The following is a 72,089-nucleotide window of genomic DNA, read 5'->3' on the forward strand; positions in this document are numbered from 1 at the left end:
ACTCGGTGGTGCTAGATAGCAAGAATCGGTGGGGCCGAGTTTGACTTTAGGTTTAGGACATATGTGTGGAAGTGGGAAAGTAGTTGAGGGTATTTGGAGCATATCACTAAGCACTTGAAGCAAGAGGCTCATTAAGCAACACCTCATCCCTCCTTGATAGTATTGGCTTTTCCTATAGACTCAATGCGATCTGGGATCACTAAAATGTAAAATGAAGAGTCTTGAGCTTGAAGCTTGAGCCAATCCTTTCTCCTTAGCATCTTGAAGGAGTTCCCACATCCTTTAGTCCGTGCCACTCCATTGTTGAACTTATCTGAAACATACTAGATAAAAGTGTTAGTCCAACAAGAGATATGTTGACATTACTTACCAAAACCACCTAGGGAGCACTTGTGCTTTCAGATGGCCTCCTCAGTCACCCTAGGGATCTTGAGGCGGGCATTGTTGAAGCGTTGGATGTACCTCTGCAGGGTCTCTCCTGGCTGTTGCTTGACGCAACAAAGGTCACTCATGGCCGGGGGCCGGTCACGAGTGCCTTGGAAGTTGGCGGTGAAGCGGGTGCGCATCTTGTCCCAGGAGGAGATCATGCCAGGAGCCAGGTTCAGGAGCCAGGTGCGGGCACCGTCCTTGAGCGCCATGGGAAACCAATTCGCCATGACCTTATCGTCCCCGTTGGCGGCTTCGATGCCCAGCTCGTAGAGCTGGAGGAACTCCGCTAGGTCTGCAGTGCCGTCGTAGCGAGGAGGTAGGTACGGCTTGAACTTGTCGGGCCATGCGATGCTACGCAGCTCAGAGGTGAAGGCGTGGCAGCCTGCAGTGGCCACCGGAGCTCTCTATTGATGCGGGGCTTGCTCCTGGGGATTCCCGTGCACCGCTGCCTAGAGCAGCGCGGGGTCTTGACGTGGCGGTGCAGGGATGCGGTCACGGCGCTCCGGTGCTGGGAGCACGCGATCACCTTCCTGGGGACGAGGGATCTCTTGGCAGCTCCTTTCTTGTCACACAGGCGCCAGACACGGTGGGTCTTGTCCTGGGGCCGTGCGCCTTGGAGCCAGGGCACATTCTTGGGGAGGAGGCACCTCCTGCTCCTTGCCTCCTGTGCAGGATGGAGGGTGAGGCAGCGAGAGGGACGGCATGGGAGAGCCCCCTGCGGCGCTGACAAGCTCGGTGATGCGGGCAAGCCAGTCCTCGTAGAGGTCATCGACGGGATGATAGTGCAGGAGCTCACACACCAGGAGCAGCGCATCATGCGCGTCCGTGGGGGCGCAACGGGCGTGGGATGACGAACTGGCTAGAGTCAGCGACGGGGTGGCGGTGCGGCCATCGAGCTGCACCGAAGGATGCAGGGATGAAGCCTGCTGCTCGTTCCCCACCGGGCCTGTAGCGGCGTTGGCGGCAGGTGACGGGGAACAACGGGGGCGACCGCCGATGGGCACCGTCTGGGCGACGCGGGTGGCGAGGGCAGCCCAACGCTCAGCGCGAGCTCGGTGGGCGTCAGCCATGGACACGACGGAAGATCAGACGCGACCAGCGGAAGAAAGATTCCGGCGCACCCCTACCTGGCGCGCCAAATGTCGGATTTCGGGTTCCGGCAGACCCTTGAGGTTCGAACTCTGGGGTGCGCGCGAAGATCTTTCCCCTACCAACTCACGCGTCGAAGTCTCGCAAAGGATCTAGGCTAGAAAGATGAACACCCAAGGGACACGAGATTTATACTGGTTCGTCCCACCATTGTGGTGTAATACCCTACTCCAGTGTGTGGTGTGGTGGATTGCCTCAGGGGCTGATGATGAACAGTACAGAGGGAGAACAGCTTCGCGAGGGGCTGTTCTTGAGCTGGTGCGATGAACTGCTTGGGTGAGTTCAGTCGCCTCTCTCTAGTCTATGCGTCTTCTTGAGATAGATGTTCGATGCCTCTACTCTGTGGTAGCTAGTCCTATTTATAGAGCGAGGCCCTGGGCCTCTTCCCAAATAATGAGTGGGAAGGGCGCCAACAATTGGCCATTTTGAAGGGGAACATCTGGTACACTTATCCTGACTAAAGTTGGTCTTCGGCTGCCAAAGGCTTTGACGATGACGCCGCCCTGGGATCCATGATGACCTCCATCCCGCCGTTCTGCTGGTCTTGGTCTTGTTGCACCAAAATGGTAACCTTTGCCTGATGCCCTGGTCTGTGCTTGCCCCCTTTGCACCGAAAGGGAAACAAGGACAGTGCGCAGGCCGGCGCCCGCCTGGTCTCGATCTTTATGGCTTACATCACAGGCTCCTCGGGAGGTAGCCCGCCTTGATCTCTCCGCCTCCTCGCGAGCCTGCCTGGGGAGGCTGCTCCTGAGGAAGCTTCATGTCGTCTGCCCCGCGAGGCTTGGCCCCTCGCGAGGGTCTTGAGCTTGTGCTGATGAAGCTGGGCTGCATTGGGCCCCCACTCGAGCCACGCCGCAGGCCGCAGGTAGGCAAGTCTGGGGACCCCCGTTCCTAGAACACCGACAAGGCCGAAGACAAAGCGGCCAAGGAGCGCACCGAGCGCGAAAAACAAGAGGCTCGGGTTGATGAGGTCCGGCAAGAGCTCTAGGATTTCTTAAAAAATTGGAGTCCTTGGAGCGTGACTCTAAGACGCAAGAGTTGGAGCTTGCTGAGGCCCGTCAGAGCGCGCAAGACGCCAAGGTCGAAGCCTAGAAGGCCCTCCAGGAGATTGAGGCAGCCAAGAAGATAGCATCGGGTAAGGCTTTCATTATGCAAGGCAAGCATGTGAAGGAGACTTTCCTTTTACTTACCCGAATTCGGAGCTCTTCAGGAGCATTCACAGATCTGCCACACAACATATCTGATGCCGCAGAGTTCTACCGAGATGACGAAGGGAGCTCGACGGATAAGCTGTTTTGGTCCCAGTATATTGGGGCCAAACATCTGATGCCCTTGAGCGACCAGCTGAAGCAGTTGGTCGAACTTCACTAGGCGGCCTAACTGGCCATGAAGGACCTCATAGTCTGGCTGTGGCCTGGCGAGCCCCTGCCCTTCAGCTACTTCGGCCTTGTGAAGTGGATGGTAAATGCCTGTCCATGGCTAGAAGTCATTAAGCGGTCCGTCTGCATTGAAGGTGCACGAAGGGCCTTGGCCCGTGCGAAAGTGCACTGGGCGAAGATGGATGCCGAGAAGCTAGTGACTGAGGGGCCGCCGAAGGGCAAGGAGCATCGCCGCCCTGAACAGTACTATGACAGTGTCATTAAGGGTTCCCGTCTTGTGGCAGATGAATGTGCTAAGGATGTAATATTTGAATGAATGTACTCATATCATCCTGTAATATGAAAATGAGTTTATGTGCGCTATATGGCGCTTGTTAATTTAAAATATTACCTTCTGTGCGACCGTTTATAAAATCTTGAGAGTTGGGCAGTCATCGGCTTCTGCCCCATGTAACTAGTACTGGGGTGTTCGGGATAAATATAAACAATCTTTATCCAATTTTTTGGTCCTTTTAAGGAGGTGTTTAACGCAGCGAACAAGGCATTTAGACAATACAGCTTTATCACTCTCACTCGGCCATAGAAGTCTACAATTTTAAATTTTGGTGAAGCCCCTAGTATCCGGAAGACCGGACCTGGGGCGCTATACATGCCTAAGTCGGACGAGGCCGATTCCTCGCCTGAAGCGGAAAAAATCTTTAACGATTTGAGACCTCTCGTACAACGACCAGCTCTCGCCTTATCATGATAGTCAGTTTTCGGCTTTCTCTACTGAGGTGCTCGTCCGGAAGAACCGGGACACAATCGCAATAGTTCTCCTTGTGCTACCTTAGCCGATATAGCGGAACATAAGGTACCAAAACATAGGAGCTGGGCAAACCCAACTATTGACCCAAGACATGATTCGTAGCTGATGCATATAATGCTATAAGTTCGGGGTGCCGCACTATCAAAAGTGTGGGGACTTCTCTTTCCATGTTATGGGGTACATTGAAGCCCCTGGCAAACTGGCTGTACCAAAATGCACAGGTATAATAAATAAGCAGTAAAGGAAAGGGGTTAATAAACGTAATAGTAAGCTGATACTGTACACTATTTTCCCTTGTTATTCAAATGATACGTCGAAGCGTACATATACAAGTAGTGCGATAAGCAAAATAGGACTGTTTGACACATCCTGGCCAGGAGTGAGCTGTGTGCGGGTATGTAAAACAGGTATAACGATCGTTATCAGAGACCACCTGAGGATTACCTTGGACGCCCTAGCTTCTTGTATTCTTGGTGTGTCCGTCCCGCTATGTGTCCGATAGTCGGTCTATCGGAAGAGCCTCCCGAAGATGGGGACCTGAAAGAAAAAAGGTGAAAAGATGCGTGGGTCCTGGGGCGGTCGAACCGCATTGTGGCCCGTGTCATAGCCGTGCCTCCGCCTATGCCCATGGTATTTTAAGTGCGTAATTTTGTACGCGCGGCACAAATTTCGCCGCTTGACTGAGACTAGGGCGGATGCCAAATTGCTAGTCGAGCTCTGGACGTGCCGGATGATCTGCGGGGTACTCGGGACTCGCTTGACATTGTCCGGGTTCTTTATCGCTGAATTGGTTGTTTGCCTGAGAAGGCTGTTTTGTACTTTTGCCGCGAGGGCCGCAGTGTGCTCTTCCGTACGGAGCGAGCGCTCTGTGTTTCCATTAACTGTTATAACCCCGCGAGGTCCTGGCATTTTGAGCTTGAGGTATGCACATTGCGGTACCACATTGAATCTGGCAAATGCGGTTCGTCCGAGCAGCGCATGATAGCCAATTCGGAAGGGGACGATATCGAAGATTAGCTCCTCACTTTGGAAATTGTCCGGAGATCCGAAGACCACTTCTAGTGTGATTGAGCTCGTGCAACAGGCCTCCACACTTGGTATGACACCCTTGAAGGTGGTTTTTGTGGGTTTGATCCTTGAGGGGTCGATGCCCATTTTGCGCACTGTATCCTGATAGAGCAGGTTCAGGCTGCTGCCATCGTCCATGAGGACTCGTGTGAGATGGAACCCGTCAATGATGGGGTCAAGGACCAATGTTGGCGAACCGCCATGACGGATACAAGTAGGATGGTCCCTGCGATCGAAAGTGATCGGACAAGAGGACCATGGGTTGAACTTTGGGGCGACTGGCTCCATCGCATAGACGTCCCTTAGTGCACGCTTCTATTCCCGCTTGGGAATATGGGTTGCATATATGATATTCACCGTTTTCACCTGGGGAGGGAATTTCTTCTGTCCTCTTGTGTTCGGCGGCCGGGGCTCCTCGTTGTCATTGCTATGCAGCCCCTTTTCCTTATTTTCGGCATTCAACTTGTCGTCCTATTTAAACACCCAGCATTCTTTGTTGGTATGGTTGGCTGGTTTATTGGGGGTGCCATGAATTTGACATGAGCGATCAAGTATGCGGTCCAAACTGGACGAGCCCGGATTGTTTCTTTTGAATGGCTTTTTCCACTATCCGGATTTGGAGCCACTGAATCTGGCATTGACTGCCGTGTCTTCAGCGTTGCCGCCATTGTTGCGACGCTTGTGTCTATTGCGTCGTGGCTTGCTGTTGCTGTCTTTGGCGTCTGAATCGCCAGAGTTTTTTGGTGTGATGTTGCTACGAGCCAGCCAGCTATCCTCGCCCGCGCAAAAGCGGGTCATGAGTGTCATGAGGACTGCCATTGATTTTGGCTTCTCTTGGATGAGGTGTCGGGCGAGCCATTCGTCACGGATGTTATGCTTGAAGGCTGCTAAGGCTTCGGCATACGAACATTCAACAATTTGGTTCTTTTTAGTTAGGAACCGAGTCCAGAATTTCCTGGCTGACTCTCCGGGCTGTTGGGTTATGTGACTCAAGTCATCAGCATCCGGTGGTCGCACGTAAGTGCCCTGGAAGTTGTCAAGGAATGCGTCTTCCAGGTCCTCCCAACTGCCAATGGAGCTTGCTGGCAGGCTATTCATCCAATGCCGAGCCGGTCCTTTGAGCTTAAGTGGTAGGTACTTTATGGCAGGTAAGTCATCGCCGCGGGCCATGTGAATGTGTGGGAGAAAATCTTCAATCCATACCGCGGGGTCTATTGTGCCATCATATGATTCAATGTTCACGGGTTTAAACCCTTCTAGGAATTCATGATCCAGTACTTCATCAGTGAAGCATAGGGGGTGTGCGGCGCCTCTATGCCAGGCTACATCCCAGCGTAGTTCAAATGAATCTGGTCTGTTGTATTCGGCCCGGCCGGACTTTTGTTTATTGTATCTGGCGTGACGGTCATCGTCATGCGTTGTGGTGCGCCCCCGTGATCCGTAGATCGATCTTGACTGTCCTGCTTTGTTTTCCAATACGTCTCGCAGGTCCTTAGTGTAGCCCCGGGCCTTAGTATTATTGTTTGATTGGCGACGGGGTGCAGTCTGGACTTCGGGCTGGTACGCCGCTTTGTCTCGGCCACGGTGTGTCCAGTCAGCCATATCATGCCCTAGTAGTGTGGGCTTTAACGCCTCCTCCTCGAGTTGAGGTAGCAACCTGCGCTTTGGGTAACTTTTGGTAGGGCACTCGAGTCCATATTCCTCGGCAGCCAGGACCTCGGTCAATCTATGAGTTAGCAGATCTTGATCAACTTGAAGCTGTTGCTGCTTTTTCTCCAGGCTTTTTGCACTGGCTATAAGCCGGCTCTTGAAGCACTCCTGCTCAATGGGATCCTCAGGAACAATGAATTCTTCATCGCGAAGGCTCACTTTGTCTTTGGAGAGAGGCATGTAATTATCATCCTCTGATTCTCCATATTTTTCCTGTTCCTTAGGGCTAGCTTGCCCATTCTCTTGCTCGGCTTGCTCGAAGCCTGGCTGGGCAGGATTGTTTTCGTCTTCGACACCATCCGGATTGTTATCTCCTGTGCCGGTATCACTATTTTTGCTACGGCGGGGCTTGGAGAGGCGCCTATGACGCCGGTGCCTAGATTGCTTCTCCAAGGGGTTATCTTCCATTGCCTTATCGCCATTGTTTTCTTTGGGGGTGTCCACCATATATATCATATGATGAGGTGGCTGTCCAGTGCCCTATAGGCGGTGGTTCCTGTTCTTCTCCTGTATCTTCGTCCATATCGTCGGTGTCTTCGGAGTTGAAGTCAAGCACGTTGGTCAAGTCATCGATAGTGGCTATTAAGTGGGTGGTGGGTGGGGAACGAATTTCTTCATCGTACGCTTCCCACTTGAGACGGACATAGTTTGGCCAAGAATCTCCCGACAAGGAAAGAGACCTCAATGAATTTAGCACATCACCCAAGGGCGAGTGCTGAAAAATACCCGTGGAGGTGAACTCCATGACCGGTGCCCAATCAGATTCGATAGGCACGGACGTACGCGGTTCAGATCCTGTAGCCGGAGACGAGTCTGAGGGTCCGATGACACCACCCTCACAGGAGGTGGGATCAGTGTTCGGCTCCAACGCCGATGAGTGTGCGGCCTCCGTGACACGGTCCATCCACCCGTCCTCGGAAGGCGCAATCTGCTCCGGATTGATTCCTGGGGCCGCCGCAGGTGCGATCTCCCGAACACTGTCTGATGGCAGATCTAAGTCATGCTCGTCACGACTGTTCGGCATACCTAACATGGGCTCGAATTCGTCGAAGATCAAGTCTCCGCGGGTATCGGAAGTATAGTTCAAGCTTCCAAACCTGACCTGATGGCCAGGGTCGTAGCTATCAATCTCCTCTAGGTGGCCAAGCGAGTTGGCCCGTAGTACGAAGCCACCGAATACGAAGATCTGTCCGGGAAGGAAAACTCCCCCTGGACCGCGTCGTTGAAGATGATTGAAGGATCCATCAAGCCTTATCGCGACAACACAGTGGAACTCTCAATGAAAGCACCAATGTCGGTGTCAAAACCGGCGGATCTCGGGCAGGGGGTCCCGAACTGGGCATCTAAGGCTAATGGTAACAAGAGGTGGGGGACACAATGTTTACCCAGCTTCGGGCCCTCTCGATGGAGGTAATACCCTACTTCCTACTTGATCGATCTTGATGATATGAGTATTACAAGAGTTGATCTACCACGAGATCGTAGAGGCTAAACCCTAGAAGCTAGCCTATGATTATGATTGTTGTCGTCCTACGGACTAAACCCTCCGGTTTTTATAGACACCGGAGGGGGCTTAGGTTAAACAGAGTCGGTTACAGAGAAGGAGATCTACATATCTGAATTGCCAAACTTGCCTTCCACGCAAAGAAGAGTCCCATCCGGACACAGGACGAAGTCTTCAATCTTGTATCTTCATAGTCCAACAGTCCGGCCAAAGTATATAGTCCGGCTGTCCGAGGACTCCTTAATCCAGGACTCCCTCACTCGTGAACTTCAAGACCTCCCATGAGATTATCCTTCCTCCGTTGGATTATATAGAGTTTTACCATCGCGGTCCAAGTCATCTAGATTACCATGTCAGTTGGACGGACCTTGTTTTGCAGAAGATTGTAATCTGCCAAGTGCCCACACGACATGCGAATTACGCAGACTTCAAGCTAATTGCCTTGTTCTACCGTGGACTCGCCTATCTTTACGCCGGTGCCTTCTTTAGCTGGATACAACTCAGCTCGCAGTGGATCATCGTCAAAGCCAATACACACTTCTGTGATGCTATTGAACACAATGGCATCATCTACGTGACTGACAAAGCAGATGGCACCACGTATTGCTGGGACGGCGCGTGTAAGTTGTTTCCGTCTCATGTTAATGATGACGCCATGACACTATTTGAACTTTTTGTGATGATTGGCATATCCTTGTTTGAGCAGAATTTGAGTAGAACTATGGCAAAGTATTAGAGACGCCGTAAATCAGCTATATTTGAAATGAGTTAATTCATGCGATTGTGACCATGTCATTACAGCCAATTTGTACCCCTGAATAATCAAACGGTTAGGAATATATGGATATTCTCCTTATTCTACAGTAATCTATATACTACTACCAAATATGAGTGTGTATCAATGGCCATGTTAGTTTCCTCATTTTCACGATGTAGAAACATGCACCACATTGTTGGTTTCATCTAACCATACATTAGGGAAGTAAATGTGCATATGGAGAAGTCTATATTTGGAAGTAGTGAAATCTTGTAATGCTTACCATGTGTACATACCTATATTCGCCCTTCAGCAATCAATGGCTAGAATAATATCCTCACAAAAATTTTGCCCATAGAACACGAGTATATAACAATGCATGGTCTGTTAGTTACCTTGAAGAATTTGTTTGTGAGGACAGAACATGATTACATAACATGCATGACATGGTAGTTTCCTGTGAAGAATTGATTGCGAGATAACATGAGTATAACCATGCATGGCACTTCTATATTTTCGAACCCAGTATACATTTCCCTGTATTTTCCTCCCAGTTCCAACAGGACATATCAATGCTGTTTCTTGCATTATCCTACTCGTACTCTGAACAATGCTGATCTTACATTAACAATGCCTATCGTTTTTGATATGATGCAGTGTCCCTACAGTTACTGCCCTTTGTAATCACACCCCCTTTGCCAAAAACAGGGAAGCACAACTGGTTCCTCGCTCGACCAGACGACGACAAAATACTGATGATCATTCGAACACATGAGTCGGAAAAGTTATTGCAAAAACCCCACTGTATACAAGCACCGTGAAATACTTGAGTATCCGGACAATGGTTATTACGTCTATGAGCAGGATACCAGCTTGTTGGGGGCCTTCAGGATTTTTTAGTTGGAGGTGGGTAAACAGCCTAGCTTGGTTCACACTCTCTGTTTCTTGGACTCAATTATCCGATTAACCAGGAGGTCACCGTTGGCAAGGACCTTGATGGCAGAGAGGCTCTATTTGCTATGGAAAACTGTGTCTACACGGCGAGCCCTAGGAGTTCGGGAGCAAACTCCCCTGATTGTCAATGATACAGCCTGCAGCCAAAAGAAGGTGAGAATGACAAAGGCATCCGGATTAACTTTGATCCTTGGATGTCTCAATTACGACTGGCAGTGATGTGGTTCAAGCCTTCAGGTTGATAGGTAATTGGGCTGTTGCATCGAAAGGGTGGAGTACTGGTGTCTCCGGATCACTGGTCGCTGAAGCGGGGCTGCAAATTATGATGGTGTTGGATCATCTCTTTGAATGACTTTGTTGTGTTTGCTGCTGGTTCTGGATGGGTAGTTCTTTCTTTTGTTATCCATATTCCTTGTCATTTGGTCATCCTCGTCTATGTCACTCTTATGATGTAATAGTTGCCTCTGTTTAGAATGTCATTCTCGTCTGGATCACGAGAGTCTCATCGCTGCAGATGGGTGCATTTTGGTGGTTGATAAGCACATTTCTTATATACAATTTCGGCACACAAATTCACCATTTATTGAGATATATCCATCCATTCTTGCTATGACTTGTTGAATATTCGAATGATAATCATAAAATAGAATCTTGACTAGTGAATTGTTTATTCTGCAGAAAAGTGCGCAAATGCACTATAATCGTCAAGACTTCTACTATGTGGCTAACGAGAAGAGAGAAGGGCATGAAATAAATACATCAAGGCTTGAGCGTGAAGGAAAGAAGTAATGTAGGGGAGCAAACTAAAAGAAGAGGAGGATCTTCTTGGGCAAAAATGAAGAGAAGAGGAGGGCCAATGTGCAAATGTGGCAGATCAGAGAGGGGAATGAAATCCCTAGTCGCACCTCATTGCAAATCGGGCCTGGCCACATCTCTCTCTCCCTCACCCCTCCTTCTCCACCTTCGGCCGCCGCCACAGCCAGGCCGGCGTGGGGCGCGCCACAAGCTCCACTAGCGCCATCCCTCCACTTTGCCGTCGCACATCACCAGCACCACCATCCATCTCCACTAGCTCCACTGCGCCCTCCCCATCAGCGCCGCTGCCTTCTCCTTCCCCTGCCTCCTCCCTCTCCTAGCACTGCTTCTTCCCTCGCCTCAAATTGCTGCTGCTCTCTTCTCCCCTCGCCTCCACACTGTTGCTACTACTTTCCTTTGCTGTTGTCCCATCTCCTCTCGCGCCCCTGCTCCTTCTTCCCAAACCTTGCTGCTGCTGCTGCTGCTCTCTTTTCCCCAAAACTGCTGCTGCTTCTTCTCTCCCGCGCCCCTTGCTGTTCCTCACTTGCTGAACCTCTGTTCTGAACCTCCTCCTTCTGCTGCTCCTTGTGTGTGTGTAATTCATAAAAAACATATTGTTGTGTCCAGTGAACAATTAGTGTTGAGACTTGTTCAATTGCAAACTGTTTTGTGCTAAATTTATATGTGACTCTCAGTTCGTGGGTTGTATCGATTCAGATTACTACCTGTGATTTTATTTTGTAGTGAAACTGCTCTTTGTGAAGTCAGAGGTGTGATTGTTTTTTATCTCAAGTTCAATGTGCTAGCTACGTACCAGTGCCATATGTGACATGTATATGTGATGTGAAATAATTGTATGCTGTCCCTAATCTTGTTCCTTCCGTGTGTCTTATACTTGCTAGTTTTATATACATATATGTGTTATTGTCTAGTTAGTTCCCATTTGTTGAAGTTGTCCCCTGTAGTTTTTATTTCTCAAGTGCTAGGAAAACACCAAAAAGATAGTGAGTAATATCTGAACCTCCCTTTGCTATTTTGCATTTTCTTTGTGGATTATCTTCGGGAACAATCATTGTTAGTTTAGATTCTTATTTTCTGCATTTATCTCTTAATATTGTGCTACCTAGCTTTAGCCGAGCATAGTCGTCGTCGCCTAGTCCCTGTGGAGAACGCGACACTCGTAGTTTGGGGCGTAAAAACCCCGCTATATTACAATTGATCATTTTGGCGCCGTTGCCGGGGATTAGCATCGAGCGATTGTGTGAAGCTATAGACTAGGCTTAGTATAGTTTTTGTTTAAATTTCCAGCCAAATTTATTTCTGTGTTTCTTTTACCTTTTTACTTTTTGTTGCTTCGGCTTATTAGGGTACTAACCCTCTCACCAGTCTTTGATGTTTGTGAGCGTGTGTAGGATATCTTACTATTTGTAGGCTCATTGACAGTTGCACTTGAACATATGGCTTTAGTACATGATCTTTGGTTGCCAAGTAGTTTGGACACGATGACAGGGCCAATTTGGCTATCTATTGAGGCCGAAAATTTTGAGTTGAGGCCTGGACTTATTGCTCTTGTCTTGCAGAATCAGTTTAGAGGATTACCCAATGAAGACCCTCATGAGCACATTAGTAATGTTCTAGAGTATGCTCAAATCCCTAGTACACTAGAAAACTAAATCATTTTCTGCATTTACTATGATACACCTAGATCACCATGTTTAGATGCTGAATTTGTGCCAAGTGTGTTCCCATTGAGAGCAATCACCTAACCACTATGGATTAGCATGCTATGTTCCCTGGATCAGTAGCATGTGAACCAGACATGGAGAAGTGATGATTCCTGTTTTTGTGCTTATGCGTTGTTCATTTAAGATAAGTAATAATGAATAAATTAGTCTGACTACCTACAGTAGCATGTCATGTTCTCGGGATCGGTGGCATGTGAAATCGGGTTAGCTTGGGCAGTAATTATTAATAGAAAAATGTAATTGTCGAACCAGGTGTATACCATGTTCTCGGGATCGGTGGTATGTTCCTTTGGGGAGACAAACAAAAAAAACTATATAATTGGTCGAGCCGGGTCTACACCATGTTCTCGGGATCGGTGGTATGTTCCTTTGGTGAGATCAATAAAATATTATCATTACTTCCTTCAAATTCAATAAGTGGTTCAACCACAAAGTTATATTTCTGCAAATAAGAGATTTAATTCTAGTTCTTTTTTTCTCGGGATCATGCTCTCTTTAGTGGCACAATCAACATTTGAATTTGTTGATCCATTTTTATCATTGTAAAAGTTTAAAATGATTGAGTCTACTAGTATCCTATTGCTTTGTAGCACTCTTAACCATTAATTTTCATTAGCTAAGTCCAAAGCATGCTTTGTTTGGAGATCTACTTCATTGGGACATTCTCCAGTTAGCTCACTCTTCATTATCAAGCTCTTGTCATATTCCTTTGCTTGAGGACAAGCAAAAGTTTAAGTGTGGGGGAACTTGATAAGCACATTTCTTATATACAATTTGGGCACACAAATTCACCATTTATTGAGATATATCAATCCATTATTGCTACGACTTGTTGAATATTCGAATGATAATCATAAAAGAGAATGTTGACTAGTGAATTGTTTATTTTACAGAAAAGTGCGCAAAGGCACTATAATCGTCAAGACTTCTACTATGTGGCTAACGAGAAGAGAGAAGGGCATGAATAAATACATCAAGGCTTGAGCGTGAAGGAAAGAAGTAATGTAGGGGAGCAAACTAAAAGAAGAGGAGGATCTTCTTGGGCAGAAATGAAGAGAAGAGGAGGGCCAATGTGCAAATGTGGCAGATCAGAGAGGGGAATGAAATCCCTAGTCGCACCTCATTGCAAATCGGGCCTGGACACATCTCTCTCTCCCTCACCCCTCCTTCTCCACCTTCGGCCGCCACCACAGCCAGGCCGGCGTGGGGCGCGCCACCAGCTCCACTAGCGCCATCCCTCCACTTCACCGTCGCACATCACCAGCACCGCTGGCTCCACTGCGCCCTCTCGATCAGCGCCACTGCCTTCTCCTTCCCCTGCCTCCTCCCTCTCCTAGCGCTGCTTCTTCTTCCCTCGCCTCAAATTGCTGCTGCTCTCTTCTCCCCTCGCCTCCACACTGTTGCTACTACTTTCCTTTGCTGTTGTCCCATCTCCCCTCGCGCCCCTGCTCCTTCTTCTTCCCAAACCTTGCTGCTGCTGCTCTCTTTTCCCCAAAACTATTGACGCTTCTTCTCTCCCGCGCCCCTTGCTGTTCCTCACTTGCTGAACCTTTGTTCTGAACCTCCTCCTTCTGCTACTCCTTGTGTGTGTGTAATTCATAAAAAAAACATATTGTTGTGTCCAGTGAACAATTAGTGTTGAGACTTGTTCAATTGCAAACTGTTTTGTGCTAGATTTATATGTGACTCTCAGTTCGTGGGTTGTATCGATTCAGATTACTACCTGTGATTTTATTTTGTAGTGAGACTGCTCTTTGTGAAGTCAGAGGTGTGGTTGTTTTTTTATCTCAAGTTCAATGTGCTAGCTATGTACCAGTGACATATGTGACATGTATATGTGATGTGAAATAATTGTATGCTGTCCCTTATCTTGTTCCTTTCGTGTGTCTTATACTTGCTAGTTTTATATACATATATGTGTTCTTGTCTAGTTAGTTCCCATTTGTTGAAGTTGTCCCCTGTAGTTTTTATTTCTCAAGTGCTAGGAAAACACCAAAAAGATAGTGAGTAATATCTGAACCTCCCTTTGATATTTTGCATTTTCTTTGTGGATTATCTTCAGGAACAATCATTGTTTGTTTAGATTCTTATTTTCTGCATTTATCTCTTAATATTGTTTTACCTAGCTTTAGCCGAGCATAGTCGTCGTCGCCTAGTCCCTGTGGAGAACACGACACTCGTAGTTTGGGGCGTAAAAACCCCGCTATATTACAATTGATCAGTGGTGTAGCAAGACTTCTTATGAACTATCATGTCTTGCTGTTTATGCCAGCAGTAGTCACTAGTCAGTGTTTGAATGTTGTATATATAGTTGTTTCGAACTATTTATTGTCTCAAACTACTGGTGGGCTAAATGAGGGCATCACCATTCTCCAGTGTTCATACTATATCTCCTTTTTTCAAGTTATATAATTTGAGCTCAGTGTCTTTTCGATGATGTACACTTGTTTGGGCCAGTGAGGTGTCGTTGAATATGGGCCGAGTAGTAACGGAATGCCAAACAGGTCAATAATGAGTCTCAGGCCGGGCACCACTCAAAAAAATGACTCTCAGGCCGGGCTCTCAAAAGATCCTAAAAAAAGGCCGGGCTCTCCAAAAAAGAAAGAATAAGGACTCTTAGGCCGACATGTCGGCGCCACCAGTGTTTTCGCGCGCTTGCGCGTCCAGAGCATATTGGAGCGTGTTAGAAATTCATGCTACCTTTTCATCCCCAATCTCCCGCCCCTCCCCCACCTCTGGAATCTCGATTCCTACTCCAGTTCCCCCAAATCCCCCTCATGTACTCCCTGTACTCAAGCGCACTATCATGTCGCCGGTCAACGCGGATCTCCGAGCCGGAGATCCTGAGGTCCGTCCTGCCTTCGGTCGCTACGTGCTGTCGCTCAACAGTGGCATGTCGGCGCTTGACGACCAGTTTGCCGGCAAAGTGCTGATGGTAACCATCAACGGTGACCGGCCTCCCGCCTCGCTGGACGACCTTGTCAAAGCTGTTGGCATTGCGCATGGCATCTAAATAAGCGACTTTCTCGTCGAAGTCTGTCCGCCACCGGCTGATTTCTTCGTCAGGTTCGGGACAACTTTCGACTGCAGTCGTGTCTTCGAATCTTCCCGGCGTATGTTCTGCGATGGCACGCTGGTGAGCTTTGATCGGTGGCACCCAGGATGGGGCTCGGTGCTCTCTAAGCTTGAGTTTTTCACAAAGCTTACCTTCCACGGCATGCCTCGACATGCTTGGAACAACGAGTCCATGAATGAGCTTATCAACGACCTTGGAGGTGAGCTCGTAAGTATGTTTGTTCCTCCAGACAGATGGGCTCTGACGGTTATGGCATGGATGAAGAAGCCGTCCACCATACCGAAGGTGATTGGTGTTGAGATACCGATGTAGGAACAGGGCTTGTACTATTCGTCGCCACCAAGGCCGCCGCAGACCACGTTAGGGATGTACCTATATCGAGTGTTCGTGCATGTCGAATAAGTGGTCAATCCATCAATCGAAGTCCTGCGGCCGCCGCTGGTGCCAGGGTCCATCGACGATGTCCATTATAGGAGTCAAGGTCAGACTTTACCCGTGTTGCTCGGAACGATGGATGGCACAGGGCCTACTCCATCGTGCGGCAGAGGCCACTGCTTCTTTGGGAGAAGAGGCAGGGCTTGCTGCCTGGATGTGCTCTAATTTGAGGTAACAACTGAATCTTTTCAGATACTAGTTAAATCCGAGCTATGGGTGTGAAGCACTGATATGCCAGTACATTTGATTGTGACCTGTTCTAATTTTGTACCTGAACTTTTTCTAGAAAGGGCTGTATGTCAACTTAATGTGCTAGCAGAACTTATTGTGTTGTATGTCTGTTTTCTTTGCACAACATTCAAGATATTTCCCCGTCATTGATAAAGACGATGAATTGTTATGTACGACTTAGTTGGTTTCAACATAGCCCTACCCATAGCGATCCACTGCTTCCATCCTGATTGTGCTGCCTGCGTGAAATTTTTGTATGCAAGTTCAGTGTGCTATGATGTTCTATATGATTGTGTCAACTATATAAGTTTTTATTGAGCATCAACAATGCATATGGCTGAAAGATGTATTTAGGAGCATCGACCGATGGGTCTCTCTCTCTCACACTCACAAACACACACACACGCGCGCGCGCGCACACGCGCACACGCACACATGCACAAGTGGGACCCGTTGAATTATTTCTTTGCTCGTGACAACTTTTAATTAGGTTCCACTGTAATCTAACTTTTTTCTTAAGTTATTAATTGAGCTCAGTGACTTCAAAAAGTTGTACAGAAGCCTTGTTTGGGCCTTTCCGGTGTCGGTGAATGTGGGTTGAGTAGCCATGTTAGGTTGTACTGTACTACACAAGCCTTTTTTTCAACATCAGCAATGCAACTGGGCCGATAGTTGTACACAATATCTGGGTCAACTTGTTATTCTCCGCCCCGCTGGGCTGCAAACTTTCCTAGGAGGTATGCATTAGGCTTAACAAGAAAATGGACTTTAAGAAGTAATAAATGAGATGTAATTATAATAACTGGGAAGTAACTATAAAAAAATGCACCCAACGCATAATTAGTTTAAAAAATATATTATTTTTGGAATTGAAAATTTTAATTTCATTACTTGTTGCGCGCGCAATATTTCATTGGATTTTAACGTAATACAACTTTATTTTGAAATTATATTTAATCTGGCTAGAAATTTCTGATAAAAATATTTTGGATCCCATCAAAATGTGGGAATTTTTTTTGAATTCTATTTTGAGCGGTTGTTTGAAATTATTAATCGTTGTCCTAGCTAGAAGTCGGGCTGTACTTTTAACAAACTGCAAATGGGCTGTAGTAAATTCCATTAGAATTGAAAAATGGGATGTACATTCTTACAAATCGCAAATGGGCTATATGTTCTCTGCCACACACTTGTGGGTCTTCTAAGTTGACGCGTCCCCTAAAAAAAACTAAGTTGACGCGTATGCAAGGCTTTGTCAACAACACACGGTTCTAGCAGCTGTGGCCGTTGGATGTCCATCCAACGGATGTTGTGCTTCTTCTTTAATCTCGAATATTCTTGCTTCAACAGCCTAAAAAATGATTCCTCGCCCTGACATCTGGGGCGCACTGTTTAGGAGGCTGACCTGTGAGCCTACTAAGTTGACGCGTACCAAGGGCTTTGTTAACTTAGTTAGTATAAACGATTCTAGCTGCAGTGACCGTACGATGTCCATCCAATGGCCGTAGTGCTTCTTCAACCTCTGGTCTTCTTGCTCCAGCCGCCCAAAGCAGCGCCGGTCGTGCCGCGTGCTCCTGCCTCCCGTGGCCGACTGTGATGCCGCGGAGGCCTCATTGCCCCATACCACTCCCACCGCTGACCAGGCCATCCCTCTACTCACCCACACCCCTGGTTATTCTGTGGCGACGGCAGCCTCACACCGCAGCCGAACCAGTGAACCCTCGTACTCCTCTCCGCACAGGCTTCCACTGCTGCGTCTTCCCCAGCTCCGCGTCGTCCCCTTCTTAGGCCTCGCCGTCGTCCACCGCCCTGGTGCTCTCGGCGCGGCGTGGTCAACGTGGTCAAGGACCGACTTTAATCGGAAGAGTACTGTATGTGGAGAGGCTAACAGCTGGGTCCACGGCGGTCGCAAGGAAGTGCCTCCTTATTACGCGCAAAATAATTATTCCTCCACCTGACAGCAGGGACCCACCGGATGGGCCACCTTATTTTGTGAAAAAAAAATGTTTCCCCCCTGACTGCTGGGACCCACCGGATGGGCCACCATATTTTGCGAAAAAACGTTCCCCCCACTGTCAGCTCGGACCCACCGAAAGTGCCTCCTTATTATGCACAATAAAATGAATACTCCCCCTGCTAGCTGGGACCCACCTTGGTGGGATGCTGACTTGTGGGCCTAAGTTGACGGGGATGGAGGGCTTTGTCAACTTAGTCAATATGAACGATTCTAGCTCCAGTGACCATACGATGTCCATCAAACGACCGTAGTGCTTCTTCAACCTCTGGTCTTCATGCTCCAGCCGCCCAAAGCAGCGCCGGTCGTGCCGCATGCTCCTACCTCCCGTGGCCGGTTGTGCTGCCGCGGAGGCCTCACCGCCCCCTACTATTCCCACCGCTGGCCAGGCCCTGCAGTGATGGCAGCCTCACACCACAGCTGAACCAGTGAACCCTCGTACTCCTCTCAGCGCGGGCTTCCACTACCGCGTCTTCCCCGGCTCCATGTCATCCCTTTACTAGGCCTCGCCGTCGTCCACCGCCCTGGTGCTCTCGGTGCGGCGTGGTCAACATGGTCAAGGAACAACTTCCATCGGACGTGGACTGTACGTGGAGAGGCTGACAGCTGGGTCCACGGCCGCAGCAAAGAAATGCCTCCTTATTACGCGGAAAATAATGATCCTCCACCTGACTGCAGGGACCCACCGGACGGGCCACCGTATTTCGCGAAAAAAATGTTTCCCCCCTGACTGCTGCGACCTACCAGCTACATCTTCGCACGCAAGGAAAGTGCATCCATATTACGGGCAAAAAAAATAATTCGCCCCCTGATTGTTGGGACCCACCAGCTACATCTTCGCACGCAAGGAAGTGCGTCCGGGCAAAAAAAAACGATTCGCAGCTCTGACTGCTGGGACCTACCAGCTACATCTTCACACACAAAGAAGTGCCTGTCAGTCGGGACCCACCTAGTCGAAGCGTACGTAAGGTTGTCATTCTGGTCGCGAACGTGTACGTATATACTGGTGGATGTAGAGGCGCGCACGTGTCATACTAGAGGCGCGCACATAGCATGTACACGTATGTACAACGGCCAGTGTGCAAGAAAGAAAATATGGCCATGTACGTACATACGGGCAGGGTATCGAACGCCTACTCGCGCATACGTATGGCCAGGGCTCGTGTACATGGCTGGGTCGGAATGGAGAAACTGCGTCATCGTCGTGTTCATGGGGAGGCAACGAAATGCGTCGTGTTCATGGGTAGGAAACGGAATCCGTTGTGTTCATCAGGAGGCAATGGAACGCGTGGGAGCCAACCGGCTTGGACGGAACAGGTGATGGAAACGAGGCCTGGCGTACCACAGAACGGAGGAAACGGCCTTGTGTTCGACCGGCCACATTCGAAACGGGATCCTGTTCATCGGGAGGGGTCTGGCGTACCGCAAAATGGAGGAAACGGACTTGTGTTGGACCTCCTATGGTCGAAACGGGGTCCTGTTAAACGGGAGGGGTGTGGCGTACCGCAAAACGGACGAAACAGACTTGTGTTGGAGTGTTATGGTCGAAACGGGGGTCCTATTCATCGGGAAGGGTGTGGTGTACCACAAAACGGGACTCCATGGGATACTGTTCATCTCCACCCGACCTCCTCCAGCCTCCATGGGCTACTGTTCATCCACCGTCGAGCTCCTCCAGCCTCCACTTGCGGCTGTTTATCCACGGGCTCCTGTTCATCCAGCCTCCCCCGCATGCTACTCCACCGGCTACTATTCAACCACCCCTCTCCACGGGCTCTTGTCCAACCACCCCTCCACGAGCTACTGTTCATCCACCCCTCCACCACTACTTTTCATCCAGCCCTCCATGGGGTCGTCCTGTTCATCCGGCCCTCCACGGGGTCCTGTTCATCCAGCCCCAACCGGCTCGATTGATTGGGGTCCTGTTCATCCAGAGGCAACACCACGGGGTCCTGTTCATCCACCCCCACCGCTCACTGTTCATCAAACCCCCCCGCAACACTCATTATTCATCCAGAGGCAGCATCGATCGACTTTTGTTAGCAGCAGTAGCGAAGGAATCGCTCGATCAGGTTTAGTTAATAGCCATCGATTGATCGCTCGGGTTCTGTAACACGTAGCCTGCAGTGCAATCGCTCGGGTTCAGTTAAAGCCCAATGCCTCACTCGGGTTCAGTTAGAGCCCAAGGCCTTGCACAAGCGCGTACCTGTACGAGAGAAACGCGCATTGCTCGGCCCCCGACCTTCCACCGTAACCGGGAACTCGTCGAAATTTTCCTTGCCCTCGCTTCTACCATGGTTTTTTCTGTCATGGACGGCCCATAGAATGTCATGCAGCTGCGTCTCCAGCCCGCCTAGGACGAAAAGCCCATTTTCTGTCATGATTTTTTATCATAGAAGTAGGAGCCCACCACATCTATGATGATACCGGGTTTTGTCACAATTATCGTCATAGAACTGTCATAAGTATGACATAATTTTTTTTTCATTCGGCCCAAAATGTCACGGATGTGTCTTTTTTTGTAGTGTATTATGAGTGTCTTCAACTCGCCCGTGGTTGATTTCAACTCTGCCACAGTCATCACCAACCTCGCGACTGATAATTTCTGATAAAACATATCAGGTGAAATTCATCCAGTCAAGTTTTTATTGATACATTTTTATTCTTTTGAGAACAATTACTCTCTCCTGCGACATATTTTATGTAGGACAATTAATCATTCTAAAAAGAGGTACCATGCCATGGATACAGAGTGTACGCCAGCATCTTCATGCATTAGTGCCCGCGCCTGTTCGCTGCTCAACAAATGTGCACAAGCCGCCACCCCTACGACTCGGTATGCATCAGCTCGCCATGACCGCGCTAGTGGCCGACTCGCCCGTCCGCGCCAGCTTACAAACGCCGCATTCTACTTACTGTCCATGCCCACAACAGACTCGCCCATGTCCGCACTGCCTCCAACGTCATAGACGTCTCTACCGACCGCCCCCGTGGTCTGGTCTACATCAACACATTGAAGCTGCACCCATCTGCATGAGCTGCTTAATGAGCACACGGAAGTCGCTGCTCCTGCGGCCCGGTCTATTCCAACAACTCTGGAGCAAATCATAATATATTATCAGCCTCCACTGGATGGCTCAATGGATAGACACAGAAGTCGCCGCCACTGTCGTCTGGTTAATTTCAACAACCAGCTGGGATGAACTGTTGGGCAGATTACTGACACAACTCATAGAGGGTCATTTATAACCCGCCATGGTCGATCTCAGCCTTCTGTGGATTCACATCGCATTATCAACGCCAAGGATATACAATGAGTGTTGTGAAGATCATCAACTCACCATCTCGCCTCCATTTTTAACAAGTTTCAATGTTTTTCTGTCAACTATATGCCAGTTTATATCATGGTCAAGTATGGAGAAATCTCAAGCCAACTCCTCGAGTCATGTTAAGACTTGGGAGCTACACAGACACGACTCAGCAGAATTGGCCGTTGTCACAAATTCAAGAACCCCGATCATTAGAGGGAAGACAACCCGGTCCCGAAGACTGCTCCACATTTGTGAAAATTTCAAAGATGTCAGAATATTTCTAGCTCAACAAGTGCTGGGCAATCGAAAAGTACTAGTTCAAAATCCGGCTCAAGGGAACTCTATCTCTCACAAAGTTTTGAGCTCTGAATGTCTGGTTAAAAGTCCGGTTCAAGAGAAATCCATCTCCCGCAAGTTCGAGTTCTCAGACAATTTAAAAGGTTGCCAAAGACGACTTGCTGCCACGATGCGCAATTCAAACATGGGTATCCTGCCAAATTGGCAAAAAAAAATAAAGGTTGCCAAAGAGGACTAGCTGCCAAGATGCGCAGTTCAGACATGGGTATCCTGCCTTATTGGCTTATCATAGTATGATCAACATAATAAAGCCGACTTCCCCGAAACTCGGGGCCTCTGTCATTTCATCTCATATTTACTGGGCATGATTCTTTATTAATTGATCATAAGGGCACTAGGGGGCTTCCAACTCACTAAGTTTAGCTTACAAAACCCTTTTGACCCGGCAAAAATGGCACATTATTGGTTAAACCTGCATGTATGCTTGATGCTACTCCGAACAAGATGACCCACCGTACTATTGACAAGTCAATCTTCATGACCCTAAACTTGTCAAGGTTAAATTGGTGGCTTAAGTTATGTGAGAGCCAACTTACTGATAGCGAGGATAAACCAAGGCTTTCATGCCAAGCTTCATTGAAGCAAGATTTGAGCCTTAAAGGCCAGTCTTTGTGTCGTGCCTCAAAAGCCAACATTTTTATACTTTGTTATCATGCACATACATCATCCTACGTTGCATCATACATTGCATCATCATAAAGTGCATCATATATGCACGGATATATTGGTTTATGTTGCAGGAACCAGTTTTCAAACCGGTTTACATTATTCCAATCTTTAATAGCCAACATGGCCAGATTTTCATTATGGTTATCATAGCCGATATTTAATGATTGAGGTTTTGAAAACCGCTTCAAAAAAATGGCTATTATTTCATCATCCAAAAATACCAGCTTACAACAATGAGCATGGTTCAATATTGATATGCAAAGCATTCAGTAACATCATCCAGACAGGGGATATGATTTTATTTTACAAAGGAAGGAATAGTCTGGAGTCGCTGCAGGCACACGACCCGACACTTGGGGGGACTACATTATTCAAATCACGATTATATCAAGTATGCAAGTCCCATGTCACTGCAATCATGCACCATGACACTTGGGAGCTAATGCAAGTTGTTTTTTCACATTATCACATTGACAACAGACCCGGTTATCTCAGGGAGACGAGCTGGCCTTCCATCAATTTCTAAAGTCCTAGCCCAGTATTATCTTATTGAGCCAGCCCTTGTGGGCTACACATTGCTCCTCTAGTCTATATAATCATATCTACAAAAAGTCCTTGCTCATTATTGCATAATGACCCGGTCCTTGAGGGCTACACAGGCTGAAGTTTTATGAACATAAGGAATTACAAGTCCCAGGTTGCTGTAGGCAAGACAACTCGGTACTTGGGGGCTACATATGTGGAATACAAAACATTCAATTTATGACTGGTGACTCAGATGAACAACCCGGATTTCTCCAGAGTTGCAATACTTATATTGAAGCAAGCCTTAAGCTATCACTTCGTTCCCCTATTAAGACTTGGGGGCTATAGGTAATATGGATAGAAGGAAGGTATACCTTCAAATTCTCAGTTATGAGTGAACCAGGTCTCATATTTTCTCATGGAGAAATTTGCAACGGATATTTGCTCTAAGCTATCCAGACAACTCTGAAGCATTGGAAGTTGGTACACCATCAGACGGAATTTTCTTTTTATCAAGCCAAGGCATTTTTGAAGACAATTCAAGATATCATCTGGGTTATTTTTTCTACATGGAATTACCATCGACATATTGATATGATAGAGAGCCAGATTTTTCAGGAGGTGGTTCACTATCTATTATCATTTCAAGAAGCTTAGCATGAATGCACGCTAAGCCTGTATTCAAGCTAATCTAGGGGCTAATGTCGAGGGAATTACCTGCTATTAAACCCAGCTTATGATGTTAAGTCATCTCTGGACTTTAAGCAGCCATGTTAAGTCATCTTTGGACTTAACCCGGCAAGTGTGAACCGGCAGGTGTAACCCAGAAGGCGTAACCCGGCAGGCGTAACCCGGATCCTAACCCGGCAGATTGTCTAACCCGACAGATTGTGTAACCCAGATACTAACCCGGCCAGGACTTGGCGCCTCATCGGTAACCTGCCTGGACAGCCGACTCCCAGAGAAGGTTCAAAGAAGAGCAAGAAGACCCGGACTTGTATCCGGTTTGTAATAGAAGATAGACTAGTCCTAATCCTACTAGGACTCTACATGTAAGCCGCCCCTTCAACTTATATAAGGAGGGGCAGGGGTCAAGATATACATGTTAAGAAATATGCAAGTCTTAGACAAGATCAAAGTAGATGCTCTTGAGATAGAGGTAGCAAAACACTACCCTTCTAAGCGAGATCATCGTCATCATCAATATCAATGAAGCATGATGTAGGCTTTCTCTCCACCATGAGGGGCAAACTTGGGTAAAACTCCTGTCTCTCGATTCTGACCAACCCTGTTCAAGCTACTACCTAGATGCGTTGGACTCACGACTAAGTCCTCACACTAGGACATCTGCCGTGGCGAAACCATGACAACATTGCACAACATATAGAACATATACACTAGAGGAAAATATTGCATTGTAAAATTAGATAGGACAATTCACTAGAATTTGGTAAGGAAAGGCAAGAGCAGCAGATGCAATGGGTAAACCGAGCATGCTTAATCGGCGTAGCTAGCTAACTGAACATATGTCCTTATAGTGAGCTAGTAAGACAGAATACTCCTCATCATGGGAGATATCGATGATGATTGGCTCCTTGGACATGGAAGAGGGCGAGGCCTCCTGTGTTGGATATATGCCCTAGAGGCAATCATGTATGATGATATTTCCTATGTGTTTATGAATAAAGATAGTCCTTGGACATTATCAATGATGTGTATCAGCAAGTACGTGACTTGTTTATGGGACTATGCATTGTATGACGACTGTCCTAAAAGGTCCCTAGTTGAAAGGGTTGTGTGGATGCGCAGCCGACTAGACTAGCATATGACACGGTCGATGGCTTGGTCTCACTAGCCATGGAGCATTGGATGCTAACAGGATAATATGGACTTGGAAAGGTCTGGTCGGATTCGACGTAGTCGGATCCGAGTCGAGATAAGGTCCGAGTCGGACAGACCCAACTATGAGACGCAACGATATGTCATTTGTGAGTCTCTAGTACAACATACGTTCTATGTCCTAATACCTGAGCTGACGCATGTACTCGGGATGGTGACAGACTTGCTTTGGGCCAACCAAACGCTACTCCGTGTCTGGGTAGTTACAAAGGTAAGTTTCGGGTTTGTCTAGTCCCATGCTACGAGACATGGTCGAGCAAGATGGGATTTGCCCCTCCGATTAGGAGAGATATACTCCGGGCCCCTTGTGTGATCTGACCAGGATAAGCATGACCATGCGACAGGGATTATGAGATAATCCGGTTTGTGGTCGGTATCATTGGAACGAGAAAGAGGCCGAGCTACCACAAGGATGACAGTCTCGCCTTGAGGCCGACAACATATATCGTGAGGCAAAGGGAACAGAAGTGTGACACGTTGTACAGGTTCGCCTAACCAACTTCTTAGTCTTCTTGGTGTTCGACATGCCTTGCTAGAGGCTGCTACCGACCGTGCAGTTCGGAGGTGATCCGAACTACGACCAAGCCGACTTGAACCTAAGGGGTCACATGCTTAAGGGAAGGAACCTACGAGGTCGGATCCGAGTACACTGGTCGGATGTGATCCGAGCTGTATTCGGATTGTGGCCGAGTAGACTTGTGGGCTTTAGGGTCCGTGCGATGCCCAAGTGTTGAGCCCGCGATGGACGCCTATATAAAGTGGAGGTGCGGCACACTCATGGGGTGGATTGCTTTGGCATTGTGACTAGGGTTTGCATGTGTTGCGAATAGCCACCTCCATTCGCTGCCGACTATGTGATTGGACCTAGCAATCCACCGCACGGTGTTCCTCCTGCACGCGCGGATACCGTTAGAGGCGGTGCACTTGCACCGCTCCGGTGAACTTGTACGTGGGATCGGACGAACGGCTGTTCGAGGGAGATCGGACAAGGAGGATACGATCCACGCGGACGCGCTGCCTCAACTCTTCTTCCGCTACACGGCACTGCGCGTCTTGTGGTAACAAACTGTGATCCATCTCCCGTAGCATGTTCCTGTTGTTCTGAATTTTAATTTGCAGTCGATGCACCCTACCGTAGACCCCAACATCCTATAGGATCGAAAGTATGTCTAGAGGGGGGTGATTAGACTACTTGACCAAATAAAAATCTAGCCTTTTCCCAATTTTAAGTCTTGGCAGATTTTAGGAACTTTACACAAGTCAAGCAATCAACCTACACATGCAATTCTAAGAGTATAGCATCGGAATGTAAAACATTGCACATGAAGGTAAAGGGAGGAGTTTGAGGGAGCAAACACAATGTAGACACGGAGATTTTTTGGCATGGTTCCGATATGTGGTGCTATCGTACATCCACGTTGATGGAGACTTCAACCCAGGAAGGGTAACAACTACGCGAGTCCATGGAGGGCTCCACCCACAAAGGGTCCACGAAGAAGCAACCTTGTCTATCCCACCATGGCCATCGCCCATGAAGGACTTGCCTCACTAGGGTAGATCTTCATGAAGTAGGCGATCTCCTTGCCCGTACAAACTCCTTGGTTCAACTCCACAATCTTGACGGAGGCTCGCAAGTGACACCTAACCAATCTAGGAGACACCACTCTCCAAAAGGTAATAGATGGTGTGTTGATGATGAAATCCTTCCTCTTGTGCTTCAAATGATAGTCTCCCAAACAATCAACTCTCTCTCATAGGATTGGATTTGGTGGAAAGATGATTTGAGTGGAAAGCAACCTGGGGAAGGCTAGAGATCAAGATTTATGTGGTTGGAATGGAATATCTTGACCTCAACACATGAGTAGGTGGTTCTCTCTCAGAAAATGAATGCTGGAAGTGTAGGCATGTTTTGATGGCTTTCTCCACGAGTGAAGAGAGGGTGGAGGGGTATATATAGCCTCCACACAAAATCTAACCGTTACACTCAATTTACCAAACTCGGTGAGACCGAATCATAAAACTCGGCCAGACCGATTTAGTTCATAATGTGACCGTTAGGCATTTCGGTGGGATTGGCATGTCAACTCGGTGGGATCGATTTCTTTAGGGTTAGGGCATAATCTAATCTCGGTGAGACCGATTACACAAACTCGGTGAGACTGACTTTGGTAATAAGCTAACCTGAGAGTTGACCAGGCAAACTCGGTGGGACCGATTCACTCATGTCGGTGAGACCGAAACGTTACGAAAGGGAAACAGAGAGTTTGCATTGCGAACTCGGTGGCACCGATCGCTCATCTCGGTTAGACCGAAACGTTACGCAAGGAAGCGGAGAGTTTGCAATCCCATCTCGATGAGACCGAGATCCCTATCGGTGAGACCAAAGTGACTAGGGTTTCTAGCAGTGGCTATGTCAAATGAACTCGGTGGCGCCGGATAGATCAAATCGGTGGGGCCAAGTTTTACTTTTAGTTTGGGACATATGTGGATATGAGAAAGTGGTTGAGGGTTTTTGGAGCATATCACTAAGCACTTTGAGCAAGCAAGCCATTAAGCAACACCTCATCCCCTTTTAATAGAGTCTTGAGCTTTAGAGCTTGAGCCAATCCTTTGTCCTTAGCATTTTGAGGGGTCCACATTCCTAATCCATGCCATGCCAATCATTGAACTTTCTTGAAATATTCATCTTCAAATAGCATTAGTTCAATAAGCTATATGTTGTTAATAATTACCATAACCACCCAGGGATAGTTGCACTTTCAATCTCCCCCTTTTTGGTAATTGATGACAACATATAGATCAAAGCTTCGACAAATGATAATAAGGTTGAAATACACCGTCACTTTGAGAAGTATGTGATAAGCAAGAGCTTCCCCTAAATTTGTGCATTATTTAAGGCTTGCTTTTGAATGCAAATGCACAATCGATTAGTATCATGGGTTACTCTTCCATGTCACATACATCTTGGTGGAGTGCTCAAAATGATAGCAATTAAAAGCATGCACTCATCACCAAGCAAAGTGAATGATCATATATGGGTATAAGAGATAATATCATCCAAGCAAACATTAAATTAGCATATGAACAAACACATGATCATAGAAGTATCTCACACAAGGACATAAGGTATCAAACAAGCACACAATAAAGTTCAACCAAACAAATAGCGAGAGAGACAAAAAGAAACACTCTCTCTTGAAGCCTATGATCTATACATATTTCTCCCCCATTGGCAACAAGTTACCAAAAAGTTCAAATATGCATAGTGCTATGCGTCTCTCAGGCTTGGTCTTCGGGAGGTAGTGTAGAGAGAACTCCAAGGATGAAGGCACCAGTCGATGTAGCTGGAGCTGGTGGAGTGGCTACTAGAGGTGGCACTGAAGTTCTAGCTGTTGGTGTTTATGTGGTAGCTCTAGTATCTGGTACTAGCACTGCAGCTGACCTCTGACCTCTTGGCACTCGCTGAAAAGCGTCTGTAGTTGCCTTCCCTTTCTTCTCCTCTGCTTCCTCCTGGAGCTGCTCAACTACTGTCTGCATCTCAGTCACTTCCAGATCAAGATCATAGAATTTTTGTTCAATGATCCTCTCCAAGCTCTCTTGATTCTGAGTCAGGGTGGCCAATCCCTTCTCAATCCTCAAAGTTGATTGGATCAGATATCCAAGTTGATCTTGTTTGCTCTTCAAGAACACTTGAGATGCCTCTTCAGCACTTGGCATCTTTGTAGCCTTTTCTGTTTTTGCCTTAGCTCTCTTCTCTTGTGCTTGCACTGATGAAGGTTCATCCTCATCCATTACAACTGTGTTGTCTTCAAATTACGGGTAGAGAGGTAAATGCTCCTTGTCCAACAAGTAAGTGCCTCTGCCCATCTTTGAGTTGATGAGCACCTGAATGTGTGGAGCATACCCACAAGATCTTTTCTGGTCAGCAGCTGTCCTCTTGATTGTCTCTACAATCAGACTCATGACCTTGAATTTTTGAGGCACATCAAAAATGTGCAGAAAGTTGATTGAATGTCCTCTTATCATCCTATGATCTACAGATTTGGGCAATAGAGTATGCCTTAAGATGGTGTTTATAGTAGGCAGACCAGACAACAAATATTTCACTGAGCCCAACTTATGAGTTGTGGTCTTTCTTCTTCTTAGCATACACATCCAAATCATCCTCATGGTCTTCTAGAGCATTGATCAACTTTGCCCTTTCTTCAACAGTTGACTGGTACCTTGTACCTTAAGACATCCACACTATCCTTCCATCTGGATAGAAATGAGTAGTGGAGTAGAATTGCATGATTAGCTCATCATTCCATTTGGTGAGCTTCTGTCCAATGAACTTGTCAACTCCACAAGCTTTGAGGCTGTCATGTACACCTACAAAGTGATTTTCATTCTTTTTAATATATTCCCAATCAACCCATCTCGTATCACAGACAATTGGCTTCTTGTCAAGCAGAATGGTCTCATAGAAATCTTGCTGTTCTTTGGTGTGGAACATATAGTCCACATCAGTTCTCCTTCTCACAGCATATGGATCAGATTGTCCCCAAGGTCTCAATCCTGCATCCTTTCTGATGTTCATGCCCTCTGCCACTGGATGAGTTTCATTGTGGTATGGAATCTTTGGTTTAAGCTTTCTAAGCACTTGGGCTTCAGCATCTTCTTCTTCATCCATCTCAGACACTTGGGCCTTGTTCTTCTCCTCAGCAGGAATGTTTCGGGTGCTTCTCTTGGGTGCAGACTTGGTGTCTTGAGCAACAACTTTGGGAGCAGGTTTGGGCTTAGAAGTAGCAGCCCCTGACTTGGTTGCATCTCCCATAAGCTTTTGTGACTTGGGTGCTGGTGCAACATCCTCTTCCTCTTCCTCTTCTTCTGAATCTCTTACCATAGTTGACTTTCCAAGAACTTTTGCAAATGTGGTTCTTGCCCTCTTCTTCTTCTTGCCATCTCCAAGTGCCTCACCATCATTTTATTCTATTGTGAATTTCATGGTTTCTCCTGTTGGAACTTTCCTTGGCTTTGACATTGGGACTCTCTTTGCTGGTGCCTTCTTATGCAACCCTGGATTTGTTGCAGCAACAGTACCGTACTCTTTCTTCAGCACTTTCTTCTTTGAGGTGGCCTCATCCTGAACAGCCACATAGTCCTCATCCTCAGAGTCTAAGGTTCTCTTCTTTCTTGTCCTGGTGCCTGCCTTTGGTAAGTTCCTTGGAGTGCTCCTGCTGCCATCATCATAGCTGCTTGAGGGACTAGTACCCTCACTCATTTGCACTTGCTCTTCAGATTTATTCTGGCTATCACTCTGGTCAGACATCTTGGTAGGCAAACTGACAGCAAACCCAGTGAATAGATATAGACGAGGTAGAGTCAATGAGCATCACAAACTGCAGAGATTTTTACAAAACAAATTAGTCAAAAACTTAGTTTTAGTTATCTATTGAAATGATTTCGGAGCTACCGAATTGATAAACTCGGTGATACCAAAGCAACATTTGTAACCTAAACTAGTGAACTCGGCCAGACCGAGTCACAGTTTGGTGGTACCGAGATTGCTAGGGTTTCATAGAGAATTGAACTCGATCACACCGATTTGCAGTTTTTGGTTAGATCAAAAAGCGCATGTGCAATGGCCTAAGCCAAATCGGTGAGACCGATTTCTACAATTCGGTCGGTCCGAGATGAGTTCAGCGGAGACCTAACCCTAAATTTTTGAATCAAACTTAACCTAAAGGAAGTCTTCTCTGGATAGATTGATTTCATATGTGGCAATCATGGCATTGACCTTGTGCTTAGAATCGGAGGTAAAAAGGGAGCACGAGGGGTCGAACTCATACCCTAGTTCAGCAGGAGTTTGCTACTGCGGCAATGGCGGAGCAGATTCCCATTGACGGCGACAGAAACCAGCGGCGGGAGGTCGCTGGCGGCAAGCAGACGATCCGGAGACCCGAGGAGGCAGAGCAGGATACGCGCGGGCTGAGGGCTTTTAAAGAAATTTCCAAAATCTCACCCATGGATATATATATATATATATATATATATATATATATATAGGGATTGACTATTCGTCACCCTGGGTGATGAATAGTTATTCTTCACCCCCCTCTATTTTACCATCAATGCACCTTAATTTTACGTTCCGTAAATTTTTTCTTATTTCTGATGTAAAAAGAGACTGTAAGAAAACATATAGTCGCCGTAAAAAATATTTTATATTATGTAAATTTACAAACGTAAAAACATAGTGTAAAATATACATAAACTACAAATTTTCTTGTCTTATGACCTACATTTTTTATTTTCTTATGCCAAATTTGACGTAGTGAATCAATAAGAATGTAACTATTTAAATTTCAAAGGTAATTTATTTAGGAAGCGATCGTAAGATTACCTCGGGTGAAGAATAACTTATTCTGCACCCTGGATGATGAATAGTAACACTATATATATATATATATATGTGTATATATATATATATATATATATATATATATATATATATATATATATATATATATATCCCGACCCTGTCGGTGTGACCGAGTGGAACAACTCGGTGGCACCGAGATGTAGAATCGCAAGCGATTACTGCAACTTGGTGTGACCGAAATGTTCAAATCGATTGCACCAAGATGAAAACCTAGATCAACTTAGTGAACTCGGTGTGACCGAAATGGATGACTCGGTCATACCGAAATGCACAAAGAGGTTTTGGAAGTTTAAGTCTATGACAAATCGGGGACTCCGAGTGCTCCTCACACAGAGTGGTTCGAATCTGACTTGATCAAACTTTGTGATATAGCATGAACAGAGTTTGAGACGAGAAAAGCATAGATAGCTAGAGAAGGTTCTTAGGCATTCTTGTCCATCCACTTGGCAAAAGAGAAAGAGCCAAACAATCAAAGCAACAAGTGGATGTCCTCGAATGAGTAAAATATGCAACCAACATGCTCACACAATAAAATGGCAAATGAAATATGTGGAAAAGCATGCACAAACACTCTAGCATCTATCAAGCAATTTGCGATGACTAGGTCATCTATATATGAGTATATTGACTTAGGAGTCAAATAAGAACATTTGATCATAGGTCATACTCATCGTTTAAGCACAACTGGGGTTACCACTTTTACATAAAGCATTGTTGTGTTCACAGCGTTAGAGTTGCTTTAGCTCAATTCTTAGAGTAAAGCTCCCCCTAGATGTGATACCCCCCATAAGAGGGATGAACTAACCTTGGGTTTTGTGGATGATGACTTCATGTAGGTGTTGAAGATGTGGACACTCAATGTTGATGTAGATCATTCAGAGCAATCCATTGGAGTGAGTTGCACTTTCAATACCTACACGGGTTAGTCCCACAAGGAACAAGCAAGGATATCCATAGACATAGAATGTTGTACACACAAGATGATGTCCTTGAAATTATTAGGTTACCTTGTCCCTTGTCTTACCAACAAGAGGGTTTGTGACTCCTTGAACTAGTGCAAGATATGGAAGTTGTTTGCACTTGTTCTTGCCAAAATGATATGAGTGAAGTGTGTTGGCGGGGTCACCCTCAAGAACTCTTTAGCCCTTCTTCTTCGGGATCCACATCATCTTGATGGGAATCCTTGGGGTTGTAGTCGTACTTGATGAAGTAGAACTTGATGAAGTCTTGGGAACCCACTTGACCAAGGCCTTGGGAGCTTCTTCAAATGCATCAATCTCCTCTTGAAGCTTATCCTTGCCTTTTTGCTTGTGGTCTTGTGGTGGAAAATCATCTTGAGCTTGTGTCCCTTGGAAGGAAGTAGGATCATACTTCTCTTGTTGAGGAACAAACTTTGTCTTGGGGTATTGATATTCTTCCCATTCAACTCCATTGGCATTGAACTTTCGTTCAAAACCAACAGTTTGGTTCTTCCGGTGCCTTCCTTGCTTGCGTACAATTTCCTCAAATTGCTTACATCCGGCAAGGCTCTTGTAAACACCTTTCTCTATAATTCCCTTCAATAAGCTATTTTCTTGCTCAAGTGAAACTTGGCTAAGAGAATCATTAGAGCAATCAATAGAACTACTAGAAGCAACAACTTTGGATTTAGCATGATTATTGTTACTACTAGAAGAAGAATCTTTCTTACTTTTGTTGCTAGATTTAACTTGTGGCATGTAAGTAGACAAGAGTAAAACGCTTGGCAACATAAGAAGAACTTTTCTTGCGAAGATCATCATTGATTGCCTTTAAACACTCATGCTCTTGCTCTAGGTTGAGCTTTTCAAAGCATAGCTTCTCATGAGTCTTTAAAAGTTCTCGATGATCTTACAAGGTACTTTCATGAGCTAACTTAAGAGTATTTAGTTCTTTAGTTAGACGATCAATCTCCTTCTTATCATCGTCATTCATTTTATCTTGATTAGCATGATTAATAGCAAATTCATCATAGTTTTCATAACTAGAGTTATCAACAAGTAAATCATTATCACCTAGAAAATCATCTTCATCACTATTGAAATCAACATACTCTGGGTGTGATACCTTTGGGCCTTTAGCCATGAAGCATCTTCCAATTCCTTCATTTGGTGAGTCAAATATGTCATAGGAGTTGGTTGACACGAGTGCTAGACTGGCAACACCTTCATCTTGAGTATATTCGGAGTCGGAGTGATAACTTCTTTCGGAGTGATGATCGGAATCGGAGCCGGATACCCATTCACCAATGTGAGCTTGATGTCTTTGTTTTGTGTAGCTCTTTGATGATTTGTCCTTCCTTTCTGAATCCTTGGTTTTCCAGGAGGTTCTTCGTTCATAACGATCATCTCTACTCCTTCTCTCTCTTGGTGGTGATTCTTCTCTTCTACTTCTTCTTTTAGGTGAATCTTCTCTTCTTTTGTAGGGAGCCGTACACTCATTGGAGTAGTGTCCGAGTCTTTCACAATTGTAGCAATTACGTTCATGACTCGAAGATCTTTTGTTATTGTAGGACCTTGACTTCGAACTTCTTTCCTTGCTTCTACTCTTGTAGAACTTGTCGTAGTTCTTCACCATTAGTCTCAATTCTTCGCTGAAGGTTTGTTTCTCCCTTGATGATGTAGGGGCATCACATGAGGCTTTCTAAGCACCACTTGACTTGTTGTGAAGCTCTTCTTTATCCTTGAGTGACATCTCATGAGCAACAATTCTTCCAGTGACTTCCATTGGCTTGACATCTTTGTAATTGGGCATCATTTGGATCAATGTGCACACAATATCATATTTTCCATACAAGGCTCTTAGGATCTTCTTGATGATGAATCTATCGGTCATCTCTTCACTTACTAATCTAGCAATCTCATTTGTGATGAGAGCAAGCCTAGAGTACATTTCAACGGCACCTTCACCATCCTTCATTTTGAACTTGTCAAGATGACTTTGAAGCACATCCAATTTCGATTCCTTGACGGAGTCAGTACCTTCGTGCATATCAATCAAAGTATCCCAAATTTCCTTTGCATTCTGAAGACGGGTGATTTTGTTGAATTCTTCGGGGCACAACCCGTTGAAGAGAATATTACAAGCTTGAGTGTTGTATTGCAGCATTTTCCACTCTTCCGCGGTAGCTTCACGGTTTGGTTCTCTCCCATCGAAGAACTCACCTTGCAAGCCAATACACACAATAGCCCAAACGGCAGGGTTGTGTCCAGGAATATGCATTTTCATCTTATACTTCCAACTAGGAAAATTAATACCATCAAAGTAAGGACCCCTACGGTGGTAATTTCCCTCGCTAGATGCCATACTCTCCTAAGTTGTGAAACCAAGGCCATGATCACCAAAAGCTATGGAAATCAAGGCAAATGGAGACCATAGCTCTGATACCGCTTGTAGGATCGAAAGTATGTCTAGACGGGTGTGATTAGACTACTTGACCAAATAAAAATCTAGCCTTTTCCCGATTTTAAGTCTTGGCAGATTTTAGCAACTTTACACAAGTCAAGCAATCAACCTACACATGCAATTCTAAGAGTATAGCAACGGAATGTAAAACATTGCACATGAAGGTAAAGGGAGGAGTTTGAGGGAGCAAACACAATGTAGACACGCAGATTTTTTGGCATGGTTCTGATAGGTGGTGCTATCGTACATCCACGTTGATGGAGACTTCAACCCATGAAGGGTAATGGCTACGCGAGTCCACGGAGGGATCCACCCACGAAGGGTCCACGAAGAAGCAACCTTGTCTATCCCACCATGGCCATCGCCCATGAAGGACTTGCCTCACTAGGGTAGATCTTCATGAAGTAGGCGATCTCCTTGCCCGTACAAACTCCTTGGTTCAACTCCGCAATCTTGACGGAGGCTCGCAAGTGACACCTAACCAATCTAGGAGACACCACTCTCCAAAAGGTAATAGATGGTGTGTTGATGATGAACTCCTTTCTCTTGTGCTTCAAATGATAGTCTCCCAAACACTCAACTCTCTCTCATAGGATTGGATTTGGTGGAAAGATGATTTGAGTGGAAAGCAACCTGGGGAAGGCTAGAGATCAAGATTTATGTGGTTGGAATGGAATATCTTGACCTCAACACATGAGTAGGTGGTTCTCTCTCAGAAAATGAATGCTGGAAGTGTAGGCATGTTCTGATGGCTTTTGTCACATCCTAGTTAGCCATGCATTAGAGTGTTGCATCATGTTTACTCTTTCATCAGAAACTTGAAATGGGGATCTGTGAAACCCTCAGAATCATTTTGAAAATGACCCAAATAAAAATTTCTCCAAAAGGGTCCAAGAAAATGCTCATGTTGCTCTCTGAAAATATTGGACAGAGATAAAAATCAAACCAATATTTTTAAGAGCTCATAGGTATTTATTTTGGGCATTTGGAATTAATGCATAAATATTTGCATTGGAAATATATTAATTATATATATTAATATATGTCCAAATATTATGCCATATATAAAGGAGCTCTGGAATAATATATCTAGCCCCTGCAAAAATTGGCATCAGTTAAATAAATGATTTAATATATTATTTAAATCAAAACAAATGTCAGAAATTAGAAAACAGAAAAAAGGGGGAGAAGCTTACCTGGGCTCCTCCACTGTGCGGCCCAGCCAGCTGGCTGGCCCAGCCAGCAGCCGGCCCAGCCCACCTCCCTCCTCTGTCGTCTTCGTCCCGACAGAGGGAGGGGAGTGTGGCCGGCGCGCGCGCGCGCCACCGCGCCACGCCACCTCTCTCCCTGCCTGCCTGCCCTCCCCTCCTCGCTCGATGCCCCGGACGACGCCACGCCTCCCCCCTGCTCTCTCTCACTCTCCCCCGGCTCTTCCCTCCTCTCCCTCGCTCTCTCTCTCACACGGCCGAACACCACCCTCGCCGCCGTTCGCCACAGCAGCCGTCTCCGGCCACCCCTCGCTCACCCGACTAGCTCAGAAGCTTCGCCTCGACCCCCTCTTCCTCCCCACCGCTCCACGGGCCTCCGGAAGCCCTGCATCGCCGCCACGTCGCCGTTCCCCTCTTCGGGCTCCGACCATCGTCGCCGTCGAATTTGTCGTCTCCAGCGCGTCCCCGAGCCCGCTAACCATCCCTGCAGCTCCGCGATGAGCCCCCGAGTCGTTTCCCCCTTCTCCCCTGGTCTCGTTCGATCTCTAGGCCCTAGCCCCACCTTGGCCGAGAGCTCCACGCCGCCGGTGATGTCGCCGTCGTGGCCACGGTCACCGTAGCACCCAACCGAGCACACTATCGTGCTCCACACCTCACTAGGAGCACGCAGCACGCACTAACGCCTCGCCAAACCCCCTGCAACACCGATCCCGACCGCACCCGAACTCCGGCGGCCGCAGCCGAGCTCGCCGCCGTCGACTCCGGCCACCCCAGGCCCAGCCACGGCCACCGTTCGACGCGCGGGAGCAAGAGCTTTCCAACGAGCCCAAGCACGGCCTCGCCCGTGCCCTGTAGCGCGATCCCGCGTCGCGCCGCCGTCTCGGGCCTCGCCGGCGTCACGTCGCCGGTGGGTTTGACCCACTTTGACCACGGCAGGAACCCCCCCTGAGTCCCTGACAGGTGGGCCCAGCCCTGTAGCTAATTAGGATTAGTGCTAACCACTAATGGTTAACCCCCTGACACTGACAGTGGGCCCCCAACGCCACTAACCCCTAATTAGGAATAAATTAAACCTGTTAAACCCCCCTGTCACAGACGTGTGGCCCCCACACGTCAGGTTTGACTCCAGCCAGCCGCAGTTGACCACTGACGTCATGCTGACGTCATGCTGGCGCAGTAATTATAATTTCTGAATTTAATTTAAATCAGGAAATTCCAGAATATTATTTAAACTTCAAAAATTCATAACTTTTATTCTGTAACTCCAAATTGGACAAATTATATATGAAAAATGATCAGAAAAATCCAATCTATCCATCTGTACTATTTTCATGCATGATCAAGCAAGTTAAATTGATGTTTCAAGCAGAACAAGGAAAAGCACTTTAAGAGGCCATGTTTGAGTTTGAAATTTGAATCTTTGATTCAAATTTGTTCAAACCCTTCTGGTTTTAGTTGCATTATCCCAACACACTCATATTGCCATGTTTCATGCATGCATCATATTGTTGCACATTGTTTGGTGATGGTTGTGTATCGGTGTCCTTGCGACAGGTTCTGTCCCCGAGGAGTACCGTGATTACCCTAACGAAGAACCGTATCAGTGCATCGAACCATCAGGCAAGCAACCAACCATTTGATCATATCGATACAATCCCATGTTCTCGCTCCTGCTCTCTTTTACTGCATTAAGACAACACGTTTCAAACTGCTGTGTGCCACGGTAGTTGAACCCATTTCCTCTGCATGACCTGTCATTGCCACAGTAACTAGATGAAACCCACTAGCATGTGTAGGAGTTGATTGAGCCATATGTATGTGTTGTTCCTACCTTGCTATGCCTGCTATGCTTAGAGTCGTGTCAGGTCTGGTTCATCTGGGTGATGGGCTAGAGTGAAATGATTATGTCGGTAATGAGAGTGGTTTGGTGAACACGATTTTGGTAAAGGTATCGATGAGAGGCCATGTAGGAGTACATGGTGGGTTGTTTCATTGAAGCCGACCTTAAGCACTGAGATCTGTATGTGTGATTTAAGATACAGCTACTACCATGCATTGGGCCCTGAAATATGACCCCGCTCGACTTCTTATTCACCCTAGATCTCTGTCCAGGAGTTACAAGTAGTTTCTGGTGTTTGTAGCCTACTGGAGGCCGTGGACAGCGCTGACCGTAGGGGTGGGCTGTGATGCGGTAGGTACGTGGCCGGGTGTACCGAATACCCGTTAGGTATCTCGGGAACCTTGTTCACATCGTTCGGGGCCGTATGGGAAACCTCGGCCGGACTCCCTGCGGATGGAACCTAAATAGGCGATAAACCTGGACTAGAGGCTTAAGTGTTTAGGTAGGTCATGGTCTACACCCACGTCGGCTTTCGCTTGAAGTCTGCCGAGCACATGTCGTGTGCAGACGCTAAGTGGTGGAAACATGTATGAAGAAGTACACCCCTGCAGGGTTATCATAATCTATTCGAATAGCCGCATCCGCGGTAAAGGACTACTTGGTTGCCTATACAGTTCATAGACAAGTAAATGGAAACTACTAAAAGCCTCAAGATAAGTGTGAGTGCCGAGGATGGCTCTTCCGTAGGAAGATGGAGGTGGATCCTCGGTAGTGTATTGAAGTGGTGAGTAGTGGACTCATGTGCGCAAAACCATTTCAAATTGAAGTATCGTAGGATAGCCTAGCCAAGAGTCAAAGCTGGCTTGCTGCAATAACTCCACCAACCCTTCTTGATACTATGCATGTATGTAGGATCTGATGTAAGTCTTGCTGAGTACCTTTGTACTCATGTTGCTATAATCTACATTTTTACAGAAGACGCTGCAACCCCTTCTGATGGGTTCTATGTAGACGTTGACGTCAACGAGTAGGCTAAGGACCCAGGTGGTGAACCTGAGCTTGTGATGGACCACGTAGTATAGTTAGGCTTTCCAAGCCTCTTTTATTTTACTAATTGTCTGTACTCAGACAATGTACTTCCGCTGCTGGTTTGTTTGACTGTATGACTTGTATGTTGGGTCGTGAGACCCGTACCTTTGTGTATGTTATGTATGGCTCCCTGAGCCTTAAATAAAGTACTTGTGTCGTAGAGTCATGTTGTGATGCTTCGTTGTATTTGCACATACCGAGCATATTGTGTGTATGATTGAAATGCTTGGTATGTGTGGGATCTGACTATCTAGTTGTTTATCTTTAGTAGCCTCTCTTACCGGGAAATGTCTCCTAGTGTTACCGCTGAGCCATGGTAGCTTGCTACTGCTCTGGAACACTTAGGCTGGCCGGCATGTGTCCTTCTTCGTTCCTGTGTCTGTCCCTTCAGGGAAATGTCACGCTTTGAGTACCGGAGTCCTGTTAGCCCGCTACAGCCCGGTTTACCGGAGTCCTGCTAGCCCAGTGCTACAGCCCGGACCCACTTGCTGATGACCGACACGTTCGAAGCTGGGTCATGGATGCCTGTCCCTGTAAGTCTGTGCCACTTTGGGTTTACGACTAGTCATGTCAGCCCGGGCTCCTTATCATATGGATGCTAGCGACACTATCATATACGTGAGCCAAAAGGCGCAAACGGTCCCGGGAAAAGGTAAGACGACACCCGTGGGGATACCGTGCATGAGGCCGCAAAGTGATATGAGGTGTTACCGGCTAGATCGATGTGACATCGAGTCGGGGTCCTGACAGCGTTGGTATCAGAGCCGGACTGCCTGTAGGTTCTCGAAGCCAAACTGGTCGATGTTGAGTCTAGAAATTCTTTAGTTATATGTAGGGGAATTGTTTGTGGGTTGGAACGTAAGGCTCTTTTTACTCCTTTATCTAATGACATTCTGATCTGAGTCAGTCCATTCTTCCACCGGGGGTTAAGGAATTAGGATCTGTTCTCTCTATCAGGATCACGAGTTACTAATTAGTAGTACCTTATAAGTTGATGGATTCAAGCCTAGTTCAGTTCTACTACCACCTTATGTTGTTAGAATGGTTTCAGAACTTTGATATGATGATGTTGAGTGTGTACGAAATCCTTTGTCAAATGTCTCAAAATCCTTTTTGAGCATTTACAGCTATTATGCTGCCGAAATTTTGCTAGAAGTTCTAATGCCTTTGCATTATGATTATGCTTTCAGATGGCCACTCGCGACCTCAATCAAGTGGTTCGCCTGACTCGATGCCTAGATGTACCCGGCCATACTGCCAAGTTGGTCAGGGTAATGACTGAGGCTGGATACCGCTGGTATCCCGAGTACACAGTCGAAGAGCAATTCCGAGATTTTAATCAAAGCCAGTATCTCTGCACTGTCAGGATATTTCCATCATATCCTGGATCCACCGAGCCTCTTCACTGCTCCTATGGACTCGGGGTTACTATTGAGATGGCTGTGCAGGACGCCGCCTACTCTATGATGACCATTATGCGAGTCAGATCTGGGTTATTTCGGGACTCTGATTTCCGGTATATGCCAGGATCACTTCCGGGAGCACAAGGGTATCTCCAGGCTATTTATGATGACCCCACTCAGGAGGATTCACGGACTCGCACCACTGCTGAGATGCTCGAGGATAAGGACCGTGAAAATCGGGCCTTGAGGTTAGAGCTCTTCAATACCCGTGCTGACCATTGGGCCACTTTGACTCGGTTCGCACCGGCGGTGCAAGCTGGATATTCAGATATGCGCGATCTCTATCCTGTGAGATCTGCTCTGCTGGACGTGATGGTTTGGCGTGATGTAGGAGGCATCACCCCACCTCGCGGTCCCCGCAGGCCACCGTCTGTTGGTCCAAGGCCTCATCCTAGCCCCTATGGTCCACAAGCTCCGCGAGACCGTCTGTTTCCGGATGATCATGTTGAACTTCCAGGCTATGGAGGCGACTTCTACGAGGACTACTACGGATCGGTCTGAGTTAGCGGTAGTATCAATAGTTCGCACTAGCTGTGTCGTCTATCGTCCCGCGTGACTCGTGGGATATGACCTAGTTTGTACTCTTTCCGGAGGTGTAGAAAAATAATGTATAGGAGCTTGGGATGCCTCCGATGAGATGTAATCCTCTTTTCACCGTAATAGTACTTTGTTTGGTCTTGTACTAAACCCTGTATGGTGTGTATGATGATGGAATAAAAGAAGCAGTTTCTGTATCTACCATGTCATACGGATGATCATCTTGCATTCCGAGTTATTCCTTACATTATGTACCCTATGTCGGAATTTTATCATCCTGACTAAATCATTGTCTTGTTTACCTAGGATGGTCAACATGCGCACTAACCCTGCTCCTCAAGAGCAGGCCGAAGGCAGTGAAGTCAGGGATGCAAATCTGCCTCATCCTCCTTCACTAGCCGAGGTTATGATGGAAGCTGAGAGAAACAAGCGGGAGACCAACCGTTTGTTGGAGCGTATTGAACAGAACACAGCACACCATCAGAGGACTAACGTGGTGTCACTTAGTGATTTTATCAAATTACATCCATCCATGTTCCACCACTCCGTCGAGCCTCTCGACGCTGATGACTGGCTTCGCAGTATCTCTCACAAACTGCGTTCCGCGCTGGTAGCGGAGGCTGACAAGGTCACCTTTGCTGCATATCATCTTGAAGGCCCCGCCAGTCTATGGTGGGAGAATTATGGAGCTATGCGCCCAGCGGGCCATGTCACTACTTGGGCTGAGTTCAGCGAGGCTTTCCGTGAACATCACATTCCGGAGGGTCTCATGGACCGTAAACGTGAGGAATTCTGCAATTTCACCCAAGGCCGACTTTCTGTGGATGTTTACAGTAGGGAGTTTGGTAATCTCGCACGATATGCAACCGAGGAAGTTTCTACTGACGCCAAGAAGCAAGCAAGGTTCCGTAAGGGCCTTAGTCCTGAGCTTCGCCGCGACCTCCGTCTGCATGAGTGCACATCTTTTCAGAAACTTGTCAACAAAGCCATCAGTGCTGAAACTGGTCAGACTGACTACGACGCAACACGCAAGCATGGCCGTGATATGGGTTCCTCATCCGGTGCTGGTCCCCAGAAGCGCCGCGTGTGGGTACCCAACACCGCCCTGCCACCCAGGTTCACACCGAGGCCATCTTTCCAGGCGCCTCGCCCCATTCAACAGTCTGCTCCGGCCAAGCCCTATGGGGGTCCAATCAATAATGCTCCTCCACGTACCAGTTCCGTGACTTGTTTCAAGTGTGGGGAATCTGGTCACTATATGCGTGAGTGTCCCCAGACCAACCCCAATCAATCTGCTAAAGCTGTTGGCCGTGGCAAGCCGACAGGGAAAGTGTTTCATGCTAAACTGGTCACCGCTTCACGTGGCCATGTCAACTGTATCTCTGCCGAAGAAGCTCAAGAGGATCCCAACGTCGTTCTCGGTACGCTTCTTGTTAATTGCCACCCGGCATCTGTTCTTTTCGATACAGGAGCCTCTCATTCTTTTATATCCGAAAATTATGCTCGTTTGCATAACGTTGCATTCTGCGACATGCCATCCACTATGGAAATTTCTACCCCTGGTTCTAGATGGCAGACCTCTAGGGTAAGTTATGGAAATGAAATCCAAGTCGACAGACTTGTTTTTCTCGCATCTTTGATAGCCCTTAAATCTTCAGATATTAACATCATTCTGGGTATGGACTGGATGTCAGCTCATCAAGCCAAGATTGATTGCTTCTCTAGGACTGTTCAACTCACCCATCCTTCGGGGAAGATAGTCAATGTCTTGACCCGATTAGCCAAGCGACAATTATATTCTCTTAACACCAGCCCTTTGCCAGACCTTGAGGACATTCCGATAGTCCGTGACTTTCCGGATGTTTTTCCAGAGGAATTGCCAGGTGTTCCACCTAACAGGGATGTTGAGTTCGTAATAGACCTCATTCCAGGAACCGTTCCGATTGCTAGAAGACCTTATAAGATGGCACCACTAGAACTAGCCGAGCTTAAGAAACAACTCGATGAATCCTTGAAAAAGGGTTTCATCCGCCCTAGTTCATCTCCGTGGGCTTGCCCCGTCCTATTCGTCAAGAAGAAGGATGGTACGGACCGGATGGTTGTAGATTACCGACCTGTCAATTTGGTCACAATCAAGAACAAATATCCACTTCCCAGGATCAACGACCTGTATGATCAGCTCGCTGGATCCTCAGTCTTCTCCAAGATGGATTTGAGGTTGGGCTACCATCAAATCAAAATCAGAAACGGGGACATTCCTAAAACGGCCTTTGTTACTCGTTATGGCCAATACGAGTACACCGTCATGTCCTTCGGTTTAACCAACGCTCCAGCCACCTTTTCTCGGTTAATGAACTCAATCTTCATGGAGTATTTGGATAAATTCGTCGTGGTTTACCTCGATGATATACTCATCTACTCCAAGAACGAGGAAGAACATGCCGAACATTTGAGGCTAGTGTTGAAGAAACTTCGAGAGCATCGCCTTTATGCCAAATTTTCTAAATGTGAATTCTGGTTGTCAGAAGTGACCTATCTAGGTCATGTAATATCTGGTAAAGGTATTGCTGTTAACCCTGAGCGAGTTCAAGCCGTCCTTAATTGGACTCCACCTGAATCGGTCAAGCAAGTTTGGAGTTTTCTAGGCTTAGCGAGCTATTGTCGTCGCTTTGTCGAGAACTTCTCCAAAGTTGCTAAACCTCTAACCGAACTCCTCAAGAAAGATAAAAAGTTCGAATGGACTCCACAATGTGAGCACAGCTTTCAGGAACTGAAAAGACGACTGACCTCTGCTCCCGTGCTGGTACCGCCAGACTTCTCCAAGGACTTTGTTATCTACTGCGACGCCTCGCGACAAGGACTAGGTTGCATTCTCATGCAAGATCGACACGTAATTGCTTACGCTTCACGGCAATTGCACCCACATGAGGAGAATTATCCTACTCATGATCTAGAGCTTGCAGCCGTAGTCTATGCACTTAAGACCTGGCGACATTACCTCCTCGGTAATCGTTGCGAAATATTCACTGATCACCAAAGTCTGAAGTACATTTTCACCCAACCGGATCTGAATCTCAGGCAAAGACGTTGGGTTGAATTGATCACAGACTTCGACTTAGGAATAACCTATACCCCAGGGAAAGCCAACGTCATGGCTGATGCGCTAAGTCGTAAATCTTATTGTAACAACCTGATGTTACAACAAAGTCAACCGCTCCTCCATGAGGAATTTCGGAAGCTTAACCTTCACATTGTACCTCAAGGTTTTCTTTCCACCTTGGTAGCAAAACCTACTCTTACGGATCAAATCATCGCTGCCCAAAGGCGAGATAAGGGAATATCTAAAATCAAAGAGAACATTGCTAGCGGAGGTGCTAGTTGTTTCTCCACAAATGATCATGGTGTTGTGTACTTTGAGAACCGTCTAGTGGTTCCCAAGAACCAGCATCTACGGCAGTTGATCCTTAAAGAAGCTCATGAATCTCCTCTCACCATTCATCCCGGTAGTACTAAGATGTATCAGGACCTACGCCAGAGGTTCTGGTGGACTAGGATGAAGAGAGAAATTGCTCAGTTTATTGCTAATTGCGACGTCTGTCGTCGTGTAAAAGCAGAGCACCAACGGCCTGCTGGCACCCTTCAACCCTTAGCTATTCCTGAATGGAAATGGGATAAAATTGGTATGGATTTCATTACCGGTTTTCCCAGGACCAAGAGAGGGAATAATGCTATTTTCGTCGTGGTCGATCGTCTTTCCAAAGTAGCCCATTTCTTACCTGTTCGTGAGAGTATAACCGCTAGTCAGCTGGCAGATTTGTACATCTCCCGAATAGTGTCTCTCCATGGTGTTCCTTTGGAAATTAACTCGGATCGAGGAAGTCTTTTCACCTCTCGATTTTGGGAAAGTTTCCAAAATGCTATGGGAACTCGTCTCTCCTTTAGCACCGCTTTCCACCCTCAGTCGAGTGGTCAAGTGGAACGCGTCAACCAAATTCTAGAAGACATGCTTCGAGCCTCTGTTATCTCTTTCGGAATGGACTGGGAGAAGTGCCTTCCATTTGCCGAATTCGCTTACAACAACAGCTATCAATCTAGCTTGGGTAAAGCCCCTTTTGAAGTTCTCTATGGACGACGGTGTCGAACACCCCTTAACTGGTCAGAGACCGGGGAAAGACAATTCTATGGCCCGGACATGATTCAGGAAGCAGAAGAACAAGTTCGCATCGTTCGTGAAAAGTTGAAAACAGCCCAATCTCGTCAAAAGAGTCAATATGACCGAAAACATAAGGCTATGACTTTCGAGGTTGACGAGAAGGCTTATCTTCGGGTCACCCCTCTGAAGGGAACCCATCGTTTCGGTATCAAAGGCAAATTGGCTCCTCGTTACATTGGACCTTTTCGCATTCTCGCCAAACGAGGAGAAGTTGCTTACCAGTTGGAACTACCTCCGCACCTCTCCAGAGTCCACGATGTCTTCCACGTTTCTCAACTCAGGCGTTGCTTCTCGGATCCTATCCGTGAAGTGGACCACGAAACGCTTGATCTCCAAGATAATCTTACATATCGAGAGTACCCCATTCGTATCCTCGATCAGGCCGAACGTACCACCCGACGCCAGAATATCAAGTTTCTCAAAGTTCAATGGTCGCACCATTCTGAAGATGAAGCAACCTGGGAAAGGGAGGATCGTCTTCGACTCGAGTATCCCGCCTTCTTCCCTGAGGAACCCAAATCTCGGGACGAGATTCTTTTGAGTGGGGGTGAGTTGTCACATCCTAGTTAGCCATGCATTAGAGTGTTGCATCATGTTTACTCTTTCATCAGAAACTTGAAATGGGGATCTGTGAAACCCTCAGAATCATTTTGAAAATGACCCAAATAAAAATTTCTCCAAAAGGGTCCAAGAAAATGCTCATGTTGCTCTCTGAAAATATTGGACAGAGATAAAAATCAAACCAATATTTTTAAGAGCTCATAGGTATTTATTTTGGGCATTTGGAATTAATGCATAAATATTTGCATTGGCAATATATTAATTATATATATTAATATATGTCCAAATATTATGCCATATATAAAGGAGCTCTGGAATAATATATCTAGCCCCTGCAAAAATTGGCATCAGTTAAATAAATGATTTAATATATTATTTAAATCAAAACAAATGTCAGAAATTAGAAAACAGAAAAAAAATAAAAGGGGGAGAAGCTTACCTGGGCTACTCCACTGTGCGGCCCAGCCAGCTGGCTGGCCCAGCCAGCAGCCGGCCCAGCCCACCTCCCTCCTCTGTCGTCTTCGTCCCGACAGAGGGAGGGGAGTGTGGCCGGCGCGCGCGCGCGCCACCGCGCCACGCCACCTCTCTCCCTGCCTGCTTGCCCTCCCCTCCTCGCTCGATGCCCCGGACGACGCCACGCCTCCCCCCTGCTCTCTCTCACTCTCCCCCGGCTCTTCCCTCCTCTCCCTCGCTCTCTCTCTCACACGGCCGAACACCACCCTCGCCGCCGTTCGCCACAGCAGCCGTCTCCGGCCACCCCTCGCTCCCCCGACTAGCTCAGAAGCTTCGCCTCGACCCCCTCTTCCTCCCCACCGCTCCACGGGCCTCCGGAAGCCCTGTATCGCCGCCACGTCGCCGTTCCCCTCTTCGGGCTCCGACCATCGTCGCCGTCGAATTTGTCGTCTCCAGCGCGTCCCCGAGCCCGCTAACCATCCCTGCAGCAACGCGGTGAGCCCCCGAGTCGTTTCCCCCTTCTCCCCTGGTCTCGTTCGATCTCTAGGCCCTAGCCCCACCTTGGCCGAGAGCTCCACGCCGCCGGCGATGTCGCCGTCGTGGCCACGGTCACCGTAGCACCCAACCGAGCACACTATCGTGCTCCACACCTCACTAGGAGCACGCAGCACGCACTAACGCCTCCCCAAACCCCCTGCAACACCGATCCCGACCGTACCCGAACTCCGGCGGCCGCAGCCGAGCTCGCCGCCGTCGACTCCGGCCACCCCAGGCCCAGCCACGGCCACCGTTCGACGCGCGGAAACAAGAGCTTTCCAACGAGCCCAAGCACGGCCTCGCCCGTGCCCTGTAGCGCGATCCCGCGTCGCGCCGCTGTCTCGGGCCTCGCCGGCGTCACGTCGCCGGTGGGTTTGACCCACTTTGACCACGGCAGGAACCCCCCCTGAGTCCCTGACAGGTGGGCCCAGCCCTGTAGCTAATTAGGATTAGTGCTAACCACTAATGGTTAACCCCCTGACACTGACAGTGGGCCCCCAGCGCCACTAACCCCTAATTAGGAATAAATTAAACCTGTTAAACCCCCCTGTCACTGACGTGTGGCCCCCACATGTCAGGTTTGACTCCAGCCAGCAGCAGTTGACCACTGACGTCATGCTGACGTCATGCTGGCGCAGTAATTATAATTTCTGAATTTAATTTAAATCAGGAAATTCCAGAATATTATTTAAACTTCAAAAATTCATAACTTTTATTCTGTAACTCCAAATTGGACAAATTATATATGAAAAATGATCAGAAAAATCCAATCTATCCATCTGTACTATTTCCATGCATGATCAAACAAGTTAAATTGATGTTTCAAGCAGAACAAGGAAAAGCACTTTAAGAGGCCATGTTTGAGTTTGAAATTTGAATCTTTGATTCAAATTTGTTCAAACCCTTCTGGTTTTAGTTGCATTAGCCCAACACACTCATATTGCCATGTTTCATGCATGCATCATATTGTTGCACATTGTTTGGTGATGGTTGTGTATCGGTGTCCTTGCGACAGGTTCTGTCCCCGAGGAGTACCGTGATTGCCCTAACGAAGAACCGTATCAGTGCATCGAACCATCAGGCAAGCAACCAACCATTTGATCATATCGATACAATCCCATGTTCTCGCTCCTGCTCTCTTTTACTGCATTAAGACAACACGTTTCAAACTGCTGTGTGCCACGGTAGTTGAACCCATTTCCTCTGCATGACCTGTCATTGCCACAGTAACTAGATGAAACCCACTAGCATGTGTAGGAGTTGATTGAGCCATATGTATGTGTTGTTCCTACCTTGCTATGCCTGCTATGCTTAGAGTCGTGTCAGGTCTGGTTCATCTGGGTGATGGGCTAGAGTGAAATGATTATGTCGGTAATGAGAGTGGTGTGGTGAACACGATTTGGTAAAGGTATCGATGAGAGGCCATGTAGGAGTACATGGTGGGTTGTTTCATTGAAGCCGACCTTAAGCACTGAGATCTGTATGTGTGATTTAAGATATAGCTACTACCATGCATTGGGCCCTGAAATATGACCCCGCTCGACTTCTTATTCACCCTAGCTCTCTGTCCAGGAGTTGCAAGTAGTTTCTGGTGTTTGTAGCCTACTGGAGGCCGTGGACAGCGCTGACCGTAGGGGTGGGCTGTGATGCGGTAGGTACGTGGCACGGTGTACCGAATACCCGTTAGGTATCTCGGGAACCCTGTTCACATCGTTCGGGGCCGTATGGGAAACCTCGGCCGGACTCCCTGCGGATGGAACCTGAATAGGCGATAAACCTGGACTAGAGGCTTAAGTGTTTAGGTAGGTCGTGGTCTACACCCACATCGGCTTTCGCTTGAAGTCTGCCGAGCACATGTCGTGTGCAGACGCTAAGTGGTGGAAACATGTATGAAGAAGTACACCCCTGCAGGGTTATCATAATCTATTCGAATAGCCGCGTCCGCGGTAAAGGACTACTTGGTTGCCTATACAGTTCATAGACAAGTAAATGGAAACTACTAAAAGCCTCAAGATAAGTGTGAGTGCCGAGGATGGCTCTTCCGTAGGAAGACGGAGGTGGATCCTCGGTAGTGTATTGAAGTGGTGAGTAGTGGACTCGTGTGCGCAAAACCATTTCAAATTGAAGTATCGTAGGATAGCCTAGCCAAGAGTCAAAGCTGGCTTGCTGCAATAACTCCACCAACCCTTCTTGATACTATGCATGTATGTAGGATCTGATGTAAGTCTTGCTGAGTACCTTTGTACTCATGTTGCTATAATCTACATTTTTACAGAAGACGCTGCAACCCCTTCTGATGGGTTCTATGTAGACGTTGACGTCAACGAGTAGGCTAAGGACCCAGGTGGTGAACCTGAGCTTGTGATGGACCACGTAGTATAGTTAGGCTTTCCAAGCCTCTTTTATTTTACTAATTGTCTGTACTCAGACAATGTACTTCCGCTGCTGGTTTGTATGACTGTATGACTTGTATGTTGGGTCGTGAGACCCGTACCTTTGTGTATGTTATGTATGGCTCCCTGAGCCTTAAATAGAGTACTTGTGTCGTAGAGTCATGTTGTGATGCTTCGTTGTATTTGCACATACCGAGCATATTGTGTGTATGATTGAAATGCTTGGTATGTGTGGGATCTGACTATCTAGTTGATTATCTTTAGTAGCCTCTCTTACCGGGAAATGTCTCCTAGTGTTACCGCTGAGCCATGGTAGCTTGCTACTGCTCTGGAACACTTAGGCTGGCCGGCATGTGTCCTTCTTCGTTCCTGTGTCTGTCCCTTCGGGGAAATGTCACGCTTTGAGTACCGGAGTCCTGTTAGCCCGCTACAGCCCGGTTTACCGGAGTCCTGCTAGCCCAGTGCTACAGCCCGGACCCACTTGCTGATGACCGACACGTTCGAAGCTGGGTCATGGATGCCTGTCCCTGTAAGTCTGTGCCACTTTGGGTTTACGACTAGTCATGTCAGCCCGGGCTCCTTATCATATGGATGCTAGCGACACTATCATATACGTGAGCCAAAAGGTGCAAACGGTCCCGGGAAAAGGTAAGACGACACCCGTGGGGATACCGTGCATGAGGCCGCAAAGTGATATGAGGTGTTACCGGCTAGATCGATGTGACATCGAGTCGGGGTCCTGACAGCTTTCTCCACGAATGAAGAGAGGGTGGAGGGGTATATATAGCCTCCACACAAAATCTAACCATTACACACAATTTACCAAACTCGGTGATACCGAATCAGAAAATTCAGTCGGACCAATTTAGTTCATAATGTGACCATTAGGCATTTCGGTGGGACCAACATGTCAACTTGATGGGGCCGATTTCTTTAGGGTTAGGGCATAACTAATCTCGGTGAGACCGATTACACAAACTCGGTGAGACCGACTTTTGTAATAAGCTAATGAGAGAGTTGGTCAGGTAAACTCGATGGGACCGATTCACTCATCTCGGTGAGACCGAAACATTACGAAAGGGAAACAGAGAGTTTGCATTGCGAACTCGGTGGGACCGATCGCTCATCTCGGTTAGACCGAAACATTACGAAAGGTAACAGAGAGTTTACAATCCCATCTCGGTGAGACCGAGATCCCTATCAGTGAGACCGAAGTGACTAGGGTTTTTGGAAGTGGCTATGTCAAATGAACTCGGTGGTGCCGGATAGATCAAATCGGTGGGGCCGAGTTTGACTTTTAGTTTGGGACATATGTGGATATGAGAAAGTGGTTGAGGGTTTTTGGAGCATATCACTAAGCACTTTGAGCAAGCAAGCCATTAAGCAACACCTCAACTCCTTTTAATAGTATTGGCTTTTCCTATGGACTCAATGTGATCTTGGATCACTAAAAGTAAAATGTAGAGTCTTGAGCTTTAGAGCTTGAGCCAATCCTTTGTCCTTAGCATTTTGAGGGGTCCACATTCCTAATCTATGCCATGCCAATCATTGAACTTTCCTGAAATATTCATCTTGAAATAGCATTAGTTCGATGAGCTATATGTTGTTAATAATTACCAAAACCACCCATGGATAGTTGCACTTTCACCTGCACATCGTGGGTGCCCCCCTCATAGTTGAGTTGTCTGAGCCGCTCTGGGCACCAACCTGCTGGCTCTCTGATACGTCTCCAACGTATCTTTAATTTTTGATTGTTCCATGTTATTATATTATCTGTTTTGGATGTTTAATTGGCTTTGAGAAGCCATTTTATATTATTTTTGGGACTAACCTATTAACTGAGGGCCCAGTGCCAGTTTCTGTTTCTTTGCCTATTTTAGAGTTTTGCGGAAAAGGAATACCAAATGGAGTCCAAACAGAATGAAACCTTCACGATGATCTTTCTTGGACCGAAAGCAAACCAGAAGACTTAGAGATGAAGTCGGAGACGCAACGAGGCAGCCACGAGGCAGGAGGGCGCGCCCAGGGGGGTAGGCGTGCCCCCACCCTCATGGGCCCCTCGTAGCTCCCCTGACCTAGTTCCTTCACCTATATATACTTTTATACCCTAAAATCATCAAGGGAAGCCACAAACCACTTTTCCACCGCCGCAACCTTCTGTACTTGTGAGATCCCATCTTGGGGCCTTTTCCTGCTATCTGCCAGAGGGGGATTCGATCACGGAGGGCTGCTACATCAACACCATTACCTCTTCGATGAAGCGTGAGTAGTTTACCACAGACCTTCGGGTCCGTAGTTATTAGCTAGATGGCTTCTTCTCTCTCTTTGATTCTCAATACAAAGTTCTCCTTGATGTTCTTGGAGAACTATTCAATGTAATATTCTTTTGCGGTGTGTTTGCAGTGATCCGATGAATTATGGATTTATGTACAAGATTATCTATGAATATTATTTAGTTCTTCTCTGAATTCTTATATGCATGATTTGATATCTTTGCAAGTCTCTTGGGATTATCGGTTTAGTTTGGCCTACTAGATTGATCTTTCTTGCAATGGGAGAAGTGCTTAGCTTTGGGTTCAATCTTGCGGTGTCATTTCCCAGTGACAGTAGGGGCAGCAAGGCACATATTGTATTGCTGCCATCGAGGATAAAAATATGGGGTTTTCATCATATTGCTTGAGTTAATTCCTCTACATCATGTCATCTTGCTTAATGTGTTACTCCGTTCTTATGAACTTAATACTCTAAATGCATGCTGGATAACGGTCGATGTGTGGAGTAGTAGTAGTAGATGCGGGCAGGAGTCGATCTACTTGACACGGACGTGATGCCTATGTTCATGATCATTGCCTTAGATGTCATCATAATTATGCGCTTTTCTATCAATTGCTCGATAGTAATTTGTTCATCCACCGTAATTTATGCTATCTCGAGAGAAGCCACTAGTGAAACCTATGGCCCCGGGTCTCTTTTCCATTATATTAAATCTCGTTTACATCTTGCTAGTTTCCGATCTATTATTTTGCAATATTTACTTTCCAATCTATAAACCAAAAATACCAAAAACATTTACTTTATCGTTTATCTATCTCTATCAGATCTCACTCTTACGAGTGACCATGAAGGGATTGACAACCCCTTTATCACATTGGTTGCAAGTTCTTGATTGTTTGTGCAGGCATTCGGTGACTTGTGCATCTTCTCCTTCTGGATTGATACCTTGGTTCTCAAAACTGTGGAAATACTTACACTACTTTGCTGCATCACCCTTTCCTTTTCAAGGTAAAACCAATGCAAGCTCAAGAGGTAGCACTCTCAAGTTGAGATAAGCATGGGCACTCTGAGAAAACACCTCGTAGTCTTCGTCGAAGGCACTGACGGTGGCCCCGAGGAAATGCCACAAACTGTCGTTTAAAGCAGCCAACCACATTGGGGCATCAGCGGGTGAGCCATCGATGATGGCCTCGACAGCGAGGTGCTCCTCCAAGATCTAGGCAATTCGTCTAATGGTAACCATCAAGACCTCATCCGCGCGTGCGGCCGTGATTTTCTTCTCCGCTGCTAAATGCACCTTGAGGTCCTGGCTATACTGCATGCACCATGGCTTAGGGTGGCACTTATTTGGGGTAGGGGTTGGTGATTTGGATGGAAGGTGTCGCCCCAGCGGTTGGGGCATGTGGGATGTAGAAGGAGGAGGAGGATGGGGGTCGGGTGTCGATTACCTGCTTGGATCGACGAGGCCAAGCAGTGTGAAGGAGGGTCGCCGGCGAGGAGGCGGCGCTGCAGGAGTGAAGGTTTGAACTTGGAAAGAAAGGAGTGAAGGTTTGAACTTGGAAAGAAAGGCAGAAACAGGGGAAATGTGGCTTTCGGTAATGGGGAGGATGCAGGGAGGTAGATATTTCCAAGGAATCCAAAAAATTTGACTCGGTGAAGTGAAAAACTGGCACGCAAAGTTTCATCAGAGACGGTCCTTTATTAAGCACTATGTACGGTATGTGAACATCACAAACGATTTATATAACTTATCCCGTGTGTGATGAGTTTGAACATGCAAATTTTGGTCAGAATTTCCCTGGTTATAGTGGTAATCCATGCCATTGCATTATTTGGGTACACAAAAGAGGCTACAACACAGCCGCAGTTCTTAATCAAGCAAGTACAATAATTAAATAGAGCTAGCTGACCTAAACATTACTCTAACAAATTAAAGACCAACGCTCTTAATTAAACAAAGAGTTCCTTCCCACATAAGCCATATACGTACTATACTCTGACGGTGCTGCAAGATATTTTGTATTGTATCTCACACGACTGTGTGCGATCTACTTGATTTTTCGTCTTGATTTGAAATACATAATTGGGCCAGGACATCAATGGAGGGTGTTTGAATTGCTAGAACTATTATCTGCAGCGAACATGCAACAATATGTGTGCCATCAAAAAATTGGAATTATTCAGGGTTTGTTTGGACATTTTTATACATTAACTTGATTTTCTAGGCATTTTAGGTGCACAATTCAAAATTAAACTACATGCACATGCTCTGGTGCACCAAAATGGGTTGTAAAATCATATGTGTGTCCATGGGTTGATGCTTATGTCCCATGCAAGAAATGGGGGTGAATTTCAAACACCTCGACACCGTGGCTCGCCGACAAACATTGAGATACTTGCTTTTGTAATTCTAGTAAATCCAAAACTCGTCTGAAATTCATGAACCTTTGCATGCTATCATCGAATGGAATCAACATGCTGGGGTTAAAAAAATTGTCCCATTTGGGCAAGTTTTGGTATAAGCTTCTCACAAACCAGATTCTCACAAGAAGCCTCATGGTTCCGGTAGGGAAACGTGGCACCTTTGTGGATGAAACGATATGCATCGCCTCTTCTTGCTTTCAATTTTTTTTCTGGTGTCAACATAGAACAACAGGAGTCTCATGTTAATTTTTGGAATTTTTGGGGTTCGTTTGGACATTTTTATACATTAACTGAGTTTTCTAGGCTATGTGCATAATTCAACTTTCAACTACAAGCACACGCTCCAATGCATTAAAATGGGCTGAAAAAAATCAAATGTGTGTCCTTGGTTGCATGCTTAGGTCACATGCAAGAAATGATAATGAATGTCAAACACCTTGACACCGTCGCTCGGCCACTAACATTGAGATACATGGTTTTAAAATTCTAGTAAATAACTCATCTCAAATTCATGAAATTTGACATGCTATCATGGAACAACATCAACATGCCATGGTAAAAATATTGTCCCATTTGGGGCAGGTTTGGGTATAAGCTTCTCAGAAACCAGAACTTCTCACAACAAGCCTCATGGTTTCAGTAGGGAACGTGCCACCTTTTGGACGAAATGATATCCGTTTCCTCTTCTTGCTTTCAATATTTTTCTAGTGTCAACATAGAATAACATGAGTGTTGTGTTAAATTTTGGGATTTTTTGGGGTTCGTTTGGACATTTTTATACATTAACTAATTTTTCTATGCATTTATGTGCATAATTAAAATTTGAACTACAGCGACATGCTCCAGTGCATATAAATGGGTTCAAAAGTCAAATGTGTGTCCTTGGTTGCATTCTTAGGTCCCATGCAAGAAATGGGAATGAATGTCAAACACCTTGCCACCATCGCTCGGCCGCTAACATTGAGATACATGGTTTTTAACTTCTAGTAAATCAAAAACTCATCTAAAATTTATGAAAGTTGGTATGCTATCATGGAACGGCATCAACATGTTGTGGTAAAAATATTGTCCCATTTGGGGTAGGTTGGGGTATAAGCTTCTCACAAACCAGAGCTTCTGACAACAAGCCTCATGGTTACGGTAGGCAACGTGTCATCTTTTTGGACAAAACGATATTCGTTGCCTCTTATTGCTTTCAAATTTTTTCTAGTATGAACATAGAACAACAGGAGTGTTGTGTTAAATTTTGTAATTTTTGGAGTTCATTTGGACATTTTTATACATTAACTGAGTTTTCTATGCATTTATGTGCATAATTCAAATTTGAACTACAGGCACATGCTCCAGTGCATATAAATGGGTTGAAAAATCAAATGTGTGTCCTTGGTTGCATGCTTAGGTCCCATGAAAGAAATGGGAATGAATGTCAAACACTTTGCCACCATTGCTCGGCCGCAAACATTTGTTGGGGAATGTTGTCGATGTCAAACCGGCAGATCTCGGGTAGGGGGGCTCAAGCTACACATCTAATGATCAATGGTAACAAGGGATAATGGGACACAATGTTTACCCAGGTTCGGGCCCTCTTAAAGGAGGTAATACCCATATGTTCTGCTTGATTGTATTCGATGAGTATAGGGGTTACAAGAGTTGATCTACCTCGAGATCGTAATGGCTAAACCCTACTTGTCTAACCTATGAATATTCTGATAGCCTCTACGGACTAGACCCTCCAGTTTATATACACACCGGAGGGGCCTAGGGTTCTACAGAGTCGGTTCACAGGGGAAGGAAATAGTATATCCGGAGACCAATCTTTCTATTCACACACACAAGAGTCCTACCTGGATACGGGGGATCGTTTTCCACTTTATCTTCATGGCCCATTAGTCTGACCGATATTGGATATGCCGGACACCTGAGGACCCCCGAATCCAGGACTCCCTTAGTAGCCCCCGAACTTGCCTTCAGTGACGATGTTGTATCCCACTTATGTCTTCGGCTTTGCAAGACAGGTTCTTTAACGTACTTCGGATCGACGGTAGTCCGGCTTTGGCCTCCATGTTCTGCCTTTATGATCCCTTCCTGTCATCGCCTCGATTTCCGTGCGTAAAGTGAATGCGAATGGCCCATTATTTTATTACCAATGAGCCCCTTGCCTCGCACGAGCGACATCTATATAAAGAGGTCAAATCCCCAAATGCCATCCCACATTACGCAAAGAGCATCGAAGTAAAACAACAAAAAACTCAAAAACATGACGAGCGCCCCTAGCTCTTCCTCACGCCCCATGGCCCTCAAGAGGGTGATTGGCAAAGTTGTTTAGTGTCTCATCTCCAGCTGAGTCGACTTCAGACGCAGGGATATCTCCCTCCTGCAGACGTAGTCTCCGCACGGGCGGGTTTGGCCTCGATGGGCAATGATGCGCTAGCAGAGAATATCCCCAACCCCAGCGGGGAGGAGAGGGTGTGCTTCTTCTCGTTTCTTCTAAGGGGCTTAGGATTCCCGATTCATCCCTTTCTCAGGGTCTGTGAGTTCTATAGGATCCAGCTGCACAACATCACGCCAGGTTCAATCCTGCATATTTTGGGTTTTGTTGCTCTTTGCGAGCTGTTCTTAGGTTATGAGGCTCATTTTGAACTATGGAGAAAGTTCTTCTGCCTCGTCCCTCGCCACCAAGGTGGTTCTATATTTGAAGTGGGCGTCGCCAAGTTTGGCGCATAACCGGGTCAGGCTACCCCGTCAAAACTCCCAAGAAGGGGTGCAGGGGTCCGAAGAATGGTCTTCAGAATGGTTCTATATTGAAGATGTTCCCCTTCTGAATGCAGTTTGGTGTGGGATTCTTGAATTCTCTAGTGCTCCTCCGAAGAAGCTACTTAATTGGTGTCCCCGAAGCCGCAAGCAAGAAGATAGTGCCGAAGTAATGAGGTTAGTTAGCAAGGTTAGATTACTTGCCCACTCTGGACTCTCGATAATCGAAGTCATGGCTATCGCGATAAAGCGATGCATCCAACCCCTTCAGTCCAGAGTGACCCCTTTATGGTGTTACAATGGGGATGACGACTCATCTCGCTATAAGCGCGAGGGCCCGGATACCTCAGCCGCTCTGGCCGCCATTCTGGCAGATCTTTATAACGGGGAGGAAGAAGAATTTCTCCTCTAAAATTGTCGGGAAGGTTTTTCCATGCACAACCCCATTGAATGGGTAAGTTTGTTGTTTATCAGCATTGTTCTACTTTGTTGTCAAGGGGTGCTAACTATTCTGATTGTCTTTTAAAGCAGACATGGATAAAGGTAGTCAAAAACGTTCACTGCCCCTCCCCTCAACTAGAGGATCATGCTCGCTGTCGGTGTCAAAACTGGCGGATCTCGGGTAGGGGTTCCCGAACTGTGCGTCTAGGTGGATGGTAACAGGAGACAAGGGACACGATGTTTTTACCCAGGTTCGGGCCCTCTCGATGGAGGTAAAACCCTACTCCTGCTTGATTAATATTGATGATATGGGTAGTACAAGAGTAGATCTACCACGAGATCAGAGAGACTAAACCCTAGAAGCTAGCCTATGGTATGATTGTTGTTCGTCCTACGGACTAAAACCCTCCGGTTTATATAGGCATCGAAGAGGGTTAGGGTTACACAGAGTCGGTTACAATGGTAGGAGATCTACATATCCGTATCGCCAAGCTTGCCTTGCGCGCCAAGGAAAGTTCCATCCAGACACGGGACGAAGTCTTCAATCTCGTATCTTCATAGTCCAGGAGTCCGGCCAAAGGTGATAGTTCGGTTATCCGGACACCCCCTAATCCGGGACTCCCTCAGTAGCCCCCGAACCAGGCTTCAATGGCGATGAGTCCGGCGCGTAGATTGTCTTCGGCATTGCATGGCGGGTTCTTCTCCAAATCCTGTGTACCTGCTTGAATAGCGTCCGGCTTCTTGTAAATATTGCGCTCCTCGGCTTTCACGCCTAATAATGGCCATCTTCCATGTGTCGAACGAATGCGAAAAGCCAGGGTATTTTTACATTTTACCCCCCTAGCCGCGCAAATGAGCTGCCTATAAGAGAGACGAGGATCTAGATCCGAATCACACCATCCTCCCTTCGCGAGCATTCATTAGAGCGCATCTGACAGAAATCCATTCCATCATGGACAGTCGACGAGTTACTCCTCTCGCCCTTCCAGCCCCCAGCCTGGAGATTGGGAGAGATGCTCCGTCCTGCACAACAAGTTAGTGACGCTCCAAACCAAGGGATTTCTTCCCCAACCTTCATGGTTCCGGTTCGAGCCGGACTCACCACCTACGTGGGTGGAAAGCAAGCGGAGAGCGTCCTCAGCCCCTCCAAAGGAGAGCGGGGGTGCCTTGTCTCTTATTTGATAAGAGGGCTCGTATTTCCAATTCATCCATTTCTCCGGGGGCTCCTGGAGTTCTATGGCCTCCAGTTGCACAACCTTACGCCTGCCTCCATTCTGCATATTGCGGGCTTCGTGGCCCTTTGCGAGCTGTTTTTGGCCATCGAGGCTCATTTTGCGTTGTGGAAGAAGTTGTTCTGCCTTGTGCCCCGTTCTCAAGAGGGGTCAATATATCAAGTGGGCGGAGCCGAACTGTGGCGCATCACCGGGACCGGATATCTATCCGGAACCCCGAAGAAGGCGTTCGAAGACTGGCCTTCGGAATGGTTTTATATAGAAGATGTCCCCCTGCCGGACCCTGCTCGGATCGGCCTCCCTGAGTTCAACAGCGCTCCTTTGAAGAAACACCTAAGATGGCGTCCACGGAGCCCTCAAAAGGAAAATGACAGGGACGTCCTTTACCTGATGAGCCGAATAAGGTTGTTGGCTCATTCCGGACTGACCATGATCGGGGTCATGGCCACATGCATTATGCAGGGGGTGCAGCCGCTCCAGTATAGAGTCCACCCCATGTGGGATTTCAACGAGGAGGATGATGCCACCCGCTGCGGCCGTAAGGGGCCGGGGTCGGTCGCCGATCTGATGAAGATCTTGTCCGCATTGTACAAGGGAGAAGAGGAGGAATTTCTCCGCGTCAATCCATAGAATGGATTTTCTATGCACAATCCTCCGAGCTGGGTAAGCGGACATTTCTTTTTGCCTATCCGATCCATATTCCCATAGTCAAGTATCTCATTTTGTGATTTCGGCGCATGAACTGCGCCAGGCCGTAAAGGACATAAACAACCTGCCTCCACAACCCAAGAATCCGGAAAGGTTCCTCGCCTCCCAAGAGGATCCAGACATATCAGTGGAGCTGATAGATGGGGTATTTCACGAACTGAGCATCGATAATGCCTTGGTCGCCATCACGGACGATTACCCTGGAACACTTCCGGCCTCGCAGGTAACTGAGACCAAAGTCCCAATACTTTGAAAATGACCCATCCGTGCTTATATTTGATCACCGTATACCCATGGTGTTTCACAGGGGAAGCCCTTGAGGCGGGAGGCCGAGGCTGCAACGACTAGCCAACAAGGGGCAGCACGGCCCAGCAGGCTAAAAAGAAGTGCGGTCCGGATCAAAACACCGGCGCAACGGTATGGCGTGTCACCATATTCCCAGGTTTCATTCCCAGGAGGCATACTAACACTCGTGCTTTTTCAGGAAGAAGAGCGCTTTCCGGACTGTATCCGGAGAGGTTGCCAATCAATCCTCCACTCGCCAGGCTCCAAAGCCGGGTCCAGAAGTAGAGGCGAACACTTGGCGTGCGTCAGACGCTCCTTCAACAGAGAATGCCGACAGGTTATCTGCCACCAATTCCGAGGTGGAGAGTGCCATGAATCACCGGCGTCGCCGGACAGTTCTTCGTGATGCATGTTTCTCCCTAGAGGCATTGAATGCCTTTAATTCGGGACACGCGCACCTCCGCGCCGCTCAAAATGGTCTAGCCAGAGCCACGGCGGAGTATGTAAAAGACATACGGGTGAGAAAATTTGACAGTTATATATGCCAGTAGCCCCCAAGACTTGAAATAGTTAGAATAACTGATTTAAGGATCATTTATTGTGCAGGATCTTACAGAAAAGAATACCCAACTGTCCCAGGAGCTGGAGGAGTGCAAAGCCCAACTTGAGGCTGCACTAGCCGCATCGGGGGAAGCCAAAGAGACCCCCTCTGGTAATATACGCTTCAAAAGATAAGTAACTTGTGAAGTGCGGCGTGTGTAGAAGTCTGACAATAGTATTGCAGATGGCGCCGGGATAGATCCCGAAAAGCAACAGCTCATGCGCCGGTTAAAGGACGGCGAGAATGTGCTTACAAGGGTGAGGCAAGAGAAAAATAATCTCCAAGATGCCAACACCTGGCTGGGTGAGGAACTAAAGGACGTTCGTGCCCAGCTGTCTGACTCCGTTAAGGAGAATCGGTGGCTTCGACGCGGCATTTTTAGTAAGTGCTTGAACGAACTTTGAAAAATACTTTGGCGAGGAAGTCCACTAACAGAGGTATGTCTGTAGGTTTGCTCACAGGTCGTCCTGCAGAGGAAATGCCCGGTTCTATGGGTGACCTTCTTCCCGAGCTCTTGCAACTACACGAACGAGTTCGGCAGGTGATGAAAGGCGTCGCCCAGGCCTTGTGGCCATCTGTCTCCCTGCCCGAAGGCCTTGGAGAGCTTGCAGAGAGGCTTCAGGGAGCGCGGCAGTGCTTCCGATTATGGAAGATATCGGCCTGCCGTCAAGGCGCCAGGGAGGCCTGGGCCATGGTGAAGACGCGGTACATGAAGGCTGACCCAAACCACATGGCCGAGGTCAGACCTGTGGGGCCTGATGGGAAGGAGATCCCTGTGAGTTTAGTGTACGGCCAAGTAGAGTTGGCCGCAAAGTATTCCCAGCAGGACTGTAAACTAGACAGCCTATTAGATGGCATTGAGGAGGAATACAATCAGTCGGATTGACTATGTAATTAAAGATGACATGTAAAATGCCTTCTAGCCGGATTGTAGATCGTTTGTCATAGCGGACGTTTTCGCTTCAACCTCGGGACCCAATAGTCTGGAGTGTGTCCGTATACCCTCACGGTTATAGAAGAACCGGGGCATGCGTGGAGACCACGCGTAGGGGTCATTAGTGCTTTATCAGACAAGTGCCCAACTAGTTATGTTATATTACATGGTTAGTAAGAAACATCTTCCAGGGAGAATAGTTCTGTTAGGGGTTCCTTTCCCTAGGAGGCATGCCCTAAAGTGCATGTCCGGACTGCAAAAAAAGTAGAAAAACATCTGGGGGCAGATAAATAAATAGGTAAGAAATCGTCTTTTAGTTCACCGACCGAATATTCCCTTAAGAACGCTAGCTTTCGGCTTCACCCAGCCTGAGGTACACATCCGGCTGATCCGGCAGTAACAATCACAGAGGTGCTCCCTTTACCGCCTAGCCGAACAATCAGGAACGTAGGGGTAAGCACAGGAGCCAGGCAACCCAGCTTGGCCAAAACTTAAGTCATATCGATGCATAATGTGGTGAATAAAAGGTACATGCGGAAGTGTGACACATGTGTTGGGCATGAAGCCCAGATAAATAAACTTCTGTTAAAGAAGCCCCCAGGTATAATGAGCGTGGATAGCGCGTCAAGTGTTTGCGAACAATGCGCGAACAAGCTTTCAAAGGCTGTGGTAGAAAAGGAGGGAGAAGGAGAGAAACAGAAGATAGCTAATATGTAAAATATAGATGGAGGAAGGAGACGAACTCGGAATCCGGCGCTAGGCGTAGAATCTTTGGAGACGGGCTGCGTTCCATGGGTTCGGCTCGAGTCGGTTATCCGATGCATCTCGCAGACGGTACGCTCCACCGGTCAGGACTTGGTCAATGATAAAGGGACCTTCCCACTTGGTCTTGAGTTTGTCTTTTTTCTTGTCTGGCAGGCATAGAACTAACTCGCCAACGTTGTAAGTTTTGGCCCGTACTTCTCTGCTTTTATATCTTTGAGCTTGTTGTTGATAAAATGCCGAACGGGCCTTTGCCACGTCACGCTCCTCCTCCAATGTGTCCAAATTGTCCTGCCAATCGAGCTCGGCTTCTCTTTCTTCGTACATGCGCATGCGAGGTGAGTCATGAATTATGTCACAGGGCAGAACTGCCTCTGCGCCGTATACCATAATGAATGGTGTAAACCCGGTGGTGCGATTCGGAGTGGTCCATAGCCCCTAGAGTACGGAGCCGAGCTCCTCTACCCAGTGCGTGTTAGATTCCTTGAGGGACCGCACTAATCTGGGTTTGATGCCGCTCATGATTAGACTATTTGCTCGCTCAACTTGACCGTTAGTTTGAGGGTGATAGACTGAAGCATAGTCGAGCTTGATGCCCATGTTTTTGCACCAGAGTTTGACCTCGTCGGCCGTAAAGTTCATGCCGTTATCAGTGATGATGCTATGGAGGACGCTGTAACGGTGTACGACCCCTGATATGAAGTCTATCACCGGTCCGGATTCGACCGTCTTGACAGGTTTGGCCTCTATCCATTTGGTGAATTTATCCACCATGACCAGTAGGTATTTTTGCTTGTGGGTTCCTCCTTTAAGGGGTCCAACCATGTCAAGCCCCCAGACCATGAAGGGCCAGGTTATGGGTATAGTTTTGAGGGCGGTGGGTGGCATGTGGCTTTGATTAACAAAGAGCTGGCAACCGACGCATCGTTGGACTAAGTCCTAAGCATCTGCCTGGGCCGTCGGCCAATAAAATCCTGTACGGAAGGCCTTGCCTACTAGGGCCCGGGGTGCGGCATGGTGCCCTCCAAGTCCGGCATGAATTTCAGCCTGAAGGTTCCACCCTTCCTCTTCGGAGATACACCTTTGAAGGACTCCGGTTGTGCTTTTCTTGTAAAGCTCTCCCTCATGGACCTTATAGGCTTTAGATCGCCGCACTATGCAGCGGGCCTCGTTTTGGTCCTCGGGAAGTTCCTTCCTGGTTAGGTAGGCTAGGAATGGTTCCGTCCACAGGGCAATGACTGCCATTATTATGTGGGCTGAAGATGTTACTTCGTTGGCAGAACCACCAACTGTGTCAGAATGTTCGGTGTCGGGCAGTGCGGTTGGGTCCGGGTTGTTATTTCCGGATTCCCCCTCCCATAGTACGGATGGCTTGAACAGCCTCTCTAGGAAGATGTTGGGAGGGACGGCATCGCGCTTTGCGCCAATGCGCGCCAATATGTCTGCTGCCTGGTTGTTATCCCGGGCTATATGGTGAAATTCGAGCCCTTCAAACCGAGCTGACATTTTTGGGACGACGTTGCGATAAGCTGCCATTTTCAGATCCTTGGCATCAAAGTCTCCATTTATTTGGGATATCGCGAGGTTCGAATCCCCGCGCACCTCTAGGCGTTGAATGCCCATGGAGACTGCCATCCGGAGGCCGTGTAGAAGGGCCTCGTATTCAGCTGCGTTGTTGGAGTCCGTATACATTATCTGGAGTACGTATTGGACCATATCTCTGGTTGGGGACGTCAAAACAACGCCATCCCCAGACCAACCAACATTTTGGAGCCGTCAAAGTGCATGATCTAGTTGGAATATGCGTCGTACTCTTTAGGGAGTTCGGCTTCAGTCCATTCGGCGACGAAGTCGGCCAAAACTTGCGACTTAATAGCTCGCCGTGGCTTATAGGTTATGTTGAGCGGGAGGAGCTCAATGGCCCATTTGGCAATCCGGCCCGTCGTGTCGCGGTTGTTTATAATTTCATTAAGAGGTACTTCGGAGGCTATTGTTATCGAACACTCTTGAAAGTAGTGTCTTAGCTTCCGGGATGCCATGAACACCGCGTACGCTATCTTTTGATAATGCGGGTACCGTGACTTTCATGGAGTTAGGACAGTGGACACGTAGTAGACTGGTTTTTGAATGGGGAGCTTGTGTCTGTCCGTTTCTCGTTCGACAACGAGAACTGCACTCACGACTTGATGAGTTGCCGCGATATATAATAGCATTGGTTCGCCCATATTGGGCGCGGCCAGGACCGGGTTTGTTGCCAATATGGCTTTTATTTCTTCGAGTCCGGCATGGCGGCATCCGTCTACTCGAAGTGTTCGGTGCGTCAGAGGAGGCGATAAAGGGGTAATGCCTTTTCTCCTAAACGAGAGATAAAGCGGCTTAAAGCCGCCACACATCCCGTCAATTTTTGTATTTGTTTGAGGTCCTTTGGGATATCCAATTGTGACAGGGCTCGGATATTGGCTGAGTTTGCTTCAATTCCTCTACCGGATACAATGAAGCCCAAGAGCTTTCCGGCTGGTACGCCGAAAATGCATTTTCCGGGTTAAGCTTAATGTCATATGTTCGGAGATTATCGAACGTGAGCCTCAAATCGTCTACTAGAGTTTCTACGTGCTTGGTTTTGACGACCACATCATCTACGTATGTCTCCACTGTTTTGCCGATCTGATTTGCCAGATATGTCTGAATCATGTGCTAATATGTTGCGTCGGTGTTTTTGAGCCCAAAGGGCATTGTGTTGAAGCAGAATGGGCCGTATGGGGTGATGAATGCCGTTGCGGCCTGGTCGGGCTCTGCCATCTTAATTTGGTGGTAGCCGGAGTATGCATCGAGGAAACACAATGAATCGTGTCCTGCGGTAGCGTCGATAATTTGATCGATGCGGGGGAGTGGGAAGGGATCCTTTGGGAAAGCCTTGTTGAGGTCCTTAAAATCGATGCATAGGCGCCAGGATTTGTCCTTCTTTGGTACCATCACCAGGTTTGCTAGCCAGTCCGGATGTTTTATATCTCTGATGAATCCGGCCTCCAATAATTTGGCTAGCTCCTCTCCCATGGCCTGTCTCTTAGGTTCAGAGAAACGCCGAAGAGCCTGTTTGACTGGCTTGCATCCTTTTAGGATGTTTAGGCTGTGCTCGGCCAGCTGGCGTGGGATTCCTGGCATGTCTGAAGGGTGCCAGGCAAAAATGTCCCAATTTTCGCGTAGGAATTCTTGTAGTGCGGCGTCTACATCAGGGTTTAATTGTGCCCCGATGGAGGCCGTTTTTGTAGGGTCCGTTGGATGGACTTGGAATTTGACTATTTCGTCCGCTGGTTTAAAGGAGGTGGACTTGGGTCTCTTATCGAGTATCACATCGTCCCTATTCACCGTGGAGCGCAGAGGAGTGAGTTCCCCGGCCGCTAGGGCTTCGGATAGTGCCTCAAGGGCCAGTGCGGCTGTCTTATTTTCGGCGTGGAGTGCTATGTCCGGGTCACTAGCAAGAGTGATGATTCCGTTGGGCCCGGGCATTTTGAGCTTCATGTACCCATAATGGGGTATAGCTTGAAAAATTGTGAATGCCTCTCGCCCTAATAGAGCGTGATATCCGCTGCTGAATGGGGCCACTTGAAACGTGACCTCCTTGGACCTGTAATTATCCGGCGTGCAGAATACCACATCGAGTGTGATTTTTCCTATACAGCATGCTTCCCGACTGGGGATTATTCCTCTAAAGGTTGTGCTGCTTCGCTCAATGCGGCTCTAGTCTATTTCCATTTTTCAGAGGGTTTCCTCGTAAATGAGGTTCAATCCACTGCCACCGTCCATGAGTACCTTGGTGAGGCGAAAGCCGTCCACTATTGGACTGAGGACCAATGTGGCTGGTTCTCGGGTTGTTCGGAATTTAGGTTCGTCACTGGCATTAAAGGTAATAGCCGTGTCACTTCATGGGTTTATTGTTGCTACTTGGTAGACTTCAGCAAGGCTGCGGAGTGTTCGTTTCCGCATATTATTTGATGCGAAACTCTTGAAGACTTTTAATACCGTACTGGTATCCTTGGGCTGGTGCTCTGGAGTTAGAATCTCTTCGCCACTTTTGGCCACCTGCCGTAGTATCCAACATGCTCTAAGGCTATGAGTTGGAGTGGCGCCCTCTGTACTATGAATTTTGCAGGGTCCATTGAGCCATCCTTCCAGTACGGTTCCATGCCCTATAGAGGGTTTTTGCTTTTTGGTGTTTAACCCGGGTGCCTGGCGATAATGCACCCTTTTATTTTGGACTGGGGTTGTATTCAGGGCCGGATTGTCCCAAAATTTGATTTCAGTTTTCCAGGCGCTTTCCAACGCACAGTACTTTCGTACTATGGATGCCAAGTCAGCAAAGCGTGTAATTTCACGACGGCTTACGGCGTTGAGGATTCCCTTGTCCGTGCAATTATTGCGGAAGAATGAAATCGCGTCCTCCTCACAGCAGTCCTTTATCCTGTTCATAACCAGGAGGAATCTGGCCCAGTAATGGTGGACTGTTTATGTGGGCTCTTGCCGGATTTGGGATAGATCGCTTATGTTGGGGTGGGCGGGTGGAATTAAATTCGGAACCCCGTCCAATCTAAGACTCAGGGGCCAAGAAGTTTCCGAACTTGGAAGCTTGGGTTCTTGGATGTTGTCCAATGCATCTAGCCCGCTGCCTGACTTTAGGTTCAGGGCTTGAGTTACGTCCTCCCCTCCGCGGGAATCCGGCATGGAGGGATCGGGAATCCGGACATAGCTGGTCCTTAAAATAGAGGAAGCGTCGCCATATTGCTCCTCAACCATGACAACGTGGTGGGTAACCTGGGGAGAGTTGATCTCTCTCAGATCGGGTTTAGGCCCAAACTGATCGTAGTCTGTAGCGACTCCCAGGGCGGCGATGCAATCCAAGAGCTCGTTTAAAGAAGAGAGCTCCATCGGATCTAACTGCTCGGCGAGTTCCGAGCTAACGTGAAGATTGCTTTCGATGACCTGAGAAGTCATCATCGGCGCGGTGGCCGGACAAGCGGTCATAAGGAAACCGCCTAGCCGTAGAGTTTGGCCGATAGCCAAAGCTCCTTTAGCAACAGTGCCGTCTTTAAAGACAGGATGAGGCATCCTTCCTGATGGCGACAGCACAGAGGAACTCTCAATCAAAGCACCAATGTCGGTGTCAAAACCGGCAGATCTCGGGTAGGGGGTCCCGAACTGTGCGTCTAGGCGGATGGTAACAGGAGACAAGGGACACGATGTTTTTACCCAGGTTCGGGCCCTCTCGATGGAGGTAAAACCTTACTCCTGCTTGATTAATATTGATGATATGGGTAGTACAAGAGTAGATCTACCACGAGATCAGAGAGGCTAAACCCTAGAAGCTAGCCTATGGTATGATTGTTGTTCGTCCTACGGACTAAAACCCTCCGGTTTATATAGGCACCGAAGAGGGTTAGGGTTACACAGAGTTGGTTACAATGGTAGGAGATCTACATATCCGTATCGCCAAGCTTGCCTTCCATGCTAAGGAAAGTTCCATCCGGACACGGGACAAAGTCTTCAATCTTGTATCTTCATAGTCCAGGAGTCCGGCCAAAGGTGATAGTTTGGCTATCCGGACACCCCCTAATCCGGGACTCCCTCACTCGCTCTGAAGACCCCGGCTTCCACGAGGATCTGGACATATTTATAGAGTTTGATGATGGAGTCTTTTATCAAGCGAGCCTTGACGGCTCGGAACTAGCTATTACGGTCGACTACCCTGACCTTCTCCCTTTCATTAAGGTAAGTGCTCGGAAATTTTCCTCAAAAAGAGGAGCCCCTGCTTGCATTCACTACAAAGAATACACTTCCGTGATGATATGTGTTTGTCACAGTAGGTCACGTTTTTTGTCATGCATGTATATCCATGACGATTTTAGGACAGAATCAAGATAGTCATACCTGTGTTGTGTAGAAGTGTTCCATGACATTACCAAAATTATTATCACGGAAGTGTCCACTTCCATGACGATAAATCGTGCGTCATCAAAGTGCTTTCGTCAAGGGTGACCGACACATGGCGTCCACCATAACGGGTCGCCGTTAATCTATTGGGTTTAGGATTGGATCCGATAACCCGTTAACAACCCGGACCAATGGGGATTTTCCACGTGTAAAATCATCATTGGCTGGAGGAAACACATGTCAGCTCCTAGGTGGGCCAGATGTCGTCCATCCAATGGAGGAGACATGCCTATGATTCGTCGACATGTGGCAGGGCCCAACCGAGGCCCATATAGGTTAAAAAGGCCGGCCCAGTCAAAGGCCCGTAGTATTTATTTAGGTACTAGTGGGCTAGCCCAATAACGGCCTGTTTAAACATGGCCCATTTATGGCCGGAAGCCAGATCTGACCCGTTAATTGTTCGCTGAATATTTGGGCCCAATTACGGCCCAGTGACATTACGGCATGTTAGAGGCCCAATGTAGACATGGGCCCATTTCAACCCGGTGTGTCTTTCAGCCTGGGAATGGCCTGTGCTGCCCATGCTCCATATATGGTCCGATGCAACATCCGGCCCGCTAACAGCCCGTGATAAAGGTGGCAACAATTTAGCCCAATGTGACATTGGGCCTGTTAAAGGCCTATCGTATAATTTGGCCCGTTGATGCCTTTACAAAGCTTTCGGCCTGTTAAAGGCCCATGATATCAGTGGGCCAACTAAGGCCCGAGATATGTTTCGGCCTAGTAATGGCCCGTCATATAACTGGGCCAAAAAAGGCTCGGTCTACATTTTGGCCTGCTGAAGGCCCATCGATGACTAGTGAAAATTGTGGGCCGACATGCATTTTGGCCTGCTAAAGGCCCATGGTTACTTCTCGGCTGTAATAGGCCAGCACAATATTCAGCCTGTTAATGGCCCAAAGCTACATGGGCCGAACTAAGCTTTGGGTCCACTTAAGGCCCAACTAAACTGTGGGCCGAATGTAGGCCCATGTAAGTTGTGGGCCTAGCACAAAGTGTGAAGGCCCCAATGGCCTTTCAGGCCCAAGAAAGTTGCAGGCCGACCCAATTGTGGCCTGCTAAAAAGCAGGCCAGTTAGAGACGAATGTTTCGGTCCGGTCGACTACATCAGATTTTCTCCATTTATTTTCAGATAGCGAATGATGGTAGTAACTAGTAGGAATTAAGAACAAACCTACTCTATACAATAAATAAATTACGGCATAGTAACTTACAATAAACCTACACTATATAATAAATGATTATGGTATTATTACATCTACTAGGCATCGAAATTCACCACCAGTGATCATAAAGCGCAACGAAGAAGCAGATTACAAAAACTGGGTGCCGTTGTAGCGTAACAAAATAATACTGAACCAAGACCACTTCCAAGACAGTTCAAGAAAGGTTAGCCTTGCTCGGGAACTGCCGCGCAAGCTGCTAAGAAAGGCTGTGAGACCGGCCTAGCATGTCGGTTATAGCTTCCAGGTGCAGTTGTTTAGCAATGAGGTTCTAATTGGTGTTCTCCACAATCTTTCTTAGAAATAGGACTTCAAGTTGAAGTTGAGTTGCAGAATGCCTTTCTGCTAGAACTTGGGACTGAAGAAGTCGAACTAATTCAGACAGCGAATTCTGTGAGCTTGTCTGACTTCTAGTTGATACGTCTCCGTCATATCTACTTTTCCAAACACTTTTGCCCTTGTTTTGGACTCTAACTTTCATGATTTGAATGGAACTAACCCGGACTGACGTTGTTTTCAGCAGAACTGCCATGGTGTTATTTTTGTGTAGAAATAAAAAGTTCTCGGAATGACCTGAAAATCCACGGAGCAACTTTTTGGATTCAATAAAAAATATTGGCGAAAGAATCAACGTTAGGGGTCCCACACCCTGTCCACGAGGGTGGGGGGCGCCCCCCTAGGGCGCGCCCCCTACCTCGTGGGCCCCCTGAAGCTCCACCAACCTCAACTCCAACTCCATATATTCACGTTCGGGGAGAAAAAAATCAGAGAGAAAGATTCATCGCGTTTTCCGATATGGAGCCACCGCCAAGCCCTAAACTATCTCGGGAGGGCTGATCTGGAGTCCGTTCGGGGCTCCGGAGAGGGGAATCCGTCACCGTCATCATCATCAACAATCCTCCATCACCAATTTCATGATGCTCACTGCTGTGCGTGAGTAATTCCATCGATGGCTTGCTGGACGGTGATGGGTTGGATGAGATTTACCACGTAATTGTGTTAGTTTTGTTAGGGTTTTGATCCCTAGTATCCACTATGTTCTGAGATTGATGTTGCTATGACTTTGCTATACTTAATGCTTGTCACTAGGGCCCGAGTGCCATGATTTCAGATCTGAACCTATTATGTTTTCATGAATATATGTGAGTTCTCGATCCTATCTTTCAAGTTTATAGTCACCTATTATGTGTTATGATTCGTTAACCCCGAAGTGACAATAATCGAGATACTTACCGGTGATGACCGTAGTTTGAGAAGTTCATGTATCACAAAGTGTTAATGGTTTGGTCCGGTACACTATTAAAAGGAGGCCTTAATATCCCTTAGTTTCCAATAGGATCCCGCTGCCACAGGAGGGTAGGACAAAAGATGTCATGCAAGTTCTTTTCCATAAGCACGTATGACTATATTTGGAATACATGCCTACATTACATAGATGAATTGGAGCTAGTTCCGTGTCACCCTATGTTATAACTATTGCATGAGGAATCGCATCCAACATAATTATCCATCATGGATCCAAGCCTACGAGCTTTTCACATTTTGTTGTTTGCTTAGTTACTTTACCGTTGCCACTGTTACAGTTACTACAAAACTGCTACTGTTTCTTTTGCCACTATTACCGTTACTTCCATACTACCTTGCTACTAAATACTTTGCTAGAGATATTAAGTTATCCAGGTGTGGTTGAATTGAAAACTCAACTGCTAATACTTGAGAATATTCTTTGGCTCCCCTTGTGTCGAATCAATAAATTTGGGTTGAATAATGTACCCTCGAAAACTATTGCGATCCCCTATACTTGTGGGTTATCAAGACTATTTTTTGGAGCCGTTGTCGGGGAGCATAGCTCTATTCTTTGAGTCACTTGGGATTTATATCTGCTGATCACTATGAGGATCTTGAAAGATGAAAGAACCAAGATTTATCCCTCAACTACGAGGGGAGGTAAGGAACTGTCATCTAGCTCTGCACTTGATTCTCCTTCTGTTTTAAGTAAACTTGTGACACCTAAACCTGCTTCTGCTATTAATTCTGATATGTCGCATATTATTGATGATGCCACTTCTGCTATGCATGATACTTATGATGAAACTACTTCTATGCTTGATACTACTGTGCCACTAGGTGAATTTCTTGATGAACAACTTGCTAGGGCTAGAGAGAATGAAATTATTGAAACTGATAATATTGATGAAAGTGATGATGAAGGTTCTCCCCCCAAATATGAATTTTCTGTTGTGCCTGAGGGTTATGTTATGGATGAAGAAACTGCTAGAGATTTTCTCGCTTGCAATGATAGATCTGATCTTAAGAAATTATTAGCTAAGCTTAAACAGAAGTCTCTAAATGCTAGAATGAAATATGACCCTGCTTTTGCTACTTCACCTATCTGTGTTACTGATAAGGATTATGATTTCTCTGTCGACCCTGAGATAATTACTTTGGTTGAATCTGATCCTTTTTATGACAATGAATCTAAAACTGCTGTGGCACATCTTACTAAATTGAATGATATAGCCACTCTGTTCACTAATGATGAGAAAACTCGCTACTATTATATCCTTAAGATATTTCCGTCTTATTAAAGGGTGATGCTAAAACTTGGTTTAATTCTCTTGATGCTGGTTGTGTGCGTAGTCCCCATGATATGATTTATTAATTCTCTGCTAAATATTTCCCCGCTCATAAGAAACAAGCTACTTTAAGGGAAATATATAATTTTGTGCAAATTAAATAAGAGAGTCTCCCACAAGCTCGGGGGAGGCTTCTCCAATTACTTATTGCTTTGCCTGATCATCCTCTTAAGAAAAATGAAATACTTGATATCTTTTATAATGGACTAACCGATGCTTCCAGAGACCACCTGGATAGTTGTGCTGGTTGTGTTTTCAGGGAAAGAACAGCCGATCAAGCTGAATTGCTATTGAATAATATGTTGACTAATGAAAACAATTGGACATGTCCTGAACCAACTCCTAAGCCAACTCCGAATAAAAGAGGTGTTCTATTTCCCAGTCCTGAAGATATGCAAGAGGCAAAGAAATCTATGAAAGAAAAAGGTATTAAAGCTGAAGATGTTAAGAATTTACCTCCTGCTGAAGAAATACATGGCCTTGATTTACCACCTATTGAAGAAACACATGGTCTTGATAACCCGACATAGGTAGTAAAGGTAAATTCTCTCTATAGATATGATAAAGTTGAAATCCCGTCTACTAAGTTTGCTAGCCAATGCTTGGATGAATTTGATGACTTTATGGCTAAACAAGAAAATTTCAATGCTTATGTTGGTAGACAATTGAAGAGTAATGCTTATATGATTGGACACCTGAGTGATTATATGGCTAGAGTTAAAGGTGAACTTAAACTCATTTGTAAACATGCTTCTATGGTTACCACTCAAGTAGAACAAGTGCTTAAGGCTCAGAATGATTTGCTCAATGAATTAAATAATAACAAACATGACTTTGCTGTTAGAGTAGCAACTAGAACTGGTAAAATGACTCAGGAACC

Source organism: Triticum dicoccoides, chromosome 3B, assembly GCF_002162155.2.
Source record: "Triticum dicoccoides isolate Atlit2015 ecotype Zavitan chromosome 3B, WEW_v2.0, whole genome shotgun sequence".
NCBI classification, from domain to species: Eukaryota; Viridiplantae; Streptophyta; class Magnoliopsida; order Poales; family Poaceae; genus Triticum; species Triticum dicoccoides.